This window comes from Pseudopodoces humilis, chromosome 9, assembly GCF_049639895.1.
Source record: "Pseudopodoces humilis isolate 2021_Gansu_Grassland_sample_001 chromosome 9, ASM4963989v1, whole genome shotgun sequence".
NCBI lineage: Eukaryota > Metazoa > Chordata > Aves > Passeriformes > Paridae > Pseudopodoces > Pseudopodoces humilis.
The window spans coordinates 20,366,091-20,424,658 of NC_142208.1; the positions used below are offsets into that span (position 1 = coordinate 20,366,091).

Consider the following 58,568-nt stretch of genomic DNA (forward strand, 5'->3'; position numbering starts at 1 on the left):
GGCCCTTTCCCTCTGCAGTGGGAGAACAAAACCAACACAACATCTTTATCTAAGAACTGACTGTAGTTTTAAATATAATTTTCATAGCAACAGAGAAATACACATTTTAGTGTATTTTAGTGTATTTTCTGAGCATTTCACTGCTCAGAAGTGAAAGGATTTTCCCTACCTTGAACATGGTGACATTCACATTTTAAGTTCAAAATTATCAATTTTCTAAGACAATAATCCAAATACTATACAGCTGACTTCCTTTTTGACACCATTCACTTGTAGGCATCTGTAAGTTTCCACTGTTCCTGCCCTTGTGATTTAGGCAGAGTCATTAAAACTGGAGGGCCTAATTCCCAGCCTCAATATAACACATCAGTAAGAAGTAATAAGCTCCTTCATGAAGCAGTATAGCTCCCTGGCTAAATAAATGGCACACAGTACTCATTAAACAAAGGCACATGTGGCCTTTTTTCCCAACGTTTTTTTTTAAGAAGCAAATGGATGAATATATAAGAGAAAAAGACAAGGATGAAAAAAACAGGTTTGGGAACTCAAGAGAACAGTTAACATCACAGAAACTGAGATGTTTGCTTCTAGACATGGAAAGGGGGACCTGAGAAAGTCACTAGAGAATTTCTTGGAGCAAGTAATGGCTGAAAAGATCTTGGAACTGCAAATAGTCTCCTGCTGTCAAATTTTCTCTTCACTCAGGGAAATGAAGGCTATATATTTATTGTAAATAAAGACTGGATCAAAGATACCCAATTCCATTAACAATTTCTTGAACAGAACAATTGGAAATAATGACTTTTTAGATAACTGCTCAGGTCACAAATAGTAATAATGCTCTACTCTGTTTCTGACACCCCTGCTTCCCCCTCAGGGAGGCAGTTATCCCTTCATATGCACATTATATATATATATACACATATATATTAAGATCTCTCTCAAGAGCTATATATAGCTTCTATTCACAGCCGAGCACCACAACCACTTATTCATTCTTTTCATGCTTTACCTGCTGTTTTCAAGGCTGCCCTGATGCTAAAAATAGCTTCGCATATTACAGGAGGGTTGCTATAGATTCAGAATGGGTGATGTTCCAAAGACAGCTAAATCCCTCCTTGCCAAGGATCCGTGTGGATGCATGTGATGGGCATATGTGACCAGGGCTGTGATTCTCTTTCGTAGAGACTCTTAGGCTCCAGGGGTGGGGTATTTGTGTTGTTCTTAAAGCTGCAATGAACTGCAAATCAATACAAATCATGGATGTCATCATAAGTTTAAGGCTTTTTTTTTTTTCATACTGTAGTTTTAGATCACAATACAACAGTACCTTCATATATTACTGAAGCTAATATTCACACATTAGCTTCTTTTTAACTGGGAGAACAATTTAGTATTCTGTTCTATGGGCAAATTTTTCTGTGGGTATTGATGTCTTCAAGTAAAAAAAATACCAAAATGTTCCACTAGTCTTCTTACTTTTTCTAGTTCTTAACATTTGTGACTGGATTAGGACCATATCCAAGATAAGTGAGGTAGTCAAAATAGTATTTTCCTTTTGTTAACAGACTCATATTATAGAAACCTGCCAAATACCGACTCTGATAAGGCTGAGGTTCAATTAAAAGTTGTACAGGGAAAGAGTGACATGGATTTACTAAACCAAGATTGATAAAAAATATTAAAACAGATCCTAATATAAATTTAAATAACACAATCCATCTTTTATGAGCAGTATATTTAAGGCCAGTGTAATGCAAACTTGAGAGAATATTTTATGAAATGCTAAAGGAAATGTTTTTTCACTCAAATCTCACTTCACATCCTGACCTTTATCTTCCATGTGGTTATGTTTTGATTCCATTCAAGAAAGGCAGTCATCTAGATATATGACTGTTAACATTTTGACTTACCACTTGCAAATTCAATGTGGTTTCAGCAAGTAGCAGGATCTCCCCCAGGGTACAAGCTGCAATATTTCTTTATACTTGTAGATAACTTTCCTTGGTGTTTTTTTGAGTCTGCCATTTTTACTTCTAGAGCTGTGGGTATTACACAGCTCAGTGTTGCTGGCTATAAATATCATAACCTGATATTTGTAACTAAGTTAGACTAATGGTTGCCATTTAGGATAGTTATCTTTCCCATTCCACTTAGGTGGCATGGAATGAATAGTGTCCTGGCAATACTTTCAATAGAAAGGTTGATAGTATTTCAGTACTTCATGTCTTAATGATATTGGTGATTAAATAACATAAAATTGTATTTAATTTGATATATAATCCCTATTATTTCCAAACCCTGGTGACCAGTAGTATACTTTAACTAATAAAAGGTCAGTTCTAGCAGAATGGCTCATGGTATTATTAATTAAATGAGATCTCACAGCAGTAGTCTATAAGCATGTTCATTAAAATTTGTGAAATAGGATTTTTCCACTGATTCATCCTACTTCAGTGCTCAAAACAGCTCTTTAAAATCCCTGTATCCTTCAGTTTTCACTGAAGGATCAGTTATTGATCACCTCAACCTGGATACTAACAGCCTCTACATGCAGCTACTGTACTACTTTACTATGTAATCCCACTGAAGCAGTAAGATAAAGTGAGAGTCAATTCTGTCATCATTACTTTATATTATGCTCTTATACCTTAGTTTTTTTAAATCTGACTGTGAGATTCTAAACTGACTGCAGCACTGTATATTGCCAATAATCTCTGATTTATTTTCATTGCTTAAGGACAACCAGTGGAAAAAACTGTGATGAACTCATCTTACCAGCTCCACAGTACCGTTTTCACGACTGGCCTTCTGGATTCCTGCATTAAGAGCTCAACTTCTAAGTTAAGATGAAACACATCTCTAAAAACCAGGTGTTTTCTGGAACATGTTAGCATGAATGAGACCATACATCTCTATTAACATTACACCTTAGATTCAAGACTTTGAAGCACCCTTTTTTCCAGGTTACATAGAATGCTGGGTACACAAATAGTGCTTAACTGCTTGCGTAATTCAGATGACAGGGAATTGTCTGTCACCTTTTCATACAGAAGACTTCAGATTCCAAACATTCCCTGTCAATGATTTGTACCTTTTCTCAATTCTCATGAGTGAATATTATGAATATATACACATGATAGACATTATGCACAAAAATGCACGTCAGGAAAAGAGGGAATGTATATCTTTTCCACTATGGTTTAAAAATTCAATCAACTGTCACATTGCTCATGTATTCTTTTTTTCCCCTTCCAAAAAATCCAGCGGGAAACTATGTAATTTAAAGAAAATAAGTACACTGCTTGTCAGTTGTTTTATTTATTTCCACATTACTCGTTTTTCCTTCTCTTGCTTATTATTTTCTATTCTTTTTTCATCTTTTATAATACCTCTGATATCAAACTGGAAAAACAAATTTGCCTCTCTCTTGTATTTATGTAATTGGATGCCATCAGTCACTTTCCACCAAAGCAGATCTAGCCATAAAAGTAAGATTAGGCATTCTTTGCTCTCTTAGGAAATAGTTCATACTTCAGGGAATTTAAGCATAATGAACTTCTAAAATCTCCTCAAATGAAAACTGGAACATGGTGGAGGAGTTAAGTTTCCATATTCCACTTACTTAAATGCAGGTTGACAAAACTAAGAAGTAGTATTTTGTACATATTGGTAATTACTTTTAAATTAAATTCCTGATAGGCTGAAGTCACTACTCAAGTTTATGCATGCCTACATGCATGTGTAATCTTGCAGTGAGCTTTGTTCTGAGCAGAGTTGCCAGACTAAGCTCTGGACCCCAAAATCACCTTCCACAAAACAAATGTGGAACTAGCAGTGACAATTAAAGGACACTAGACAGGAGTCTACATAATATATCTCTAGTGGATTTATTTAGTAAAATTCTGTACATTTTCCAAAAAAAGCCCAAACTTTAGAGATCATACAGGGAGTTGATGCTAAGAATTATTTTTTTTTATCAAAGTCTGATTTATTATCTCCATAACTGAATCAGATAGTCTTTACAGGATCATACTGCTTTTATTTACACTATACATCTCAACAAGGACTTGCAGAAAACTTTATTTTAATGAAGTTTTTTGAAGTACACAGAAGTTTTTGGATCAAGGCTGGTGCTTTGAGAGTTCCCTTAATTACAACAACATGAATGAATGAAGCAATCTGGTTTTCAAGATATTATTATAAGATTCTTACATAACTCTGTAGTCATAGGCAAGAAAACTAAAATAGATGTTAGGAATTAAAACAGTTATAGTCCTTCTATAGTGTATCTGTGATTCTTTAGCATGTTAAGAGTGGAAGTAATGGTACGATCAAATAAAACGTGGAGCAGGATTTCAACAACTTCAGTCCATGATAATCAAGACAAAGGCTGCTCTTCTGTCAAATAAAAAAATCTTGTGCATTGTGTATGAAGTTGAGAGGCCTTATATGCATCATAGGAGGTGGAGCTAAAGGAATAAATCAGGTTATTTAGGCTGTATTTTCTAACACTGTGACCTAAACTGGGATTCTGTTTACCAAATTGATCAGCTGAGAAAAAGGGTGCAATTTCCACATCTTTGACTTCTTGGGAGATTTTCAGATCGACAGGAAGTTTCATCTTTATTTTTAATAAGAGCCTTTGATATTTGTTTTTATCCTAAGGTGGAACAAATTTAATCTGAATTCAAGGCATGCATTGTTGTCTTCAGCTTTCCATGACTGTTTATTAAACCGATTTCCAAACTTTGGTCTCAAAATAAATGCTCTGTACACAGACAATAGAACCAGCACCTTCAGTGCACTTGGCAATAAGTCATTGTGGAGACTGGCAGTGATTGGTTCACACAAAAGGTAGAGGAGCCAGGAATAACAAAGGTCCATGGGTCAAATTCTACCTCACATGTCCTTCTAAAATGTCATGATCTGTCAGATCTGCCTTTAGATATACTCATTTTCAAAATAACTGTTTTCCAAATTACCTATCATATTGGAAGTCTTTGTGTTCTAGAAATTCTGTCTCCATACAATATATCTGAGACTGCTATCCAATGGTGTTAAACAGGAATAATAAAGAGGAAAATGTCCACAGATAACTGGAATTTAGGAAATTCAATACTTTTATAATAGGATTAAATATTATATTATTAGCTCTATTTTGTCTTATTAACAAGTGAAATGCAATAAAATGATTGTGGCTACTTATACAAAGGCTGGGATTTTAGAACAAGGAAGGAAACTGATGATCAGTCAGACGCTATTTTTTCAAAGGCACTTTTCTAACAATGATTATGCACTGAAATGGTAATTGCAACTTCAAAATATAAAAAAAAATGCATAGCTGCTCTTGAAATAATGGATGCAGCATGGGCTTGTCTATGATTATTTTTTGTCACTGACTCTATACTAGAAATATCTTTAAATACAGAAGAACTTTTCTTGAGGAAATTATCAGCCAAACAAATAAAACTGCATTTGCCTTTTAGCACAGCAACATTGACATCTAGTGGCTAGTTAAGATTAATATTTAATATTCCCTGTATGACAAAAAAATGTGGAACACACCATTTATTGAATTTGACAAAGCATATATGCTCTGCCTGCTGTCTCCACATAGCCTCTAGATGATTACAGAATATCATTAGTCTTTGATGACTAGTTTGGAGCGACCAGTACCTGTGATGGGAACTGGTGAACGTGAGCCAATGCCCCTCATGTACAGCCCCACTGGTTTTCCCTGACTGTCAGGAAGTCTTAAGCTTGGTAATCAGCTGCTTGATTGTAGTGTATACCTTCCTCAGGGCTTGTTGGGAGGCACAGTGCATCCCTGAAATTGTACATGAGTAGAGCTAAATGAAAAAGAGCTACAGTTACTGAATGTGATGTTACTGGCATTTGTGAACGTCCATTTTTAGCTTTAATTGCTTTTCTACAAATTACTAGGGGGCTTCAAATAGGAGGAAATAAAAATCAGAACATGACAGATGCCAAAGTACTGTTTGTACAATGAAGACACAAAAATAAATGATTTGGCAACTTACTTCATAGACATGTAGAAGATAGGAAGGTGCCAATATCAAATAGCATTGGAAAGTAATTTCTTCATTTGTCAACAAAAGAACTGACTTAATGGAGAAAGAGGAAAGATTAAACAGGAAAAATCTGTTTTACTAGCATTCTTGATCATTCCACATTACTGTCTCATAATCAAACTCAAATGTAGTCTCCAGCAGTAGCTCACAATAGATGTAGTTGTCAGCAACCGCCCTGCCCTTGCTCTCCATACCAGTGGTAGCTGCCTCTTTGGCCTGCAGGCAAAGCCTTCCGATTTGCTTCATTAAAAATTGGAACAATTTTTTAATTGGCTAACCAAACTAATTTTGATTCAACAGATCAGATGCTGTTGAGTTTAAACAATTTTACCAGAAGATCTTAGGAAGCAATCATCTTCTGCAGGAAGGCTGATTCCTGGCTAAATACTGTTAAGGAGTAAACACCTACACTTTATGTTTCTTAAAAATACATAGAGAAACCTGAGTCTGAAAAAGAGCAATCAAATATAATAGTTCTCCAATATGTAACCTATATAGAAAGTTGAAGTACTTTTTCAGGCTGCAAAAAGGGAAAACTGAGGGAATATATGTCTTCCAGTATTTAAAGACATTATTCATATGATCATCACTTCTTGCTTTCTGTACAAGCTAGTGCAGGGCATTAAGAAATTAACTCAAGCAGCAAGAAGATTTTTCTTAGATAGTAGGAAAAACCCGTTTATACCTAAGAAGTTAATAGATATTAAGCTGTGAAATCTCCTACACTAGAACGTTTTACAAGCAGCTCAATAAGTATGGCAGGTATAGACGTTGAATTCTGCATCTCTGATGTATGTACCATGTCTGACTTAAGCTTTTTTGGATACACCAGGTCTCATGTTTTAGCCCATTCTAGATTTAGTGCAGAACTAAAGTTAAAGCTCCAGGGATGTTTTCTCCTTTGTGGACCACGAAGTTCAGTGCTACTGTAATTTAAGACTATTGTTTCACATGACTGCTGGCCTGATCTAAAGGAGAGCTGCTGCTGAAAAGGGCAGCCCCTTTCAGCACTTTCACTTCCGGCCCCTTTCACTTCCCACTTCCCGCCTGTCCCATCCCTCTATCCCTAACATTTTTTTGCCACACCAAGGTTACTCATCCAGACACCACATCAGGACAGTCACAGAAGCTAGGGTGGAAGAAAATTAACTTCTGCAGTTCAGCAGGAATGGTCAGATGAGCACTAGGGCTAGTTCAAGAAGAATGTTCTCTTCAGTGGCAGCTTGATTTACTTGTAAAGATTGGCATAGATTGACTTGTGAAGGAAAGCTGTGCTCCTAAGGTTCGGCTGTACAGTCATTGAAATTGAATTTAAAATATAGCACCTCCTCGTCTTTTCTTTTTCCCGTACCTTCCAGTCCTGTGGGACTCATATGAGAAAAGTACCTTTTTAGTGTCAAAATACTGTTGCTAGAATTAAAATATGGAGATACTCCCACTGGAGCAAAGTATAATGCATATACCAAGGGCATGTTCAGTTTCACCTTCCAGTTTATTTAGGAGGCCATTTCTGAACCCATACTCCAGCTGTAGCTTACTGTAGCCCACATATAAAATGCAGTCAGATGATGTTCTAAAGCAACACAGTTAGACATCAGAAAAGCATAGCATAGCAAGAGGAAATTATCTAGCTGCTATTCTCAGAAAAGCTGTTTAGAACATAACTTCAGCATCTATAGCAGCTGTTATAGTCGGACTCACTGCAGAATTTTCCTGTCCTAGAAACTGTATTTTTTTCTATATGCAGGCTTTTGTGGCCACAACACCATGCCAAGAGATTCAAGAATTGTAAATATTTCCTCTACCTTTCCCACTCTTCTTCAAAGTGCATAATCAATGATATGTTGGCCCAGTTTCCAGAATCATGTCAGGATTCATTCACACTAAAGCAGTCTGTCATTTCCATAAGACAGGAACAACAAAAAGATGCCTGCTATTACAGCTTTGAGGGTATACATTATTTATTTTGATATATTTAAATTATTAATTAGGATAATTCCATTTTTGCAACAGAGTCTCTGTCCTTTAGAGGAAACGGGCTGCATTCAGTCGGACTTCAGGAGAATACTGCATGCACTGAAATATGCACAGTGCCACTCAGTTCCTTTCCATGGGACACTTTAGCATCATCTTTGCATCCCTTCACAACAATAATGACAAAACAAGTAACATAAACACTAGGTCAGGAGAAAAATAATAGATCTGAAAACAGAGATTTAGTAGCCAAGGTAAGGAGATACAGTGCCAACTATGATCTGTGATTGCCTTACTGCAGAAAAGCAACTATCTATAACTTGTATTTTACAACTAGCATATTACAAGGGCAGCAGTAGTATTTAAATTTTTAATATTTCCCTGTATTAAGTGTATCTGTGGTTTAACTATCCAGGAATCAATAACACAACTGGAAACTCTAACACAGTCCAGAAGAAAATACCTGTGATGGATTACAGCATTTCAGACCTCAGCAGTTCAGGTTGTGTTTGATGGGAAACTATCAATTCATTGACAGCTAGTTGCTGTATCTTCGACTTAATGCCGAAGATTGGTACTTCCCAGCTACTTTATCAGCAAATATTTTTGGCTTATAAAGCTTCTTTTTTATGATGCAACCCACAGACTCCCAAACTCTTATCGCCCAGGTGCCGTCGGTCCTCACAGGGGAACTGAGTCATATACTGCCTTTCGTTCTTCTAACTGCGAGATGCGACCGAAGAGAAGAGAAGCCGCTGGCACAGGCAGCAATCAGTGTCACAGATCGCCGTGCCGCGGCCGCGATCTCGATCTGTGCCGCGCCGGGAGCAGCGCGCACCTCCCGGGCACGCCTGGCAGCTGCTGCCCACCGCAGAGCGCCTCCGGGGCCTCCCTCCCTGAGGGGTCCCCTCCTCCGCGAGAGGTCCCCTCCCGAATAACGACCCCCGCCTCCCCGATCCATCCCGAGGGACCATTTCCGCGGAGCCCCGATTCCCGCAGCGGGGTCTAAACCGTGCCCCCACAACAGGGACTGCGCTGCCCGAAAGCGCCAGGGATGGTGCGGGGGCGACCCGGGCCGGGGAGAGGGGCGCACTCGGGCCTTTCTGAGCCCCTGCGGTAGAGTCCTACCTTCCCAGAGGCGGAGACCGCGGCAGCCGGGGCCGCTGACCGGGTTCCCGGGCAGGGAGACTCCCCTCGCCCCTAAACATGATGAGCGGCTTTCCCCTCCCCTCCCCTCCCGTGCCGTGCCGGCTCGCCCTCCCCCGCGCCCCGCTGGCCCGCGCCGCCCGCCCGCGGCGGAGGGAGGGAGGGACGGAGGGAGGAAGGGAGCTCTCGGTGCGGCCCTGCTCCGCCTCTGCCCCGCTTTCCGGGAGCGGCCCGCACAGCAGTGCCGGGGCCGGGCGGCGGAGGCGGCCCTCGCCGCGCCGCGGCCATGGAGCCCGACCAGCTGCGCCTTTCCGCGGCCGTGAGTGGGGCCGGGAGGGAGGGAGGGATGGAGGGGGCCCGGCAGAGGCGGGCGGGGACAGGCCCGGCGGAGGCCGCGGCCTCCATGACGGCGGGGCCGGGGCGGGCGGTGGGGCCCGGCCGTGCCCATGCGGGGAAGGGCCGAGCCGTCCTCCCCTGGGCGGCGGGCGAGCAGCCGGGGTCCGTCGTGCCCGTGCCCCACTCCGGCGGCGGAAGAAGGGTCAGGCGGGCCGGGACGGCGCTGGGCCACCTGCGGGAAAGCAAGCGAGAAAAAACCGCTTCGGAAGCTGCGTCCGACCCACACGGGCCGGTGTTCAGTTTCTCCGTGGAGCTCCACAAAGCTGTGATCCTCGATGTCGTGGTCTTCTGTTACCTACCTTTTACTCCTACTTTTTCTTTCATAGCTATAATAAAGGGGCAGTATCTTGCGAGTGCCTTTTCTCTTTGTTAGGGCCGTTCACTGTATAGTATATGCAGGCACTCCTTGTAATAGGTTTTACAAGGGAGAATATGTTTGAAGCTTACTTATCCTCAGTTTTTTTCCCCAAGTGGGGTGGCAAAGCTTCATAGACCACATCAAGGCGGGAAGAGCACATTGCAGTGAAGCATCCTGACCTTCCACACAGCATCCTTTATCCATCAAGGATGGCTCCTCAAGTCCTCTTACAGATCCTGTGCTTCATTCAGACCCTCCCCAAACAGTTTATACTAAAAGCACTCGGAGCTGTTCTGGGCCACATCTGGGCTGTGAGCCGACACGGCCACAGACTTGCGTGCTGGGCAGATAGAGGGAAGGATGGGAGCCAGGCTTATGAGAGCAGTGGCAAGACTGGGCCCGAGGTCAGGAGCCACCAGTTGGGAATATTTTATAGGATTGTTTTGTCTATTTTTCTTCTTTTTGACTGTTTCGTGTTCAGCCACGTGTTGTGGTCAGGAGTCAACACAAACTGCGATGTGCACATTTCACCAATGTCTGTTTACCCCATTGGACAGGCTTAAAGGAGGTGCCTTCTCTGGATGCAAATACCTGCTGTAAATGCAGTGCTGGGCAGTTTGTAGTGTCCTATATTGACATCAAGAGTTAGTATCTCGGTCTGACATCTGTTGTGTACAACGTTCATGCATTTACTGTGTTTTGTGTGGGTTGTCAGAGCCAAGTGTTTAGTGGACTCTGTTCTGTCTCCAGTTGTTTCATTATTAAATAATCCAAGATGTTTGGATTACTTAAATGTGAGCTAAATGTACCCCGAAGCATATTTGTGCTTGTTTTAATTTTGTGGTTCGGTTTGTTTTGTTGTTTGGGAATAAAAAACTCAAAGTTGGTGCAACAGCAAAATACACAGAACAATTTAAGTTACATAGTTTTCAGGTTTGTGTTTTGATAAAACACTTGGTTTTTGTATTAATAATTTACTAGAGGCATTCTGAGTCTGACAAATTCCATCAAAGCAAAGTTTATATTTAAGGGTTTATTAAATCGTGAAAGTAGTTATTTTAAATTTTGTTGATGATTTTGCATGTCCATGTCAATATCTGCTAGGCTTGGCACAAAACTTTGGTATCTGCTCCTCTATGTCTACAATTAAATATTAAGTATATATATATATATATATATATTTTTTTTTTTTTTGTGCAGAAAGGGAGAAATCTGTTATGAAACTTTACAGTATTAAGTAGGTGTCTGTTTACATCATCCTTCCAAAATGGCAAGATTCATTTATGGATGAGATTCCTTGATGGAGTTCATGAAATGAACTAAGTATATTTTACGAATTGTCAGGTCATCTTGGAATCATCCTAAGGTGTCAGGCTAGAAATCATCCAGTCTCAGTCTCTATGAGTGTGGTCCAGCACTGCTGGAGCTGCTGCTGTCAAAGCCAGCACCAGTGCAGTACCTGTCTGTCCTGCTGTTGCCTTCAACAGAGGAGTGATGCAGAAGTGTCAGAACATCAGTCATGGGTTGTGTTCTTTTTCACTCTGAATTTATCTGTGAGGTACTGTAGTGATTCAGAGGAATGTCTGAGGCTGAGAAGAGCTTTCCTGTTGGAAGAACAGCCTAGTCCTTAGCCATACCTGTCCTTATATTCCCAGTCAGCTTTACAAAAGGCAGTCATCAGCTTCTGAGAGCCCTACAGTATGACTCTGCTGGAGCAGCTTTTCTTGCGTCTTTTTTTTCTTTTATTTGAGTCATTCCTGGAATCACTTGAGAGCTGAATAGTGGGGATGTCTAATTCTTTCCTGGGGTACCTCATCCAAGGTCAACTGCTTTGTGAAAATATCCTTTCATTTGAGCTTTCCTTTTCTGCACTGTTTCAGTACTTCATCTGTCTAGGACTTTCATGCTCATGGTGTTGGCTGAGACTTCCCTTTTGAGTATGAAGGAAGCTCTCGATGTTCATTTGGGAAGCATTACTAATGCCACTTAAAACCTTCCCAGATTAGCATGATTTTTTTTTAATTTTGAGGCCAAGGATAAATATATTTGCTGCATACTCATATGTCTTAGTTTAGGGCAAATTAGGAAGGAAAACTCCAAATGGGGATTTCCCTAGGGAAATGCCCCTCTCCACTAACTGGTCCGGGAAAAGAAAAAATTCCTTAGAGAGAAGTGGAAAAAGCTGTTTATTTAACAGAAATTGAGTAATATTAAATAATAAAACCTCTTGCTGTTCAATGGGATGGCAAATCTAGGAGGAAAAAAAGTCCTTTTCATGTGGTGTAGCTCGGCTCGCTCAGGTTCTTATCAGTCCCTCCGTCGCTGGAAAATGCCGAGGCCCAGGCCCCGGTGGGCCACAGGCGTGAGCTCCCGGGGTTTGGCTGGGTGTTCAGTCCAGAGCAGGCTTGCACAGATCCAAGAAAATTGGGAAAAAAACAAACAAAGGTCCAGGGAACTCCTCTGCCTCAGCTAGCTAGAACTAACTAAAAGCCAGAGAGAAGCTCTATCCCGCTGTCTGTCCGTGCTGCAGACACCACAGTCCAGGAGCGGGATGTGTGGGAGTGATGTTTTTCCTTAACACAAACTGTGCGCTTCTTCTTCCCCCTCTCTTGCTCTCAAAGCCAGTCTTAAAGGTGCAGAACTTAATATATAACATAAACCAGACGATTGGGGATACCAGTATCATAAAGTCACCTCAGGACATAATAGTGTGTTCAGACTTTTCTAAAGACCGTATAAGCTTCATTAACAAAACTAGTGACAGGCTGGCTACTAGAACCACCTAGCTATGGGACTACATTGTTGCCACTTTTTTGCCAGTGCAGGAGGATGGTTTACAGCAGACATCTGCTGCACTTGTTTATTTGGTTTATTTATATTCTTTGTTTGTTTGGGGGGGGCTGGTTTTTTTTTATTATTATTATTTGTTTCTGGTTTGTTTGGTAATGGACAATTTTTATGTCTTGTGGGAAAGAGAAAATAGTTCAGAAAAAGCTCTGATTTGCTTTTGTTGAAATAAATATGTGTAGGAGAATTACGTGTTCTTCAGAAGCATCCAGAAGAGTGGGAGGAACATTACAGTATTTGTTTATTACTATTATAAATAATAACAATAATAATAGTACAGGATTTTAAAAAATCTTAAAAAGAATCCTTCACTGTTAGTTTGAGAAGATAGTGTTTTACATATTGTCCACAATACTAACCAGTTGTTGGTGTCAGTAGAGGATACAGCTGACTCTTCAGCATGACATTTCTGCGAGGCATTTGCATCAAGTGAAGGCACCTCATCAAAATCATCCTGAGGAGTTGTGTCTTTTTTCATATTTTGTTTTTCTCAGCTTTTTGGCTGAGAAGGAATATAACTGTAGGTAATATAAGAATTAGCTGAATCAAACACACTTGTTTTCTAACCCATTGTCTTTTCTTATCCACAGTCTCACCAGGATACTTTGATAGTGTGTGTGGAACCTTTCCATATGCAGCTGTATTAATAACCATCCCTCTTACTTTTACCTCAGTTGTGTAAAACCTTGTTTGGAGTCGGGGCTGGTTTATGTGGTGGCCAGCTCTGGCTTTTCTCTCCCTGTGTTGTCACTTCAGCTGGCTCCTGTAGGTTGTGGGCGCTCAGGGAGGGCTAAGGAAACTTACGTGGGTTAAAATAATATTTTTTTGCATAGGTTCCTTTGTAACTTGGGTGAGTTGTTTAATCTGGCTCATGTGTACTTTCACAATTGTAAATGAGCACCTGGAAGGAAGGTACCAGAGTAGGAGTGAGGGAGAGGAGATGGGATCTACTTAAGCCATCGCATCTCCTGAAGGAATTGAGCATAGAGCTGTGCCTTGAAAAATGAAGGCAACAGATCTGGGCATCAGTCAGTGCTTGGTCATTTGAAAGGATTACAGTATGGATATTTTGGTTTTCTTATATGCATTAATTTGACATTGTAGTCCCGAAGTGTGTGAAAAAGAAGATTTCATTTTAATTATTGTTTCAATCAGATTTCCAGCTACTGGTGTAAGATCTGATGATCTAAAAGGCTGCATCACAGCCCAAGAAACTTTTATTCCCATTATCCTTCATTTATAATGTGGGCATATCACTTGCTGTCCTACAGCCCCCTGAAAGACTAGCTCCTGGGGAAGACATTCACCTTTGTCTTACATAAATAATGTTGTTTAGAAAATAAACACCCAAGGTATTTATCATACTTTCAGTTTGCTGCATCTGTGTGAGGGTTAAATATGAAGACATATGCATATAAATTATTTATAAAGTAATCTATTTTACAACGTGATTTTTCTTTGTCCTGTATTATCTGAAATATACTCTGCATTGTCTGTGGAATTTTATTTGGCTTAGACATGTGAGAATTTGCACTAGTTCATTTGCTCTCTTTCTGTCTTTTATTTATGCATGATGGACAGTACTGATTTGTAATTATGCCATATCCATATTACATTAGCAGATATATTGACTGGTCTATTATTTTCAGGCACGTGGCCATGGAGGCTATGATTCTGATTTTAGTGATGAGGAGAGTGGAGAGACGTCTCTGCAAAAGACTAAAAGGTAATGTCGTTCAGAATTAACACTTTGCATGATGTATTTTGTACAAATGGCCTCTTAGTGTGCATAGAAGATGAAACTGTTGCATGTAAGGTCTGGTGTTGAAATGGTTTTTGAAAAAATCAATCTCTTTGATTTCTGCATCTCCTCATCTCAAGCTTGCCAAAGCTTGTCATCTCCTAGGGGCAGCTGATTAAGATCTGTTCTGCCATCTCCATCTGGTGTATATTTGCCCCTCAATGCTTGGAGCAGAGGGTTTTGTTTTTCCAAGCATTAGTATCCACTGCTGGGTTTTGGCAGCGCTGTTCACACCACTGTGATCCATCAGGACAAATGGAACTGCCAGAAGAGCAAGGCAAAAAAGGCCAAGTGGTAGCAGGCTTTGTAGATATAAAACACATAGAGATGTAAAGTGAAGAACTTATTTATTATTAATTTGTGAAGAGACCTGGGAATTGGTAAATTGTGTTGTGATCAATCCTTGAAATGTACCTGTTTGAGGTGACCTTGGCCAATACTTTCAGTGGTTTGCACAGTTAGTGACCTGGAATTTTGTAGTCTGATCTGACTATATTGTAAAGATTTTTATTTATTTATGTATTTATTTTGCTTTTGTACTGTAGTTCCTTGACACTTTCTGCACCATACTGAACATTTGGCCTACATTTTGTATTTACTTTTCTTACTTTTTCCTGTCTCTCCCCTGCTCTTTTATTGGACTTTATTTAAAAAGACTTTCTGGAAACTTTCCTAGGACTCTTGCATATTTTTCCTTTATAGAAGAATTGAAAGAATGGATTTTGTAGTGTCTGATTGCATTCTGGGAAAAAAAAAGTCATGTTTTAATCTGTGGAATAATAGCATGCATTGTGCCATTTAATTTATTTTATAAATATAGTTGTTCTCCATTAAAATACTGACTGGTTTTGTTCAGTTTTCATTTTCTTTAGATGCCATTGCACATTCTACCATTCCACTTTCTAGGTGGAATATTAACTAACCATCAGGAACCTTTCAAAAATGCCACCATTATCCTTGTCCTGGCACACCACTGCTGATTCCCAGTAGGGCTCTTATATGGGTTCCTTTTCTTGCTCTATCATGGTATTTATTTTCACTTTAAGGCAAATAGTAGTCTTAAATTTTCTCCAAATTGCTGTTTTACAGATCCTTCTTATGGAATTTTGTGATTCTTACAGATCCTTTTGAGTAAATGATACCTTAAGTTTCTAGAGTCCTGTATTCCATAGCTAGAAACAAATTCCCTGGCTTGTCTTTCTGATTTCTGATTTCTGATTTCCATGCTTTCTGCCCACTGATAATTATGGGAAAAAATCTTTTCTTCACCTCAGTTCATGAATGAAATTAACTGAATATACCTTTTACTAGCTAAAATGTATATCTTTAACTTTTTATTACTTTGTTGAACTCTAAAAGTAATTTTAGCTGCCTACTGACAAGTGCTGTTCAATACATGGTAACTGACTTTTAAATTTGTGATTCTGGTGGCTGCACTACAAGAGGCAGAGCTGTTTAATGAGGTGTTGAGACATTGGCCTGAAAGGGTGGAATAGGGTTACTGCCAGTCACTCTCTTTCAGTGAGTGCCCTGTCCTTTTTGTTCCTACTTTGCTGTGTAGCTGAGATTTGTAAAGGACTTTAAATGTCAGAGTGAAACTGAAGAATCTTCCAGGTTTTATCATTGTTCTATAGTGATAATATTAATAATAACAAATATTACAAATTGGTGTTTTAAGCAATTGCCTTTAAATTCCAGCTGGAAGCAAATGCTCTTCTGATTTTGTTCTGGAGATTAGGCAAAGTCTGATCTGATGTTAGTTCTGAAGTTTCATTCTATTCTTGTAGAAAAGAGCAATATAACAGTTTTCATTACTCGAGCTAGTGCAAGGTTTAGCATATGAAAATTTTATTCCTTATGAAAAGTTTTTGACTAACTTTTCTTCCTTTTTCTCACCTTTAGAACACAGGAAGAAGCCCTTCTGATAAAGCCATTCCAAAAAGCAAAACAAGGCAGTGTGGTTCACAGACAATTTGCAGCTGAAGAATGTGATAGGTATGTGTTATATATGGCTTTTTTGAGACATTTTACTCTTAATGGAAAGATAGTTTTCACTGGAATGTGTTTATTATTAACAGGGAAGAAGCAAGAAAAAGAAGATTTCACTTGATATCAATGGATGCTGTATCCTTCTGTTTAATTTTTCAGGTTTGAAGATGGGGCACAGGTTATCCATTATGGTAAAATACTGGGATTTCTCAGTTACCACATTAGGTGACAGGGCAGCACCAGATACTGAGTCATTCTTCATAGGAGCTTCTTTTTGCTATTGAGATAAAACTTAATTGAAAATCTTTTTTAAGAAGCCATATATAAAGTTTTTATTTGTGAAGACACTTACTTCCTGAATAAGTAATTACATATTTTGTTCAAATTATGGTACAAAATGTGTTTCAAATTATGTTTCTGTTTTGGCCTTACACTGAGGCCAAAGTGTTCTGAGAACCATTACATGTTTTTCCATGATTTTCATTTCCAAACTAAAGCATACAACTTTTGTTTGTATGTTTGTGGTAAAAATGTAGCAAATTATTCCATTTTAGTAGCCAGACTGTTTTTACAATAGAAAAGTACAAACCTGTTTTAAACAAAAACTGCAGTACAAAGAAGCTGTTGTCTAAATCACAGCTGAAAAAATGAATCAAGTTTCTGTGTATATGTGTACAGAGTATCTTTGATAAAGGAAGACAGTTTTATAAATGGTGAATGAGGTTTTAAAGATGAAATTGCCTTGAATTCCTGTATTTGGAAATTATCTTCTATGAGAGGTTATTAAGTAAAACTTCCTAATTAATTCCATCCTACTTTTTTTTGGAAATTACTGAACTGTTTGTGCGAAGAAAAGTCTTTGTCTTAAATATATAAAAATATTTTGGTTGGGTTTTTTGTTTTTTGTTTTCAACGGTGGTAAAAGGAAATAAATTCTGAAACAATCCTTAATTGCTTTATTCAGTATGAAAGACATAAAAAGTTTGTGCATGACTACATTTTATACTATGGTGGCAAAATAGAGGATTTCCGAAGATCTGGGTGAGAACCTTTAGCAACCTTTCCCCTCCTGATCTCAAAGCTCCTGTGTTACGTAAAGCTGTTAAATATATATTATAGCTTTGGGGCCAGAAATGGCTGGAGCTGTGTATCAAATTACTAATTATTTTGGTCATAAATGGTAAATACAGTAATTGTAAATATCCAAACACACAACTGCCTTGTCTCATTTTGTTTTCATATTTTTAGATAAGAGCTGAATTATTCTTCTTTTATTATGTAAAAAGAAGGATGACAGGTGATCATTAATGGAGGGTACATTGAGAAATATGTCAGTATCTTCAAAATAACAGTCTGAAATACTTCTGAATGTGCAGAATTGCTATCCATTGTCCAGAATAATAACTTCTGTAGAGCTACATAACTGCCTTTTAACATCACTGTCTCCAATAAAGAGTATAAAAAGTGTTTTCAGACAGGATCAAGTCATCCACAATTTCAGTGGCTGTTTTCCACCGTGAGTTTTTTTATTTGGGAACAGGTACACCAGGGAATTAATTTTTGATGGTTTTATTTCATAGAAATGTACTCCTTTATGCTGTGAGGTAGACACCAGAACTGTAAAATATTGATGCTTACCAAATTATTATTTGATGGATTTTCATTTTAATGTTACCTTGTACTAAAAATAGGTGTGTCCTTTTATAGAGCAAATGACAAGACGGATCTTGATGTTATTAGAGAAAACCATAGGTTCCTGTGGAATGAAGAAGATGAAGCAGACATGAATTGGTACCTGAAACTATTATAGGATATATTGTTTTTAGATGACTTGTACTAAATTTGTGGTTTCCGTTACTAATTAAGAATTACTGTGCATACTTGGTGATCATTCTTTAAAGATGATTCGAAAATGAAAGACGCTTAGGAGGTCTTTCATATTGTAATATTGCTCAAATGCCTATATGAATTCATGACAGAAAGAACTAATAAATAATAGTGATTCTCTGAGATCCAAATGACTGTTCAAAAACTCTGAAGAAAGCAGAGTTTGAAAAACATACAGTTTAGTATGTACAGTGGATTTATTTTATATTTATTTTTCCAGTTTTATGGAAATTACTCCTTAGTTTAATAACTAATCTGTTGCATTTCTAAGTCTACAACTTGTGTCCTTTCGATGAAACAACATGTTGTCTTGCTAATGTCATTATAATGTAAAGTGAATTATGTTGTCTTCTATATTTCATAAAAAATAATACTTTTTGTTATAGGGAGAAGAGGCTTGCAAAGAAGTATTATGACAAATTGTTCAAAGAATACTGTATAGCAGATCTCAGCAGATACAAAGAGAATAAGGTATCCTTCCTTAGTGTAAATCATCTTGGGTTTTGAAGTATAGTCTTTTCAAAAATGGCCTTATGTTTGTGGATATGTTGTAAAACCAGAACGTTAGTACCCCGTCCATAGAACGGGAGTTGTGAGACTTTATCAAGTTACTTAATAAGCAGCAGTTTGAATCCAAGCATTGTCACTGCCTCAAAAATGTGCTTCTGTGGGAATAGGAACATTTCTGTCAGATGATGTTTTATGAAGAGGTACATTGTGTGTGAAAGGCAGAAACTGCAAAGGGGTTAAAGAAAGAAGGCTGAAGAGGTTGCTTGGAGAGGAGCAGTAGATGAAGCCTAAAAACCAATGGAATGTTACTGTTAAAAAAAAGTCTAAAAAGAGTTTTGTACTTGAATGCTGACGGAAACAATTTTGGAAAAGTCTATTCTAAAGCAGCATCTTTTGCTGGTTGTTCTTTTCTGTTTGTGGAAACAGGATTTGTATGTGCCTTGTAAATAAATAGAATTTCTTAAGAGAAATGGCCCAATTCCAGCACCAGGTTTTCTTCTTAACTGGAACAGTCTTTCTTTTTTCCAAGTTTTTGGCTGACTGATTTCTTAGTTAAAGAGTATACGTGAATTTTCTATTGTGATTTTCCAGAGACCGGTGCTGAACTTAGATGTGTCGCGGTGTTTCTAGCACAAAGTAACCCAGCCTATATACTTCTTTTTGACTATTTATAGTATTGAAAATTACATTCACTGGTAAATATTTGTAAGGACTGGGCTTAGCTCTATTGGGAAGATAGCAGTCATCTAAAGACAATTGCAACAGCAAAATGCAAAAATTTAATTAAAATCAACAAAAACTAAAATGCTGAAGATGCCTTCCCTCCTTTTTGAGTAAATTTAATTTTATTTTCCTGTACCTATTTCATATCCCTCAATGTCTGCTCCATTCCCCCATCCCCCCAGCTGATTTCACTTGAGCATGCTTATAGATTTTGTTTCTCTTGCTAATGTGCCAAGTTTCCATATGTTTGCTGTCTTTTGTGGGAAACTGTTTTGCCCCAGATTTTTTGTGTGTGTGTGTGTGTGTTTTGTTGTGTTGTGTGAACAGTATTTCCCTGTCAGACTTAAAGTGTGTCTATCCTAACTTTGAGGTCACTGTCTGTTCCCATTTATGCTCCTAAGTCATTACCCATATTTTTGGAATTTCCATGTCAGCATAACTGCTGTGTCATGCAGTTTGTGAAATATATATGCTTTCTTTTCTCAAACATCATAGGATGTTCTGGTCGTATGAAAGTCCTTTCTCAGAAATTCTTAGAAAAATAGAAAAAAATATGAGATTTTTCTCAGTGATTGAATTACCCATGCCTATGTTTGGTACAGAAGGATTTCAAAGCACTTTTTTTCTTGGAAGTCTTAAATAAGCTGCTCATCCCATTTCCCACCAATGGAATACAGTCTGTGCTTTCAGATTTTTTCTGCTTTAATTTTTTTTCTGCATTTCCAGAAACTGGAAGCTGGATATCTTTAGCCCCCTGTGCCTTCTGTTTTGCAGTGCTGGTGCTATGAAAGGTACAGGGTAGATAACAGCTTCTCAGCTAGTCAGCCTTTTGCATGCTAACTGTCAATGCATGTTGATGCTTCATCTTGATATAAGAAAGAAATTCTTTTCTAGTGAGAACATTCAGGTGCTGGAACAGCTTCCCCAGTAGCACAGTGGAATCCCCATCGCTGGAGGTTTTTCACATGCAATTGCCCAGGGGGATAGATAATCTCATCTGGGCTCCCTTCCCCATGGAAGGTTGAACCTGGTGGTCTGTTGAGGTGCCTTCCAACCTGAGCTGTTCTTTGATTTTGTGATTCTATATCGTGCTACTTGGTGTCAAAGCAGAAGTTGGAGGTCAGTTTTCTGTGATGTTTTAAATACATATATTTAATATGTATTTAATATTGAGTCACAGATTGAGACTTGAACATACATGCTCATCTGTCTTTTAATTATTCTGCTCCTGGCCAAAATGTTCTAGTCCAATAATGTTTCTGAAGATCTCTGCATAGAGATTGTAGCTCAGATCTCTTTAGGAACTTTTCTTTTGAAGTAAACCACTGTTTTACAAAGGACTGGAAAATGGTAAGCACCAGTTTCATGGGAGCATCTCCTTTAAGAATTTGAAAAATAAGCAGAACCACCTTCTGACCAAAGCTCAGAAGAAAACAGTAGGAAGCCCCAAGACATACAAGCCTGTGAGGCCACAGGCACATTCCATCTACTGGTCCAGACTGTTTTCCTCACACTCACATGCACACACATGGCTGGGACTCCCCTGTTCTCACTCCTAGAGATTCACAGGTGCTCTCACAGCCAGAGATGGAGACCACTCACCCTTCTTGCTCCCAGGCCACTTCACCTGCTGATGACGAGTCTGGCTTGGTCTTCACTGGTGTTTCCTTTTAATCAGAAATGCCAATGCGAACCTCTGGGGCGTGAGGCTACACAGAGAGAGTGGAAGAGTGTTCTTGACAGCTCTTGCTTGTGCTGGGTCTGTTATTCCTGACATTTTCCCTAGATAAGAGTTTTTTAGGTCAAGGTTGTCTTTGAACCTTCAGTGCATCTTGTCTGCAAACTTTGAGGCTGATAAATGACCGTCTGTATTGTCAGATAGTTCAGTTCTATTGTCAGCTTTGCAGTGCAGCACAGGAGGGTGTTCTGCATTTAAGTTTTACTTTGATATGCACTGGACTGGAAATGTTCCCTTTGTTGTCTTATTTTCCTAGAGAATTTCTTATTTGCTGTCTCTGTACTTTGTTTTGTAGCTTAACAGATTGGAAGTGTCTCCTATTTGCTAAGAAATGAAATCTGTTTGACACCTGGTTATTAAATAAAATACATTTTATTATTTTGTTTTTATTTCCAGATTTCTAGGCCAACTTGTCTTCTACTTGGAAATGTTAATATGTTTGTTTCATAATTGTTTTTCATCATGGAGGACTTCCTGTAAAAATAAAAATATTTAAAGTATTTCTATTATAAAAAATACCATTCTGGCAAGCAGAAGTAGAGAGATATTTTTAATTAAAAGAGAAAAAATTAAATTTTACTGACCAGAATTAAATGGATAAGCCACATGCAGGATGTCAATCAACTGAAATCAGTCCTTTCAATGTTTAATGTTTACTATTCACAACTCAGTTTTGGTTCTTTTCTTAACAGTTTGGATTTAGATGGCGACATGAGAAGGAAGTAATTTCAGGAAAAGGTAGAGTTGTCTTTCATTTTATGTTACATTTCTTCTTGATGCTGCTCTTGCTGCTTTTTGACATGATTTTGTTAGAAAATACTTGATGGTACTGGTAAGTATATCAGATAATAATGAACAATAAATTGACTTGTCCTCCAGCTTTGCTGTTTTATGCCACATAGATTTAGACTGCACACTGATCTGCACATATTACAATTAAAAGAACCTTTAGTTTATTTTCACAAGGTCAATTTTGTAATGAACACCACCATAACATGTTTGATAATGTAGAATTTCATGGGTTGGCTTTTTAGCTGCTTTTCTCCAGTAGTTCTTCTACCTCTTTAATTAGCATTTGATAACTGTAATTGAAGTCTCAGTGATTTTCCTCAGGAATTTCTTGAGTAACAGTTTCTCCACTGCTTTCTGCAAAATGTAAATTTTTTTGTTAAAGTTTCTTGTGTGATACTTATTTTAGGCTAAATTGGTTTTGAAAGCTTCAGTGGCAATGATTATCAGGTTTCCGAATGCTGTCTCTAAATCAGTGCCTTAATTCTGGGTATGAAGTCTTACCAGTGTGTTACTGGAACTTTGCACAGTGGTCCTTGTTCCATGGCTGAGGTGCTTGGGCTTTTTCAACTTGCTGAACAAGCAAGAAAATGAGGTGAATGAGGTATTGGTGTTCCTGGGGTAGATTCTCATACACGTGTGGTTTTCAGAAGTCATGGATGCACGTGCCAGAAAATTATATGGAGTTGTACTGCTGATCAGTTTCACTCAGTTACAGTTCTTTAAACAGATGTATTCTGTAAACACCTGAATTGCAATGTATTTCAAAAAGTTAGAAATGCATTTATGATTAAAAAAAATAAATTCAGAGTAGAAAGCGAGAACAGTATTGATGGGGATTTTTAAGTTGAAAATATTAAAGCCTGTAAAGGTAGTTGTGGTCATATGTTGCATTCAGCACTACATGTTATAATGTTATAAAATTACGTGCTTTATTGAATACTTTAACAGGATAATTAAAATTAAATTAGAAGTAAATTATTTTTATATCTTTGTGGGAGAAAAATTATAGATTTTTACATTTAATATGTGGTACTCCATATTTTAAAATGTGGGATAAAGTGCAGAATTACATATTTCAAGCTTTTTTAATGGAATGCTAATGAAAAGCAAGCAATTGGAATGTAAGGGTGGATAAATCCTCTCTTTCACCACGGGGGGGCGCGAGAACCCAACCCTCTCGCAGGTGTCAGATGCTCTCTCCAAGTGCGGTTCCAAACCTTTAAAAAAAGCCGTGGGTCTTTTAAGCTATTTTAAAATATAAATCAACCATATAAATTGCTTTAATTAAATATAATAACACATCGATACCTACCTGTCTGGTAATTAGCATTAGCATTGTATGTACTTAGTGTATGTAGTGATGTAGCTGTGTCAGTTCAGTGGTGATGAGAACCACTCGGTGCGTTGTTACTAAGGTTTGGGGGTGGGAACAAGGGAAGGCAGGAACGCAGTATTCACACTTGGTTGCTTTGCATTTGATGGCTGTCTTTGCATGATCACAAAGAAGAAGGGCTAGGGGAAGTCAAAGAAGAGGTGGCATTTGTTTTACTAACTGTAAATGCCAAATTATTTCTTTGGCTTCTTTTCTTTCTAATCTTTGCCATAAGTGTTTTGAAAGGAGGTCATATTGGAGATTGCTATGACACAGGGTACTGGTGGCCATACCTTACATTGGGTCAAACATACTTAATGTATATTGAAACTTGTTTTTTTAATGAGAGTTCTGGGGTTTTTTTTACTTCAAATGTTTGCATTGAAAGTGGTATTTCATTACAGAACTGAGGTATCTGGGGACACTGCCAATCCATTAGTTAGCTGCTTAAGCAGAATTTTCTGAGGTTAATCATTCACCAACAGTCCTGCATGTGAGCCTATTAATACACATCCTTTCTGCTGCTCTGCATACAAATCAGTCTTCTGCAAAAGGAATGCTTGTATCTTTATTACTGCAATATTGGGACTTCAGTGGTGAAAACAAAATTGATTATGTGCAGATCTGTTTTAAAATCAGTGTTGCTTTCACATAAAGATCCAAAGGAAGCTTTTAAAGCTGATGTAGCATTTCTCACAAAGTTGGATTTCCTTTTCTTGAAAGAAAAGTGTTTATGGATAGTCACTAGAATACAAATTGCATGTCCAGTATATCAGATACAGTAGTTATGTAAAAAGCATATGGGCATCTTCATATTGTACAAATGTGATACTTGAAATAGTTTGTGTCATTAAAGATACATGTCTCAATCACAACTTCTGATCCATCATCCTCTGCTAAGTAAGTAATCATTTAGGGTATAGGATCTATCCTAGTGACATTAATTTTGCAGCGTTCATATTAGGCTTATTATTTCATAATGTACACTTTCATCTACATATTTCAAAACACAGTTATGATTTTTCCTCTGCAAATAGGCAATATTGGACAAGTATGATTGATTGTGTTGTTGTTCCCTGTTATTAATTCCTTAATCTGGATGTTATTTTTAGATTTGTGTTTTTTTTTTTTTTATTTGAAGGAAATGGAAAACAAAAAGCAAAAACTGAGCAGAACCGGAAATAACAGCCCCATATCTATTCATGGTAATCATTGAACCATGGTTTCCTGGTTTTGACTCTTTTCAGGTCAGTTTTCCTGTGGAAATAAACACTGTGATGAGAATGAAGGCCTGAAGAGCTGGGAGGTGAATTTTGGTTACGTTGAACATGGCGAAAAGAGGAATGCACTTGTGAAATTGAGTAAGTCAACCCTTCTAGGATATTTACACTTAAAAGAAGACAAGTGTCTTGTACTTTGAATGGTATTGAGTGAGATCCAATGTAATGAGTTCATGACAAATGCAGAATAGGAGATAATTTTGTTGAATTAATCACAGGTGGTAGCATGGTGCTCTTGATTTAGAGAATAGCTGTTATCATTATATATGACAAAGTTGTTACAGATTAAGAACTTTATTCTGTATAATTAGCACATCATAAAATCAGAATAATTTGCTATAAACTGTTTTGTATAGAAGCATTTCTAGTTTTAATGGACAGTACTGCATTGCAAGGAGAATTTCAGCATTGTCATTGCTCATTCAGTTACCTGGCTTAGAAGTCTTTAGGGCTTTGGACCAGACAACTTCTTGCACATATTCAGCTTTACTGATTTTATTTCAAATATTTGTGTTTTCTTAGAAAACGTCTATCTTTAAACAGTTTTCCATTCTTACATCTCAACTGTGGTTTTCTAATTCAGTATTGTCTACATGATAATATATTTATCAGATAATTACATTTAGTACAGTTTATATTGTTTGTTACTGTTAGTTACTTCATGTAAAATGAGTGAGTAGTGGGATTTTTTTCCTTTTGTGCACAAGACACTCCATGTGGAAGCATTTGGTCTCTTGACAAAGCTTTAAGAGACTTACATGTCTTCAGTATAATTGCAGAAGAATTTATCTGTCCATAAGGATCCATAAATGGGATGTCTGTACATAAGAAGCACTGATACTTCTTTAATGAAGAACTAGTTTAGCCCGTGCTAAATCTGTGATTGTCCTTTACATTTAGAAAAATCTGGGTTTGTACTGGAGACTTTCATAATGTATTTTTTTCAATCCTGACTGCAATTACATTGTAACTAGTGTTTTGAAGAAAAAGCTAATGATATTGAAAGATCCAGCTCTAACTAGTTTTGTAGTTTTGTTAATTATGCTTATCAAATTCTTGGCTGCAATGTTCTCATTTTCTCTTTTTCAGGACTATGTCCAGAATGTTCCCACAAACTAAACTTCCATCACCGGTAATGAAATATTTTGAAAATAATGGGGACTGGATTACTGATAAGTTACAATTATGATGAACAGCACACAGGGACAAAACTTCAGTTAGATGATTAGGAACTTCATTTATCCTGAAACAGCATAAATATTCTGGAGCTTTTATAAAGGCACTGACTTGTCACTGTTGAGGGTTGGGATGCTGTGCTAATGACAGCACAGAACCCCTCAGACTGGAAGAATTCCATCCCTACCACCACAGAAATTTCATTTGCTCAATTTCAGCTCAGTGATTATTTTTCTTCTGCTTCTAATAGCATTTTTCTTTTCAACTGAATATGTTTTTTTCAGTTTAACTACTGATAGATGTCTGAAAAAATGACACATTTGGCTGAATTAAATACTTCAGATTTACTGTTGCATAAGAAGTACATATAATAGAGGAGCTGTACATTCATTTTTTTTAAAGGAGGAAAGAAGTCAAAATATGCAAGAAAAAAGGCACAGCTGCACAGAACTCTAAAGAGCCAAAAAATAAGAAGAGAAAATTACCTCGTTCAGCAAAAAAGAAGTCCAAAAAAAAGACCCATAAAGGTAAATTTAAACTTTAAAACTTCAGTTGTTAAAGTACTCAGATTAGTTGAACATTAGTTTTGCTACAGCTACGTAGATAGAGACATATAATTATGTATAAATACATTTAGTTATATGGACAGATATGTAACTTTCTTGACTGCAACACAGGTAGTCAAAAAGGTAAATTTCTTAGGTAAAATTTCCTAGATGCAGAAAAAAGATAAGTTTCTTATATTTAACAGAGGGACAACCTTTTGAAAAGTATGCACCGCAAGGGAAGTTTGTGCAATCATTGGATGTTGCATACTAGAAAGGGTTGTGAAGTATTTCATTCCATGAGGCTTTGGGGTTGAAAGCCTTTTGAAAATGTTAGATAACCTTTTTACACCAGAGATCTTGGGTTGACATAACTGGGCTCAAACTGATGACCTTTGCACTCATGCAAAAAAAAATCCTTTTATTATAGTGTTGACTTGCTTTCTTTGAATGTGGTGTGTGCATGCATGTGCACATGTTTAGTGTAATAAATTGTGATAGAAATATCTTTATAAACAATTTAAGATAACAGATAAAACCAAGAGAAGCTCACCAATTTTTTTCTATTTTGGTGTTTCTTTACAGATCACGTATCTTTAGATGATTCAGATAGTTCTGATAAAGGTAAAGGTATTTTAATATCCTTTATATTTTTGTAATAAGTTGTATAATATCATAGACAGTTGTCATTGATCTTAGTTTTATTAGGTGTTTTAATATTTTATATGATAAGAATGCTGTCTGAAACAAAGAGAAATACAAAGATTCGAATGAATGACTTACATGTCTTGAAGAAAAAATGTAGGGAATTTTAAGGAGGAAATTGTTTAATCAAAAAATAGAAGTGTGGCCAGATTACATAAGGGAAATAACCAGAAAAATGAGAGGTCAGGCTGTTCCAAAAAAGAGTAGAGGGTGCAAAAATAGGTACGTTGTTAATAATTTCATGCTGTGTAGTCTGTACTGTGTAAAGATAGTACTTTCTGATACAATAACCGCTACATTTTCCTTCAGGGAGTTATACTGTTACTCTGCTAAAAAAAAAAAAAAAGATTTTAAATAAATCCTAGACTTTAATTAATGTCTTTTCCAACTACTTGTTGCAGGTAGATGCATTCAGTGACACTTTAGTCACTACTTGTATCTCAGTGATTCCAGTCTCCACTTTATTTTTTTTGTGAAACAGGCCCCATCTCCTGTTCATGCCAATTCTTGTTGCAGACTGTCTAGAAATGATTGACTGTTTTCATGATTTCTCTGCTCTGCTATACGTTTTTAGGAATTTCATCACCCCCTGGGCTTTCCCAGTTAGATACAAAAAGACCTGAAGTAGTTTTCTTATGATTTGGACCATGCCCAAAGTACTTGTTTTGTCAGAAAAGTTATTGGAAGATTCAGGAGAAGGGGGGAGCTTCTGAGATGAGATTCCTGTGTACTAATATGAAATAGTTATACAATAATTCATGTTTTCTTACAATTTTACTGATAAGTCACAATTTATAAGAACTATCATTTAAGTAAGGTAATTGATTAATATCATAAATTGAAACTGTATTGTAATTCTGGGTTTGTAATTATTTAGTTTTAGAAAAAAAATGGTATGTTGCTGTTGTGTCAAGATCGTTGTTTCAACATGATTGTTGCTATATTTGAACAAAACATTGGTTTGTGTTACCTAAGAAACTTTCTGATGTTATTCTAATTAATATTGCAAAACATATTCATTTTCACTTTATGCAAAGCAAAGTGTTTTGTTTATTCTCATGGTTGCAATTAAACATTGCTTCTACCAATATATCATCTAATTAAAAAAAAAGGTAAATTATTTTAAAATTTTCATGTTTTTTTAAATTTTCATTTAATGAAAACATTTTCAATTTTTTAACAGACTCAGATAATAGCAGTGCAGAAGATGGTCCTTCAAAAGCTGACACTTGGAAAGGTCCTCTACGAGAAGCAGATAAAAAATCACGGTTAGTTTGATGTAATGAGCTTGCAGCTACTGATATGTATGGGGTCCATTCAGAATTGCAAAAGCAGAGTTGTCCTGAATATTTCAATGAGTATTTATACATAAAAGGTTATGTCAAATCTCTTTCCATGCAGTGAACCTAAAAATGTGCTTTCAAAGAGGAGACGTAGACAGCTCTTGAGGAAAACCTTTGCTAAGCCACTACCATACCACTGCTGCCTTACCCCCTACTATACCATTAATTACCTTAGTGGTGGGTCCTTAGAGTCAGCTCACACAAGGAAATATGAAGGGTATTAGAATGTAGTAAGTCAAAATTATCTATTCCTTCTGCAGGTTTAATGAGAAGTTTGCTAAAACTTTTTCACACAAAGATTATCTCCTGGGTACAAATCCAAAGCAGAACTTTCTGACTTTTATTTTTCGTCATTTTTACAGGGAAGAGGAATTTGATGAGTATTTTCAAGACTTATTTCTCTAAAACTTGCGATTGGTGTAGGCTGATTTTCTTCATGAGTTGTCAAGATGGAAGTCTGTAAATCCAGTCATAATTTTCCAGAGACCTCGATCTGCCAGCATACATTTTCTACAGTCACTCATATGGACCATTTGGGTGGATTGTCATTGTAGAAGGTTTCAAATCTAAAAACTTTCAATTTCTTGTAGTATACTCTGCATACTCTTGAAACAAGAGAAATTATTTTTTCAGTTCAGGGTAGAATATGTATGGCACTCAAACTTAAAAAACCAAGAATATAGTTTATTGATATTACAACAAGGAATTTCACTGCTTTTATTTTATCCCAAACTTCAGTTATTCCCAGATTTTTGTAAAGGAGCATTTTGTAAGACTCTGTGAGTAGCTTAAAGCCATGTACTTTAATATATTTATATTTTTACTTTATTAAACAAGAATTAATAGCTTTAAATTTATTGGTTACTTAGACTTCAATATTTGGGTATTAGTCTCTGTAAATATTTTCAAATGCTATTGGAGAAGTTCAAATTTTGTCAAATATGTTCTACTTGAATTAAGTAAACTGTATCTGAAATCTTTCCTACTCCTTCAAAAAGTTCAGTTTATTGCGACTTTTTTCTAAATTTTAGTTGTAAAATGATATGTCTTACAATTCCACCTATAAAAATTTGGTTGGTTGGTGAAATTTTTGGTGTAAAAAATAACGTGTGGCTTTCTACTGGAGATGTACGTGACTTTTATGTTATCTGTGCCTTCTGATCTCCTTTCCATTGACTGAACATTAATCCTTCTTTCACGTGTAATCCTAAATATACAAATAAAGCATGTGTATTGCTTGAGAAACTTACTGGATTCATCTTCTTTGAGTTGCAACACATCTTTAAATATTCATTCGGTCATGTTTCCAAAGAAACAGTCTGCACATGAATAGGTACCATGCCTATATTTTTTTCTGTTTGGTGAAAATTACTTTGGACACAAAGGTCAGACTTTTTAAAATTAAGTTTTCATGTTAATCTGAGGAAGTTAATGTTTATAAAATATACTTTTTGATGAGTACTTCTCACTGTAGATATAGAAAGTGTTTATTTCTAGTAAGTACTTGATGTGGACAATATAACAGCAGAGATGGTTGTAGTGTATTTATGAACATTTCACATGCATTCATATGAATAAGTTGAGAACTCTATTTACAAGTATTACTTAACATAATTACATTTTAAACATTTTGTACTTACATAATAGATGACAGTACAAGGACATATTTAGGGCGTCCTTGAGTAAGAAATAAACGTATCCTTGCATGAAGGCTTCTTTAGGTAAGAAGGTGGATTTAAAGGTTAATTCTCTGTCATCTTGCGTCTTGCGAGCTTGGCTGAGAGTCAAATCCAATCTGCAGCAATCTGCTTAAACGTGTGCAACTTGCCCAAAGGGGCTTTTGTCGACTGCGTTGCTATATTTGTTGCTTCAAGTATTGCATATTAAGTATGTGTTCTGAATAACTAGCTTCTCTTTGGGTCTTTAAAATACAGTTGTAAAAGCTACACTATACATATTAAGTACATCATTTAATACAGTTTGAATAAAATTACATTATCAAACAATCTTGAAATGGTTTTCTTTAGTAGCGGCATTTAGTACAGAAAATAACATGATACCTGGCTTTATGTAATAACTTTGCATAAAATATTTGGCCCATTTATAAGTCAGAATGTTGTAAGTGTTTGGAGATTTTTGCGGATTCCTTTGAGTGATAAATGTACACAGTATCTCTGTTCATAGAGCATTCTTAGAAATATTTATATGAGCAAATTGCTCATTCTCCCTTCCATGTGGATGTGGAAGGTCCTTCAGAGGAAAAAAAAGGTGCGGGTCTGCTTTATTTAAAGGAGCAGGAAAAGTGGCAGGATTGAGTCTGAATGTTGAATGTCTCTATTGCAGGAGTTGCATTTGATATCCATCTCCTTAGATTTGAAACTGGTTCCAGTGAATACTCAGGTCTGTGCCTAACATAGTAGCCATTTGCCTTCCTCCATCCACAGGAGGAGCTAGTTTCCAGAGTGGAAGGTGTGGAGTGGACTTGTTCCAAAGGTGTGGGAAGGAAGATCAGTGTTCACAAAGAGCTAATTTGTGTGCAGTATGTCTACTTGGTTGTAGAAAGACAGGTAATGGGAATATGGTGTGTGTTACTTCTGCTTTGCTCTCCCTCAGAAGATTAAATTGGTGCCAATTAATTTGCTTTCAAATACTTTAATTTATTGCATTTTGAAAGAGATGCACTGGGAGTACATGAGCCTTTTAAAATGCCCTTGAATGCAAATCCTGCTTGTAGATATGCTGGTGTATCTTAGTAAGCCTTTACTTGTGTATAAAGTATGATGTTTGTAGTGTGCTATTTTAGATTCTTACAATAAAAGCTGGTCAGTTTAGGAACTGTGGGAGAGCCATTTGCATATGATCAAAAGGCTACAATGGCTATAATTTACAGATTTATCATTGGTAATTATGCAAAAAATACAATGTACCATGGGCCTGTTTTTTATAGATAAGAGCTAGGGAATTGTGTTGTGCATTCCTAAAGTGAAAGAAATGTTTTACTCTGGGACTTTATATAGTATTGAGAATGAAGGAAAATTACAGAATTACAGATGAAGGAAATACACATAATATAAAAAAATCTAAATATCCAAGTTACCAATATTGCAATTCTTGGTTTGAAGTTTACATCTTAGATTTCATTCAGTAATTTAATATAACATTTGTCAAAATTATTTATATTTTTTTATGGACAGTGTATTTAGAAGTTACATATTTTAATAAAAGTACTGTAAATTGAGTGATATGAAAAAATACCTAGAGCACACAGTTAACTCATTTTGCACCATTATTTTTTCCAGTTTTTAATAGTAACCATTTTTTTTTAATCCATTAAAAATTATTTCCAACAAATGGCAAGTGTTTAAGAGGATTAAGAAATTGATCTATGCTATTCTATGCAAAGCAGGAATCCACAGGGGCTCATTGAAGTTCTTTCTAGATGCCTTTTCTTGTAGCAGGAACAGTGTCTGAGACAAAGAATTACAAAACTACACATGTTTTGGATTTTCCTTCTTCACCACCTCCACCACCTGCAGCAGCACTTTCTGTTAAAAAACAAGGAAGGAAAGTAAAATGAGCATTTTCTGTTAATTTTAGCTGCTCTAATTCCTTATTAAGGAGTGCTGCTTTTATTTTATGCATATTATGTATGTTTGGCTGTCTGAAATTTCACTGCTTGTCTGGGATATTGGAATAAGAAACAATGACATGTTATATATACATATGTGTATATAGTGTAGGAGTTGATAACATCATTTCTCAAGGGACCAAACACACTGAACCACTCTTACTGGAAAGTTTCAGTATTTAAATATATGACTGTCCCACACATACAAAACTGAGGTATGCAAGCCATGCAAAAGAAAGAAACTCTCGAATCAATATAATCTGTGAATCTATTTTTGAAGAAAATGATACAAAAACTTTAATTTGACCTAATTACATAAACCTTTTTCCAACCCTGCATGAATCCCTTTGGAATTACTAATTAAGAGAGAGAGATAGCTACTGATTCTGTTACTCTCTCTCAAATGATGCCACAGATGTTCATTGGTCATAGTTAAGATTCTTTCAATGTAATAAATTGCATTTCCAGATTCACTTAAGGTAAGATACCAATATTAGAATTAAAACTTACATTTGAAAGCTGTGGATCACCATGTTACTAGGTCATTTTCGACCCTTTCCACCTGCATTGAAACATGTCACATAATCAGTGTCCTACCCTCTGTAATTTGTGGATATATTCAACACTATTTTACTAACTATGTATTTGATTTTCTCCGTTTAATACTGTATTTTGCTTTACTTCAGTTCTGAACTTTCCACTGTAGTGGTTCAGCAAACATGTTTATTTTGTGTCTTCTGAATGGCTAAGAATAGCCAGGTCAGTGTGTTCTACAGAAACCACCATGGTTCAGCATGTATCAAATTTTTGTTTGTATGAACTGACTTAACAAACCCATATATTTACATGGCCCTGATTTGACAGTGTCAGATCTGTTCTTCACAAATGTCCATGGCCTCATTCCAGTGTGTGTTTTTGAAGGATGCAGAATTATTCCCTTTTGTTTTGCATTGCAAATTATGATATGCAAAGGCCAGATCCTTAGCTTCTGCAAATCAGTCTGTCCATGCTTGCCTGTGTAAGTATGTGTAAGGTTTCCTATTTTCCTATAAGGAAAATACTTATTAATTCAATAACTTAAGTGATTCCAAAATACCAATTATGTAGGATGGTCCTAACTTCCAAATGAGTGTAGAAATACCTGACTCTTCCTAAATTGATTATTTAATTTCTATTTAAGAAGCTTAGGAGCATTGGATCTGACTTTGGTAACATTTTTTGGTAATATTCTTTGCTGAGAAAGCAAATGTATAAGGAGGTTTGATGTGTAAGGAGGTCCCAGGTTTTGTTTTGTTTTGCTGGTATTTCTGTAAAGTTCAGATGTTTATGTTCCAGTGTAAGGAAAAAGTACTTTTTTTCATACTGACAACCAGCTAGTTCTCAGCAATAAATTAATCTTAAATAAAATTATATGATTTCAAAAAAATGGAAGTGTCATTGAAAATAAATTTGGGAGCAAGTAGGAGGTTGGAATTTCTGTGAAAATATGTGTAATTAGTATCACATTGTGAGCAGGCCAAAATACTTGACTCATTCTATTAAACTCTTTAAAAAATCTGCTTTGATTAAATCATGTAACTTACAGTACTTCTTAACTTTGCAACAACTTTTTGGTTTCTTTTACATTTACTTTTATTGTAACCTAGTATCAGTTTTGTAGGAGCCAATAACTGATGGTAACTTGATGCAGTTGCCTTGGACAGCTTCTTACATGTGAAATGTGAAGAATACTCACCTATTTCCCACAGATACTGATTAACAAACAAATTATTCAATACTGTTTTACATGTGAAAAAGTAAACTAACTTTTCTTCTTCAAACTAGCTGACCATTTATCACTGTTTTAATCACTCATGGTTTTTTTTAACCTCAGTCATCTCAATCGATTGGCAGAGCTGTTAGACCTGCTGCTCCACATGCAATACAAAGAATAGAAGAAACTGACTCATTTCACACTTAAACTTGAGTGACAGGTTTCAAGTTTCTATAAAATCCAATTCTCTTCTGGGTTATGCTATGCAGAACCATGCTTCCAGTTTTAGGAATTGGTCTGTCTTTGGAAGACTAATGTTGAATTTGTTATATGAGAGAGTGTATTTCAGCCAAGAAGCTGGTGCTAGGAAACTAGAGCCAAAAGCTTTATCTTAAACTTGGCGAGAAGTGGGAATTTGTGCTGGTTTTTTTTATGTTCCAAATGCATACTCTCTGTTCCCTTATGTTTTTCATTTTCAGCTGAAAACAAAGCACCTGAATACATTTGGGGCTGATGGCACAGAATTTTGATGCCTCTTGTATTTCTGATAAGCAAGTATTTAATTAGATTCAGTTTTAAGTCTTTAGATAGAAGAAATGTTACGTTCTCTTACTTTTGTGGTGGTCATGTAATTCTGCAGTTCAGAAATGAGGTCAATGTACTGGATTTTTGTAACCTTTAAAGTTTACTTCTCTTTCAAGTAAAGATAAAGCTAATTTGGCTAATTCAGAACTTGCATACCATTAGTATAAAGTTTAATATTGCACAACTGCACTGCGTGTGTGAATTTGAGAGAGAGAGAGAGAATATGTTGACTGCCATAAAAATATATGTAAATGAAAACTTAAGAAGTTACTTAACCTTTTTGGGCAGCTGCTTCTTCTTCCTTTTTCTTTTGTTCCTCAATAGCTTTCATCTTCTCTTCATATTCATCAGCTCGTGTTTTCCATTCAACTCTGTTGTTTTGAAGACCATCAAACATAGGTGTAATTTCCTTGTGAAACCTCGAGAATTCCTGTACAAGCAATGGAAATTGGTAAATTAGAAATTTTTAAGCACTGATGAATTGTTAAGTCTGAAATTGTAGAAATACTGCTGAGAAAACATTTCGTTTTTCTATTGCATCTAATTCCAAGGAATATTGTTGGAAATACTGTGTTGGGATAACAATGCCCTATTGTGCACATAGTCTGTTAGGAAAATATTGGAATTATATGCTGCAGATTTTAATATCCTTCCTCATCCCACATATGAGAGACTGGCTCATATAATACAACTATGATACGGGATATTTTATCATATGATTATCAGTATCAGGATACAATTAAAAAGTCTGTTATCCTGTAATATGTTCCAATAAAAAGACAATATTTCGGAAGCTGTTAAAAATCACATCACACTGTTGCCTTACATTTTTGGGTAATATTAAAAACTAGACAGAGATTAGGAATGTGGATATTTCAGTGCCTTACAGAAGAGACAGCATATCTACATGCCCCAAATATTGCATATTCCTATTCCCTTTGCTGTGCTATTTACTGCTTTCTGTGACCATCCACATTGCTTGCTTATATTAAATGGGTCTGGGAAGAATCAAGCTGGACTTTGTAACTTTCTCAAGGCAGTAACAAAACCTCAGCACCCTGAAGTTTTATGGGGATCTTGCTTTTTCATGAATTTGCTTCACATCTGTTGAATTTACTCTATGGGAACAATTTTTTGATGTAACAAAATACTGAAAAATTATGTTGGTTGTGGTAGTTGTTCACCCTGAGACCAAGAATACTGCTGCTGTCTAGAAGTTTTTACTGCAACATCTTGTCACTAATTGTGCCATCAGAAGTGCTAGAACAGGAAAACAAAACCAATTATTCTTACCTTGTACACGAAGGTACACACGAAGTCTATGAAACCAACTTGGAGCTTAGGTAGTTCATCTCCTTTGTTTCTGTCCATCATAGGCTAGAACAGAAGAGCAGTAATTTAGAATACGTAGATATCATGCTTTTTGGTATAGTCATAAGTATCATGGTTCATTATTTATTCAGTGTTTTAGTAACAGTTAATATTGCTTAACACAGTTAAATTATTTAGTACTTACAATAGGTTGTTGCTGTAGCACAGTTCTTTCCAGGTCACCTTGCTCCCAGAATTCATTTGCAACCATGAGGGCAACCTGAATAGGTACAATTCAGTGGAATTGTCAGCAGAAAGTAGTACATTTAAATAAATAATACAAGGCTTTCCAGAAAAGTGAAAAAACCTACAGACGTTGTCTGCTGTACTTTAGGCTTTTCCCAGCATATTCTCAGTAGCAATATTTTGATGCATGTTGAGTAAATAACACATTATTGCCAACAAAAACAAGGCAATATTAGCAACATAGGATTCTTGTAATACCTGTAATGTGTATAACTTAGAAGAACAAGTATTTGCAGTTGTGTTTTGATTATGCTTTGTTAAAATATATTCCTGTAAGTCTAAGTGATGAGCTTCATCAGGATGGTCAATAAATACTGGAGCACTTGAAGTACTTATGTACCACTCTGTATTACAGAATTTTAGTGTGTTTAAGCTGCTTTGTAATGGCACCAAGATCTACAGAATAAATACAATTCAAACCATACTGTTAAATCTTAAAAATAGCTGGAAAGTAGTAGAAGTTGTCCAGCAGAGAAATAATTGAGTGATATTTAAGGGTAGCTATAACAGCTGCCAGAATTAGTGGTGCCAGTTTTAGTCAAGGACAAGTAGAGAAAGGCTGGCAACTGTAGAGATATCACTGACCTCCTACACTCACAGTGACAAAAAGGTAGAGGTTCTTTCCTGGAAGCAACAGGTACTTAAATAGGTATCAAGTAATAAAAGGTTAATTTTTTTAATTGATCATGCACCAAATGGGCAATAAAACAGAGAGTAAATGCGGTATTGTCTACTTCAAGTGCCTACCTTACTCTGCACTTCCCAGGGCTTGGTTATTGCAGACAGATCACATCCAGTCATCATCATAGCCCTTTGAAAACAAAAACCAAAACATGAGTATAGTTTTGGGTGTCAGGAGAATGGTACCAGACTCTTTCCAGTGCTGCTCAGCAACAGGGGGAGGAGAAATGACAGTAAACTAAAGCACAAGAGGTTCCACCTCCACATGAGGAAGAACAATTATCCATTAAGGGTAGAAGAGCACTGGAACAGGCTGCCCAGGGATATTGTGGAGTTTTTCTGGAGACATTCAAAACCTGCCTGGACCAGTTCCTGTGTAACCTGCTCTAGGTCACCCTGCCTTGGCAGAGGGGTTGGACAGGATGATCTTCAGAGGTCCCTAACTATCCAATGCTAGAATGATTATAAAAAAATAAAAGGTCTAGATATAAGGAATTTAAGATACCAAATGAATTAATATTTTGGACATTTTAAGAAGATTACAGACATCAGTTTCTAAATTTAAATCATGGTTATGCTCATCATTGGACAATAACACTAAGTCCAAATTTGCATGTCCAGGTGCCCAAATTATTTTAAAATCTAGTCCTAGATAATTGATTGAATAAGGAGTAAAATATTAACCACCTACATGATGACTTCTTTTTTCGTTGGGTCAATAGATATATACTTAATTGCCTGCTCTTCTGTTTCCATTTTTTCAATTGCATCCACAATCTTTTGAAACATAGTTCTTTTCCTGTTAAAACAAACCAATAAAGCATATATTACAGAATGTGAGTTCCTGCATTAAAAATGAAATATAAAATCATATTTATGATATTTGTTCTTTTTCCAAGTACCATCCTAGTCATAATATTATCAAGGTAATACTTTCCTGCTGTTGAATGCAAACATTATAGGTAATCTAGACACTTCAATTTTGCTACATAGCACTGACATGTGAAGTAATATGTCAGAGTTCCTGACAAAGAAACAAGTAACCAATTTCCTGCCTCTTCAGACTAAACTCTTTGGGGTGACATTCTCAATTTTTAGCATTACATGTTTGTTACTTCCTGTAACATACCAAATTGGGAAAAGTGAAGCAGATATTAATAGATGCTCTGCTACTCCCTCCCATCAAAAATTCTAAGAATTACTAAGACTTGACTGAAAAGAACTTTGAAAATCATAAGCCTGTCTTGCTATTGCTTCATTCATCTTCTAGATTGTGCTTAGAATGAATGAAATAATGGAATTACTGTTCTCTAAATCTTAATAACTGCTATTAAACAATTTCCTGAATTTTTACCTGTCTTCTGACTTTAAATATCCCACTCATAAAACAAAAGTCTCCACCTATCTTTAAGGAAGATAACCCTTATTAAAGCATGTTAATTCACTAACTTGCGAACAGAATTGATAGTTTGATATTTGGAGTCTTTGGCATATTTAGCACTGGGATCAGTGGATGTCTGCTGGTTTTTTCTAATCTTCAGCATGCTCCTGTTAACTCTGAGTATCTGTTGTATGGTATGTTAAATATCACACATGCACACAACCTTATGATTTGGCTACTGAATACACACTTCTGGAATATAGTGCTTGCTGTAACTAAAAGTATATTGGAATTACCTACTCAATGTATTACCTACTAAGTGTTATATACATTCATGCATTCTAATTTGAAAGCTTATAATCAAACTAAGAATGTCTTGTTTTTTGCAAGAATTAGACTCAATGCCAATATTAAATAGAGCCCTGTTCTCTGCATATAAACATCTTTTATGCTGCATATAAAAAACAACTACAGAACTACTATTATACATTCAATATAATCAATTTTTTTCAGTAGGAAGTTATACAGAATTTAGTACTTACTTGAAATACAAAGCCAAGTCAGTTGCTATTATTGCAACTTCAAATAAGTGTAGAACGGTTTCATACTGGCGCTTATTTAGGTTCTGGAAGATGTTTAAACTCTGCAAGGTGGAAAGTTTAGGATTTCAATTCCTTTTATAACACTGTCTTTGGTTTGTACTATACAGATTGTCTCACAGAATAGGGTAACAACTGGATTGGCCAACTACAATTCTTAAATTAAAATAATTATAAAAATTAAAAATTTACATTCCATTACCCTAATTTTCCTGACTTTTTAGTTACCTAGTTCCCCTTTCTTCCTGTTAAACTGGGTCGGCAGTGCCTGCAGCAGTGTATGGGTCCTACCATGGTACGTGCAATGTCCTTTTCTTCAGGCAGAGGGAATGAGACCATCATACAGCATTTTTCTAAGTGTCTCGGTTTTATTTCCTTCTTTAACAGAGGTACAAGGCCTGCGTGAGCCAGGGCACAGCGGTGCTGCTGGTGAGAGCCTCCAGAGGTCCTGCCAGCTTCTCTGCCCGAGAGCAGGAGTCAGTCCCTGACATCTCCCATTTGAAAAGGTACATTGCCATCAATAAAGGGAAAAGTCTTTGTTTGTTTTTATACCATAAACCTATTAGGATTTTTATTAAGACAGTGCTGCTGCTTAGCGCAAGGACTTATTTCGTGGCCTCGTGACGTCAGCCAGCAGCACCACCACCACAGAGACTGGAAGTGGAAAACGAGGGTGAAGTGGGTGCCTGTCCTGCTACAAACAAGGAGTGCATGTGTGCATGCCCTGCTGTGAAATCACCCTGCAAAATACATGGTAGAGTGTCGCCTTCAATATCAATAGAGAGCGTAAGTAGTGGCCTTTGCTGTAGCCGGGCCAGAGTCTGAAGCCGCTGAGGGCAGGGTGGCCGGGGCCCAGTGGAGGAGCAGGACCCTGAGGGGCAGCTGAGCCTGAGGATGCGGTGGGAGCGTCACCCCCGCTGCTTGGGAAGGGCAGCTCGGAAACGGCAGCTGGGACAGGGTAGCTGGGACATGGCAGCTGGGACAGGGTAGCTGGGACACGGCAGCTGGGGCGGCTGCCCAGAGCAGGAACATCGGCGGTGGATCTGCCACACTCCGGCCCTGTACCCAGGGAGGGTGCGCGGCGGGCCTGGCCTGAGGGCAAGGGGGCCCTCCTTGAACATGTCCTTTTGTTCATCGGCTGTCAGAGCCTGCAGCTGAATTCAGAACTCGTAAACCAGGCACAGCCGTTTAATGATAAGATTTTGTATATATATTGTATTTTTTGCTTTGATTGCAACATCAGCTGTTTTGTGCAAACAGAAAAAACCTGAATGTGAGGCCCAGAAAAGAAGCTTTTCTATCTGATGTTAATCTGTTCCAGACAGAATCACTAATGTTTCTCTAAAAGTGGAAAATGCATTAGAATTTGGCTTAAACTTCTGAATTTTAGCATTTCTGATGTGGACCTAGAGAAATGCATGAGACCCAGTGAAATTTGGAACACTGAACTTGATTGGATCTAATTAATCAGTGTTGATTGGCGTGAGCAGAAGGTCCATGACATACCTCATCTTGCAGCAGGGTTTTACTGTACTCTAGGTGATGCCTTTCTAAAATGGAAGAACCATGAAGTTTTGCCAGGGGAGCAGCTGACCTGTGGAAAAATAAGCAATTCCTTAGAGTATAACATATATATACAATTTGAAGGCAATAGTTTTTAATCAGGTTTCATATTATTGGTTTGATAGTGTAATCTGTATACATTAGCTATTGGTATGATGTAGAGAAAAAAAACCAACTTGCTTCCCTTCATTTTTGTGACTGTGTAATGATGGAACTTGGAAGGCACTGGGTGTTCAGTGCCCACAAAAATCAAAGTCATTGTTGCATACCTCAAAACTCAAAAACTTTGGTATTTAAAATATGCCTTTATTTTATCCTACGTGTTCAGTTTTGCTGTCCTTTTACGCACCTTAAAAGTAGCCTTTTTCCATCTTTTAGTGTTTATTTTGTGGTAAGGCTTTTGAACTCTTGTATGTCTGTAATGACTGGGCCGTGAGCCCTGGGATTCTAGTTAACTGCAACTTAAATCTAAAGTAACAGTATAATGGAGTTTAGTTCCTCTAATGCCCTTAGGCTACTTCAGTCCAAAATTGCCATTTTATGAACAGCAAAACCCTGATAGCTCAGGTTTGCTCAGTTTTACCACAGGTCTTAAAATGTTCCTGACATTGGACTAAGCTTCAGGAAGAGAAAATTCTGCATCGGAGTATGGTTGTGAGATGAAGGGAGAAGCATCCTACCTACATGGGCTCCAAGTAATTCTACATGTTTGGAAGTGCATTTTCCTCCTTTTTGCCTTGGTTTATAGCTCTGTTTCCCAGATAACCCAAGGTGGATTACTACATGGCGCTTGTATATTCTGATGTGATTAGGACTGTCATGGTAAATCCTGATGAGTTCTATAAATAGGTTTACTGCGTATGACCGCATGTAGAGGGTTTTCATCTAGGGAAGACCACAGTGGAAAGATTTAAACCCAACCCACGACACACCCCCCTAAACTTGTTTGGATGACAGGCAGTCCACTGAATAAGAATCAGCATCTGTCATTCTCTTTCCTACGTCACCTGGAGAATCCCTGGGAATAATCAGAAAATCCCTTTGCGTCACTGCTCTAGCACAGTCTGAAAAGGCTGAAATGTGAGGAGTGGATTCAGGGTCAGGGGGGAAGGATCAATCACTCTGGAGATACAGCTGGTGTAAACTAGCCAGAAAATTATAATCTTCTGGTATACATGACATTCTGAGAAGCATGTGTTCTCTGGCTAGCACATGGAAACAAGCCCTACAGATCACATAAAAGACTAAATGATAGGATGTTCACTTCTCAGGAGGATGGGTCTCACCATGATATGTAATGTTTTAATACAAAGGAAAATATAAATGGATTAATATTGCTTCATAACAAACAAGGTAAAAATCACAAAGAAATCCTTTAGCGTATTTTCTCAGAACATATTACAGCATGAATTGCAAAGCTTTAACCTCATGAGGTATAACTTCTGAGCCTGTGGACCCAGCAGTAGAACTCAAGCTTGTTGACTCAGACTTTTGTATAATGTGAAGAGATTACGCCTCAGGAGAGGACCTATATCAGGAAACTGAGTGTGGGGAAGAACAACTGAACTAGTCAAATTAGACAGTGGGAAACAGAAAAAATTCTGTCTCCCTCTAAACTGGCCATTGTCTATGTCACATCTTGAATCCCTCTCCAGAAAAGTGCTTATGCCCTGTCTTGAAAAAGTAATCCATTTATGGATTTTAATTTACTTTACTAATTTCTTGGTGTCACGCCCATGAGGCTCTGTCTGCTACAATCCAAGCATTGCTAGAGTTCTAAAAATCTACAGTCTTAAAAATGGATTGCAGCTTTGGGTGATACTTCTAAGATTCTGTCTTGGCATTTTGTCTTTGTGTTTCAACTGCCTGAAGTGCTCTAGGGAAGAAATCTTCTGTAGCATAATTATTCATGCCAGATGAGTATGGAATATAAACCTTATTTTTTTGGAAGTTTTGACATTTTTTGTTTGTTTGCCACTAAAAGTAGTACATTTCCATATATTTGATCACTTATACTTACTTCATTTGATACAAGTTATTGGTCCCTCTGTGATCAATGTCATGGCAGAAAGCAGCAGCAACCATGGCAAAGGCTTCTAAATCTGTATAGTATTTCTTTATTTTGCCTGTCTGTAAGAGAAAACAGGTAACTCTGAGCATGTGTCTTCCTGAATTTTCCATCTGGAGTTGCACAAATACTAATTAATGAATTTGGGGTTAATATTAGCAACACTACCATCAGCAGAGTAAACATTGTTTGTCCCACATTGAATCCATGTCTCCAGTTATGGTAAGTGATATCCCGATAACCCTTCCTGACTGTGTACATCCATCTTGTAAGGACCTATTGGTAACAAAAGGGAGTCAGATAGCTGTTAATTGAAACAGAACAAAGAATTCACATTATATAACTAGAATATACTATTAAATTACTTAACTGCACAAGTTAATTGAAAACAAATGTTTTCCATTGAATTAAACATGGAAACAGCTATTTTTTCTTTAATAGATGCATATGGATTTAATTCCTTACCTAGCTTACACAATTCAGGATTAATTTTATGTTTTTATGACAAATATGTAAATGTTTCATTGAGAGTGGAAAATTGTTAACCATACCATTAATATTTTAGTATTGCCTACTTTGAGATTAAAGTATGTAAACCAGCTATTTTTCTTCTACTTAGAAATAAATATAAACAAGAAAAATAAACCAGACCTCAGCTGGGACTTTGAATTTTTCAACAACATTTATCTCAAAGAACAGTCGTATTCCACAAGTTATCAGGCCATGCTCTGTAACAGGGAAGTCACTGAAGCGGAATTCATACAGTTCCAAATCTTTTGGATCGGGTAATTCTTCTTTCTGTTAGGAAATATCAAAAACAAGAGGTTTTCTGTCAGGAACAAAGTTGGAAAAGCTTTTTTAATTTTCTTCAGTAAAAATAATGCTCAAGGACAGTATGCTTACTATGTCTTCAAAGTCCTCAGGTGTCAGTCTGAACTAATGTGTATTAAATTATGAAGTACAGTCAGAATACTGCTAGCTTTCTTCTGAAAATTAATAAATAAAAGCCCTGGGAAATTCCTACCCTGAATTCCAACACAATGGGTTGTGACCATCTCAACATTTCCTTAGCTTAGAAATCTTGGTCCTTGGAAATTCTCTTCCCTAATATAAAATCCCACGATTCTCCCACTTTCAGCATAATCTCAAGGTTAAAACATTCATCCTTTTCTCAAGAAAATTAATTTTCCTATTTTGTATATAAGATATAGATTCACATTGAATAGCCTAACTGGTAATAGTGCGATTAGTGAACTCTTCACTAACACTCTTGATCTCTCCCAAAGCCTAGGGAGAGCAGCATCATATTTTAAAGAATGTGCTCCAACCCAAACAAGAATTCTTCAGGTCTGATGCAACACAAAAAATAGCTTATATTATCACAATGACTCTCTTCCTCCTCAGTAGTCTATAAATGATCTTCACTTTATGGAGAAAGAAAAAAGATGACTGAATGTATGCATATATTTCAACAAATAAGGCTGATCATCCCTTTCCTTCTCCCTGGGTTTTTCCTTTATATCTACCCAGATCTGAGACCAAGGACAAAGAAACCTAGACCAGTGTTGTTTTAAGACCCATTACTTGGTGATTCATCAGATCTACAAACACCTGTTTTATCCTATTAGTTATCTGGGATTCCAGGTCTTATAATAGGATAAAGCACTTGCATGTGGCCTTGGCATAGCAGAAGATATTAGACCTTCGACTTTGTGACTCCACAATGTTGAAAGAACAAATTGCTTTTTGTAGATTTAAAAATTCATACCAGTGTTAAGTTTTTTAATTTGGAGCCTGTATCAGAATAGTCAGATTTTGCTCTACCCATAGAGAAATTTTATAATGCCTATTATTTTTTGAAGATTTTCATGCTGCTAAATTAAATTTCCTTTAAAAGGCATGTGAAGCTACACCACTGTCTGTTGATGTTTTTTTTATTTCACCACTTGCAAGCTGTGTGAGCATTTGTTGTGTGGAAGCCAGTAAAACATTCACACCAATGAGTTCCAGCATGCACATATACATAACTAAAAAGAGTTTCATGAGATCTTTTCCCTATGGCTATGTGTACATTAGCCAATGTGGTGTAATAGTAGGAAATACATGAAGTGGTTGGTACTGGAAGTCAACAGATTTGTGTATTTTGATTTGTGTATTTGTATTATATTTGTGTGTTGTTTTGTGTCTATTGACCTTTTTTCTTCAACCTAGCTCTGTTTTGATCCATTAACAGTGGAAGTTCATTCAATGTTTTCATTCAGAGCACAGCTTTTCTCTGAATTTGAGGTTTTCTCAAATAAAGTAGGCCAATTCATATGCTTCAGGACTGCTGAAGTGCACTAAATGGGCAAAAATAGGAGCTTTCTTCCAAAGACACTGCTTTTCTAGGTTGAAATACTAAGGCAGCCAGAGGACTGCACTACAAACTTATTTTTGTTTTAGTAGTAGCAGAGTAGTAGAGCAGAGAACACATTAGGTCAAATCTGGTTTGTCACTGTGGAGTCATGGGTCACTGTCTTTAAACTTGTCTGCTTACAGAAATGCAGGAAAAATAATCTGAAGGTTTGTTCCACTGGACACTCCTACCTACATTCTCTTACTGAGAATAAAAGTGGCCTCACCACAGTATTCCTTCTTTAATTTCAGAGTTAAATAAGTTAAATTCAGTTATAGATACAGCATTTTCCCTATGAATATATTAAGAAATTTAACACTTTAAATGTTAATTAACATAAAAATGTCTGTGTAACTCTGACTGTCCATGTGTCTTGATGTACATTTGGGACAGAATGCTTCCCTGTAGGTAGCAGTGAGGTCTGTAGCATAGCAGGAGAGCAGATGTTGAGGATGTGTTACTAAATCAACTCCATCTAGTCTGTGGAACTGATTGCTAACATTGATTGTATTAATCAGGATTTCACCATATACAGCCTTTTCTATATGAGGATACATTACTGTCTGATATAAATACACCACCAGAATTTTCAGTTTGATGACTTACCAAAATCCTGATGAGATCCTTTTGATCACATTCATCTAAACTTTTTGCATTTAATTTCTCCTTGTATTTCTAAAAACAAAAAAGAATAAGAAAACTCAGGTTTTGTGTTGTAAGTTACCCATTTTAATTTTGTGGCTGTGGACAGAAACTTACCAGGATAGATTCAACTTCAGCAGGGGTGGCCTTTGTCTGATACATAAGCATTTCCTGAGCAATGTCTTTCCTGTTTTCAAGTTTGTTCATTTTGTCGTAAGTGTCAGTATTTAAAACAGACCAACCCAGGAACTGTGTGAGAGTCTGCAACAAAGTCAAGTAAAGCAGAGATTATGCCATGACAACAGAACCTGACAATTTGAACTTAGTTTTCTTAAAGTCCCATTTCTGGTAGTACCGTTTGAAAAGCAAGGTGCTACTCTACTTGTTGGAGGCCTTTATCTTCCTTCAGCCAGTTCTGTTAGCACTCACAGCTTCTAATGATGTTTGCCTCAGCCTAGTAATAAAGTAATTAATATTCCCATTTTATATACAGGACTTTGAGGCTTATGAAGCTTAAGTCAGGTGGGTGGACTTGGGTACACTGTGCAGCATCTTATCTTGTCTGAGTGTATGTGATTACGAGTACTCTGTGAACTCCTGTGATCACAGACTTGGCATCCATTGGCAAGCAGCACACCACACCTGCTACTTAGGAGATTCTGACCATCATTAGAAAGTCAAAGTATTAAAAGTAAAATTATAAGCAACTTTTGTTCATCACTGGAATGTAAATGATCACTCAAAAATTTTCAGTTTTATAAAGGGAAATAAGATCTCAGATTCTTAAGAAACTGCATTGTAAAGACTTGGTTAGATGTTAATATGGCCTATTTGAAAAATTTTTGACATATAAAAATTACTTTTTACTGCAGTATTTTATTTTAACATTACATAGCTCCTCAAACCCTCTAATCCTATTAAGCTTACTTCAGTGATCTGTTCATCATACTCATCAAAAGGTTTTCCATCTTTCCTGTTGTAAAATGTTGCAACTCCCACAATTTCTTCTTTTTTGTTGACAATAGGCAATGACAAGACATTTTTGATAACCCATCCAGAGTCATCCACTGGTCCTTTCTGTAGGAAAACCAAAATATAGGAAATGTGTATTTCTTTGAAAGTAATAATACAGCTATGAACATAAGCAATGTAGCAAAAATATTTTGTTTGTGCATCACAATCAAATGAGAAATTATTTATACAATCTACTGTATAACCAATTATTGGCGAGCACTAGAACATTTTTGTACAATATTTCTAATTATTAACATTACTGAATTTACCTGAAATGTGAAGTATTCATCTGCTGGTGCATTCATCATATTACAAATCTGCAGCATAAGGAAAATTACACATTGTTTAAATGGAATATAATGTGCATCAAAATTTGGTCTAATATTTTTTAAAGGAATATTTATTTTCTAAGCTAACAATAGTAAGCATCCTAGCTAAGTACAGAAACTAAAACCATTACACTTAAATTAGATGTGGTTATTCTAGCAGACATAATTTTGGAATGTTTGTAGCAATGTCTCACAGTGCAAAGGCATAATGGTTAAGAAAATCATTTCCAGTTCAAAATGGCATGGGGGTTTCTAGAAAGAAATAATTAAGTCCTAAGGGCTCTATTAAAAATGCCACATGGTTACTCATAGCTGTCATACATCCTGACTTTGAATTATGTATGTCTATGCAAGAGGATATAGGAAATTAAGAAAAATTTAAAACCTTTCATGTGATGATTTTCTTACTTTGACATTTTTAGCACACCTAGAAAGTGACATCAGACACACACATTATTCCTCTGATATCACCACAATCTGAGGGAAATTATCCTGCTGTTTTCACCATTTGTGTTGTGGCCTTGTCTCCATCCAAAATACTGACTCAAATTATTTCACTGGGAACCAAAGGCACTGGAAGAAGTATCATGGTATTTTTGTAGAGGATTTTGGTCATGGGAGGTTTTTGGGATTTTTTGTTCAATCAGAACAACTACATGATTTAAAATGCTAGTTTTTAGTTTTGCTATGAACTTACAAGACCATTTTCAGCAACATATGTTGGCAATCCACTGACAAGACACCAGTGGTCAGCTGGAGGTGACCTTTTGAGAGACAATGAAATTAATTTATTTCTACAATGTAGACATGGTATTCTATCCCAGCAATATTTAATTACCACAGATTCACAAGCTGCTAATGAATACTCACGGAATGACTTTGATTTCTTCTTGTCCATGTAACAGATAGTCAATAATCTTATAAAAGTTGACTTCCTAAATAAAAATATAAAAACATCTAGGTGACTTGTACAACTTCAATCTCAAACTTAAGATTCATAGAAAGAAAAATTAATATACTCACTCGTCCATCAGGTGTCTTGGGGCCTTTGTAAGGCTCTGCCTCCCCCAGCCGGATTGGCCACTCGTCATAAAACTCCTGAGAAAATATACAGGGAAAAAGGAAAAAAACAAATCAGTTCTGTATTCATAGATAACATCACATTGTATATTCAATTTGATTTTTATTTCTACATAGTTTACTATCGTCATATTTCAGATAATTTTAAGAAAACATTGGTGATTATATTCCAGACAAGAGATGTTTGCTAGCAAATTGCAGGCTAATCTTATCCCTAAATATTTGCACAGCTTAGTTGTTTTAGCAGGTAGATAGTTCTAAAGCAATAATCAGACCTGCACCTCTACCCTTTCTCACATGGAATTATGCATATGAAAAAGTTTTTCAGAATTGCCTTTATTTTTATTTTGGTTGTATCCTTTGCCATACTTATATTTTGCATGTAATCTTTGTAACATTCTTAGATTTTATATAAATTATCAAAAATAATTAGAAAGCGTGGTAACTTTGTGTCTTGGAGACTTCATGTTAGGAGTTTCTAGCTAGTAGGAGAAATAGTTGTTACCTTCTCTTTAGTCATGTCCAGCAGACCAATAGAGTATCTTTCACAATTCAAATACATTCGAATAGTATACAGTGCTTTATGAAACTGTCGTTCTATATCTGTTAGTTCTTCAAATACTTTGTTGGCAGACCACAAAAGCATCTATTTACAATAAAAGAGAAAGAGGATAGTGTTCAGAACAGTAAGAAAACATAAAAATATGAATCCTAGGCATTCCAGAGTGAAATTATAAGGTGCATCACTGTTTACAAATTAAAAAAGAAAAAATAGATTGTATTCTTGCATCAATAAAATTGCAAGAATATAAAATAGTGGGAATGATAATTGTTTCAGAGAAAAATGAAATGTTTTTATTAAAAAATGCTGCTATACCTGGCTTTTTCGTGATTCAATATTGTAGAGATACGACGTGTGATTATTTCTTACCATCAAAGATACAAAGTTGAGGTATTTTTTAAATACCTAAAAATGACAAAGATCAAAAATAAGACAAAAGTATTAAATTAAGATATAGAGTCACTCAAACTACTTGTTGAACTAAAAGCTGTATTACTGTGTGACATTTTACCTCTTCATCCTCTTTTGAGAATTCAGGGGCATTTAATTTGTTGAGTGCCATCACAACAGCAAGCACCTCTTTACCCTGTGTAATTGGAGTTGCCAACATATTGACTGTTTTATAACCAGTTTTTTTGTCCATAAAGTCAGAAAAATGGTTGTTCTGAAAGAAAAGGGAAAAAATCACAAGTTAATTGCACAACAATTACCATGCCAACAGCAAATTATCATTTCATTTGATAACTGATGTTTGCAATTCTGTGAGCACCATTTCACAGTTTTGAAAAAACCCCACTATCCTTACTTAACTCAGTCTTGCAGAGTTATATGTACAAGCCTAACTGAGGCATTGGTTATGAAGATAGCTTCTGAAACCAAGTTCTGTGCAGGTTGTTATTATAATGCTGAGGGAATTAAAAATATGGGAAATACAGAATAAATGAAATATAATAATATGACCTTGCGACTACCTATTAATCTAATATATATGACTTGCATTTTAGAGAATTACTTCATAGCTATGTTAATATTTATTATTATTTGATTATTTTGGTAAATAAAATTCGTTATGTGTTTCCCTCATACAGTATTTAGAAATACCTCCTGTCCTGTATACAAATACTTATGGCAGAGAAGCATCCCCAGCAAGTATTCATCTGGCTGACCTGTTTCTTATTCCTTCCTGTCTGACACACTTCCATCACTGTTGCTCCCAGCTCTACAAGCCCTTTTGGTTAAAGGAAAGGATATAAGTATAGGTTATAGGATATAGGATGTAGGATATAGGACATAGGACATAGAATCAGAGCTGCTTTTGTTGAGTGTGTGATCCTGTGGGAATAAAGCCATGTGACTAATGAATAAGCCACAACTCACTCCTCCATATTTACATTTTCATCCTTAAAACAAAATGCTGAGGGGGTAGCAAAAGCTATTCTTTTAATTTTTTAATGTAAAAATATTGAGAACCTAGTTCATGCTTCATGGAGAACATATCCAAATTCTTGGTGTTTTCTTCAAAGGCTTTAGTATTCTTTTTAATTTAATAAAAAGGGTTTAAACATCTTCAGAGAAACCTGTTTGTCAAGATGGTTATATTCTGTTATGTTATTAAGAAAATGCATCTGAGTGAGGTAAGTTATAAGTTGGAGGTTTGGAATGTTGGTATGTGTATATTGAGAAATGCCGTTCTACTAAGCAGCTAAAAGAGCCAGACTCTGTCTTCATGGAGCCTTTTCCATCCCCTCACATTTCACTGCTAACCTGCCAGTACTCAAACTTCTTCAGAGGTGAGCACTCAACCCACTTACACTGCATGTCTATTCCCAGAGCTGGCAAATATTGCTACTATTCATTACTACATTAGCTTAGGCAGCTGAGATCTGTGTGGTGCATCCAAAGGTGTCTTCCTTGTTGATAGGCTGGAGAATGTTGCAGGATGCCACAAAATGGAACTTCAGCTTTCATAGATTATACATAAAGCTACTTGAACAAAACCCCAAACAAATAATCTTTTTCTAGGTTGTAAAATCAAGCATGACAATGCTTGGAAATGCCAGAACTAAAATTGTTTGTTTCTAAAGTTTAGATTTTTCCTCTTAATTTCCTTTTGCCCCTCTTTGTTGTATTGCAACACCTCTTCTGTCTAGCAATTGTTTCTAGTATATGTTGAATTTATAGCATATACAACTCTAAATAAAGAAAGTATTTTATTATGTCATCAAAATATTAGAATTTGGGCTTTTTCCTTGTTTTTCATAGTCTTTAGGCAGTCCATCTTTTATGTTTGCATTTTGTGTTTCCTTCTAGGGCTGCATTTCAGTGAAACAAATTAAATGTCTGGAAGTAACTCTTAAATATTGTGTTTATGCCCTGGGCTCTCTTTACAGAGAATTGATTCCCTTAAGGACAGCCTGTGTCATCCCTACAAATGTCATTCGATGTAGCAGGCTCTATTTAGATCTCTGGAAAGTGTAGCCACTTTTGAATATATTTTCCAAGTGAAAAGAGGGTGCTTTGTCTGTTTCCAACAAACTCCCTGAGTTGTTATTTTTTGGTTTTCTCAGACAAAGGTATAGGAGCATATAATTTAACAGACATCCAGAGAAAATGCCAGGTAATCTGTCTCTACTGTGTAAGAATCAAATACTGTCCCGCAGCCTGCTAAACAATTATGTTATTACATGGAAATATTCATTTTTCTGTAGGATGTATTATCTACTGACACAACCATTCTGGACTTGGGTGTGGTTTTGAGCTTCAGGTTTTGTGTTTCTGACTGTTTTAGCCATTGAAAACCCAGTAAATTAGACTGGTAACTTGACCCTGTCTTGTAGTCCCTCTGTGTCACTAAGAGCACCTAGCGTTCCTGGCAAGGCCCAGATTCCTGGGTTTAGGGTACTGTACTCTGCCCTGAAGGAATAAATAAACATTTCAGATGCTCCTGGATTTCTGAACACTTAAAAGGGATCTGTAGACACCAAATGAGCTGAATCAGCAGGATTCAGCTGCTATGTCTTACTTTGTTTAATAACTCCAGAATAAAGGTACAAGCAGTGGTGATCAGAAGTGTTCAGAAGAAGCATTTTTGTCGTGCATTTTTTGCAAAGGATAGAAATATTTTAATACAAGTCTCTGTTAATAAACAGAAAGTTCAGTAACCACAAGCCATCCTGTGCCTAGGTAGTGTGAAGCAGAAAGATAAAAATACCTTCTAATGCATTGGCAGCATTCCCACAACACATACAAACACTCCTGTCTCACAGTTTGCATATATAAGCAAAACATTGTGCTTAGATTTAGCCTTTTCATTATTAAATATTTTATACATAATTTCTAGGTGTTTTGAAGCCTTTATTTCCAACAGAGTTTTAAAAATATTTTCTCTTGGGAACATAAGCTCTTTCTTTTTTCTGAAGAAAATCACTTTTAACAATATCTAAGAAATCATATTCATAGACAAATAAGCAAGAAACATGGTCTGCAGTACCAGAGCCAGAAGAACATCTTGTTGCCTCCATGACTACATCAATGTGGACTTAGTCTACTTGAGCCTGATCTTATAAATCAAACTATCTTTTAGAGCAATGTTTTGAACTTTCAGCTCTCAGTTAAATCACAAAATAGGCTTTGAAAGAGAAATTATGGAAAGGAAATCTGCTGCTAACTCCTTAACTGTAGTATATTTGCAGCCATTTCCTACTAGCTCCACTTAATGCTGAGATACTGAGCCATTTACTATACAATGATCAGTTCTTTAAACAGATCCTGAGATATGTAACATATCCTGGATTTGCAGGAAGCCAGCTCCAGCACCAAGCTAGCATGACCAGCTAGCACAACCCTTTTGATGGAGGAATATTTCCTAATATCCAATCTGAGCCTCTCCTGGCACAACTTGAAGCCACTTCCTGTTATCCTATTATTTGTTAGCTGGGAGAAGAGGCTGACTCCCACCTTTCAGGGATTTGTAGACACTCTGAGCCTGCTTTTCTCCAGGCTCAACACGCCCAGCTACTCTAGCAATTCCTCACAGGACTTGTGTTCCAGATCCTACTTCAGCTTTGTCACCCTGCTCTGGAATGCTCCAGCACCTCAGTATGTTTCTTGTAGTGAGGGGCCTACAACTGGACACAGGATTCGACGTGTAGCCTCACCAGTGCTTGGTATAGGGCAGCAGTCTCTGCCCTGGTCCTGCTGGCCACACTGTTTCTGATCCAAGCCAGGATGCCCTTGGCCTTCTTGCCCATCTGGGCACTGCTGGCTCATGTTCAGCTACTGTTGATCAGCACCCTCAGGTCTTTTTCTGCCAGGCAGCTTTCCAGCCACTCCTCCCTGCAATGCTGCCTGTGGCTGGAGTGACCCAACACAACAAGGGATAAGACTTAATCCTGCAGGTGAGGTGACAGGGCCAAGACAGCAGATGCCTGTTTTTGTCCACCTCTTTGCCCTTGTAAAGCACACAGGAAGAAGGGTTGCTGTGACCCCTTGCAGTTGTGACTATTTTGCTCCTATTGGGTGGAAGGTTCTGTCTTGGATAGATGAGCTCAGACTGCACATATTTCTTTGCATTATCTCCACATTTCTTTCTGGTTGCACTACAGTATTTTCTTCTCTTCCTGATATTTTGTTCTTCCACTGATTGTCTTCCATTGTCTCAGAAATTTTAACCACTTGATAGATGGTATTAATGTGCTATGATGCTTCATCACTTCTACTTAGCCGAATTTCAAGTCACAAATGTTTTTGTTTCACAGTGATGTAATTGAGTATGAATAGAAAATAAAAAGCACATACTACCATCTATCTGGCCCTTTCTTAGCCCACACTCCTAAAATTACATATTGTCAGGGTTCTGAATTTCAAGATGTAGCTTACTAGCATTGCAGAACAAATTGACTTTTTTATTAACTAGAGTTCTGAAACTGAATCAAGGAGAAATTAATATATATTTAACAGCACTTGGGGGTTGAACTTTTCAATTATGTCACTGATATGCCTGCTTGTTATTTGCCATAGTAGTGACTATTTTGCAACTTTTAGAAACTGGAACTGTGTTATATTGGTTTTTTACATGAAACAAGAAAATTAGATAAAAGGGAGCTTTTAATTTTAATTTTTAATATATGTTTTTTCTTCAGTTTTGGAAACTTTCCTCTTAGAATAGTAACTAAAGGAAATAATTGGTTGAGGTTTTCTTCTGGAAGGCACAATTAATAGAAATTTGTTCCTGCGCTAAAATATTTTCTAGTAAATCAACTAAATCTTTGCCATTATAGAAGATTGGAACATTTCCATTTTTCCAGTAAATATTTGTTGAGTATGAGTTTCTGATAATCTGGTGTTTATTATCAAGATGAGATATAATGGAGGAGCAGACATTAACAGTTGCAGTGCATATTCTTGCATGCAAAAAGCTACCTCAGACAGCCTGGAGTCTGGGGACAAGAACATCCACATTAATCTGAAACTGCTGTCAGTTTAGACAGGCCTGGAATTAAAGTCTCTCCCACTCTTGGGTTAAAGTGTAGAGCTGCTGTTCTGAAGCTGGATCAGCTTACAAATGGATGATACCAATGCTTGCAACTTGAAGATGTGTTTCATAGGTTTCCAGTGGTTAAATTAGGTGCCACAACAATCACTCTTACGGCTGCTTAATCTGAGTTGGACTCTCCGATGGTCTCTTGATTCTTCACTTCACTGGGGGTTGTGAGTTCCATTGCAAGACCTCTAGAAATGAGGACTGATAATTCAGCATCCAAATATTTCAGCACCTCTATAGATCTAAGCCAAAAGCCTTCACTTCTTTTGAAGCATTTTTTCAACATTTTTATAATTTTATACTCAACTAAAACGAAGAATATTATTTCTTGAGTTTCCAGTCCTTAATTAAATCCTTGTCTTCAAATGCCTCTGAATTGAAAGGAACAGTGCAATAATTTAAATAGGTTGTGGATTAAAGCAAATTTAAAAAGTCTTTATTATTGGTTCTGACAAGCTGAGAATGGGAGATTTTGATTCTCCAAAAAAGACATACTCCTTGTAGAACTATTTTTAGTTCTTAGCTTTTTTTGGAAATCATGCCTTGGAGAAAAATGTAAGGTAATTGTGTTCTCCTTTATAATGTTGTCTGTGTTATCAGTTACTGTTAAAAGCTTATTAATGGACATAGCAAATTTTTTGCAGCCTATTATTTTACTTTGTAATATTTGACGCACATACTCGGCTAGACCCTGTGAATAATGTGAGACAAATTATTAGGCTAATGGTCCTGCCTGGCCTTCTGTTTCTCACAACTATTAAATCCTGGATTAAATACTATTAGCTTTCACAGTCAACAGTTCCATAATCTTGTGGGGAGGAGACTGCCTACTAAGTTAATTATCAAAGGTCTGTATCTTTTCCTCCCCTTTTATTTTCTGGAGCATTAGTCAGGATGAGGAGCTTCCTCACGTTTATTGGTACCTTTCCAGTTAGAAGAGGGAGATAATCCCTAAAGAACTGTTACCAGGAACTAAAAGTAGAGTCAAATTTTTTTTCAATGATTTATTGCTGTTGTGATCTTTTATTGCATTTACTTTTGTTATAAAGCGGTAATGATTGAAGCATGAAAATGTCACACCATGCTTTTGTCAATGTTGTCATGTACTTTAGAGTTAAAAAACACTATGCTATTTGGATATGGCCTGTGTCAACAGTAAAAAGTGGCTAGATGTACTTTAAGTACTGTAGCCAATGAGAAATAATCATTGTGCACTTTTTATTCTGACAAGGCACTAGGGGAAAAATTCTTCTCTGGCTTAGCTCTTCCTGTTATTTTTTGTTCAGAATTTGGGTAGCAGACAATCTTGTTTGACTGAAGTGTGTATATAGTGTAAATGTAGTGTGTATGTAGTAAAATAATTATCCTTTCTGAAATGTGATAAAGACTTCAGTGGCTGTGTTTTTCTGCTGCCAGGAACTAATTATACACATTAAACATTACTGACTCAAACTACAGTTCTGGATTTGCTATGGAGATAAAGATTTTGGTGACATAATTGGGAGCTCTGCTTGTGTGAGAACTTGAACACTGACTTTTTGTACACAAAGAATGACAGTGCTGACATTTTGAGATCTTTAGGGTTGTTTTTAAATATCAGACTTTGGTCCCAGAGAAGTCTCTGGGAGTTTTGTAATGATCTAATAAACTGTCAATATTCTGATGATATTTAGTTACCAGACTTAGATTAATGGGACCATAGTTGAATTGCATTTTTAAATGTGTGCCTAATGGCATAAACCTCAGTAATCCTAAGAGAGTAAATGGGTGCCTAAGTAAAGATTACCTTAGAATGATTTAATAATAACAGATACTCAGCTGACATTATTTTATGAGTGCAAAACACCTAGCAGGATCAGATGGACAGAAAAGTTCTCTTAAGCATACATAAATAACATTTGTCACAAAATTTTAACAAATCCTGTTGCAAACACAGAAATATTTGGTTAGCTCTGCTCTGGGCGCCTCTCACTTAATGATATTAAGAAGCAGTGCAGTGTCTGATAGGAGGCACATCTTTCTTGATCCTCCTGATCTTTTCGCATGTAATCAGTCTTATGAACTTGGATTATCCTCCAATCTCCCCACGTGGTGGTAAGAGGCAGTAAATCAGACACTTCTTGTCAGAACAGCAGCCATTGAAGAAAGGCTATTAGTGGGCAGCTGAAAATGAACTGATTGTTTTCTCAAATCAGTCAGTCTTCTGTTTGCCCCTGCGATTTCTACTTACATCTGAGGCAGTTTACTGTATATTGGAATGTTATTTTCATATATATAAATATTCATTTGATTCTGAGCTTTAAAAGTAGTCCTTTATAACTTTTAGCATGATAAAATATATTATTTACAGTTTACCTCTTGCAAAACATAGTTAATTGCCCTATATAAATACTTCGATTATTCGCATGGAGCTCAGGACTAGTGGTTTCTATCTCTAAAATATTCCAGAATTTTAAATTGACTGTATAGGAAATACTGAGAATCCAGACTGTCATCTTCATAATTGTCTTAGAACCACTTGATTATGTTCAGATTTTTGGCATAGGACTAAAAAAAAATAGAGATGGCAGCATTTGATGATGCAAGGTTAGTTATTTTTAAAGAAATCTTAAAATTCAAAGCATGTTTATGTTTCCTCATGTATTTCAGAACAGTTTCTAAAGCAAACCTCATACATGCATGTTTCACTTTTGTTAGGTCACTCATCATTTTAATTAACATTTGGAATAAATAATAATAATAAAGATTTAAATAAAATTAATAAATAATAAATAAACTCTTATCAACACCTTAAAGAATAAAGGTGATTCAGTGCAGATTCAACAGGAACTTCAAAAATGTCAGAATAGCTCTGATTCAATAATTTTCTTCTATAGACCGTTTTGAACAAAAGCCCTGGATACAGACATACTCAAAATCAAACCCATTTTCAATCAAACACTCACATGAAGCTGAATATGTATGTTGACATCCTCTTTCCTCATTCACTTACTAATAAGGATACGTCTTCATTACAAAAGCTGCAAATTAAATGACTCAGAGATGCATGCATGGCAGCATGGAATGATAACAGAGAACACTTGCAAACCCATACTGGAAGGCAGAATACAAGCCTGCCTTGTTCAGCAGAAACTCAAGTATTTAATGGTCTCTATTAATCTCATATTCTCCTCCATTATTATAGTCATTGACATTAAAATTACTACAAGGACACTGAAAACACCTAACTAGGCTATATGATGTGGTTCTGTTGAATTTTAAGCCATCTCTGCTGATGTATTTCTCATGTTACTGGTCTCTGAGATTTTTCTGAAGAACAACTTTTTACCTCAAGCCCTGGGCAGGAGGCTGAGTAAGCAAATTAACAGAACCCCACACCCAAAGAGAAGTCACTTACCTTTGTCACATCAGGTATATTAAAAAACTTCTTGGTATGAGCAACCCATCCCACTATCCCAATGTCCAGAGGAAAAACAGTCTCATTTTCTGGTTTCACCAAATTCTGCTCATAGTTGGAAGTTGGAGTGATATCAAGAATCCTGGAGGCTACCTCTGGAATACCATTTCGGGAACGACAAACGAACATACTACACCGATCCGCTGCCAGCAGCTGTGCCAGCCTCTGTAGGGCCTTGTGCACCATCTTTTCCATAACACATGCCTCATCCTGAATTTCTGTTACCAACTCAAAAATTATGTTACTCTCCTCCAGACGGGACATGTCTTTGAAGCTGACTCCTTCCTTCACATCTCCAGGGTTCACGTTAAAGATACTTCCCACCACTTCTGGTCTCATTTTTCGGTCGAAATACTCCTTGGCAAACTGGGGGTTGTTCTCCAAGTATTTTTCAACGGCATCTTTATTTACCTCACCCATTTTTGCTGGATTTTTCTTAGGATTTCTTTTAGAACTGCATCACCATCAAAGCAGGAATGGTAGCAAGAAGTCCTAACCTGTTACTAGTAAGAAAAATGTACTTTGTACATATTGTATAGCTCACAGACATAATAGATTCATCTTCCTCTGTGGCTTCCAAGCCTTCTGATGCTCTTGAGATATGACAGAAGGCACTGGCTTAGCATCTTCTTAGTGTGAGATCTTGGAGACCGCTAATTAAAGAGATGTCAGGACACTAAACCCCTGAGCATTCTTAGCTCCTAAATCCTCAGGGAATCATTTTAGCATTTTAAACTAATCAATTAATTCTTATAAAATTGTCTGATATGTAGATATGTATACCTGTATATTTTCTCCTTCATTCACAGTGTATATACTGTACTGTACACACAGAAGTTCCTATTAAAACTTCATATGAGAAATTCCACCCAGATACTTACCCCACATTATACACGTGCACAGATGTACACACGTGTATTTGTGAGAGGCACTTAAGGGCAGGAAAACAGAATGTTACAGCGAAATCTTTTAAATGGTAGAACTTAGATTTCCTT

At 36.6% G+C, this 58,568-nt stretch overlaps 2 protein-coding genes across 3 annotated transcripts; one reads left to right on the forward strand and one right to left on the reverse strand.

The window, feature by feature from the left end:
• Nucleotides 1–9,395: 9,395 nt before the first annotated feature.
• LOC102105237 (protein FRA10AC1 homolog) lies at nt 9,396–29,926 on the forward strand. The gene is made up of 14 exons (XM_005520618.3): nt 9,396–9,534; nt 14,466–14,542; nt 16,520–16,612; nt 16,696–16,741; nt 17,571–17,647; nt 18,314–18,397; nt 18,880–18,964; nt 22,157–22,202; nt 24,876–24,989; nt 25,998–26,040; nt 26,487–26,611; nt 27,215–27,253; nt 28,518–28,602; nt 29,040–29,926. The coding sequence occupies exons 1-14, from the start codon at nt 9,502–9,504 to the stop codon at nt 29,080–29,082; spliced, it is 990 nt and encodes a 329-aa protein (XP_005520675.2). The 5' UTR covers nt 9,396–9,501; the 3' UTR covers nt 29,083–29,926.
• Nucleotides 29,927–30,049: 123 nt separating this feature from the next.
• Nucleotides 30,050–58,153, reverse strand: PDE6C (phosphodiesterase 6C). 2 transcript variants are annotated; one of them, XM_088059962.1, is made up of 23 exons: nt 57,514–58,153; nt 49,086–49,238; nt 48,890–48,979; nt 48,518–48,658; nt 47,956–48,030; nt 47,803–47,867; nt 47,630–47,696; nt 46,873–46,920; nt 46,517–46,666; nt 45,707–45,850; nt 45,554–45,622; nt 43,204–43,350; nt 42,721–42,828; nt 42,505–42,614; nt 40,428–40,515; nt 38,865–38,965; nt 37,633–37,740; nt 37,008–37,071; nt 36,160–36,234; nt 35,937–36,020; nt 34,920–35,073; nt 32,816–32,867; nt 30,050–32,222 (listed from the first exon to the last, which is right to left on the reverse strand). In XM_088059962.1, exons 1-22 carry the CDS (start codon nt 57,991–57,993, stop codon nt 32,848–32,850), a joined length of 2,541 nt encoding a protein of 846 aa, XP_087916088.1. In that variant the 5' UTR covers nt 57,994–58,153; the 3' UTR covers nt 30,050–32,222; nt 32,816–32,847. The 2 variants fall into 2 exon arrangements, with proteins under 2 accessions (XP_087916088.1, XP_087916087.1); XM_088059961.1 differs by lacking the exon at nt 32,816–32,867.
• Nucleotides 58,154–58,568: the final 415 nt, after the last annotated feature.

Excerpts from the sequence above, each read along its gene's own strand:
- PDE6C (XM_088059961.1), bottom strand. The coding sequence starts at position 57,993 with ATGGGTGAGGTAAATAAAGATGCCGTTGAAAAATACTTGGAGAACAAC. Across the intron at positions 43,351-45,553 it reads AGGATCTCATCAGGATTTTG|AAAGAAGAATTACCCGATCC; the intron begins GTAAGTCATCAA and ends ATTTCCTAACAG. Across the intron at positions 40,516-42,504 it reads AATAACTTGTATCAAATGAA|GTCAGCTGCTCCCCTGGCAA; the intron begins GTAAGTATAAGT and ends ATTTTTCCACAG.
- LOC102105237 (XM_005520618.3), top strand. The coding sequence starts at position 9,502 with ATGGAGCCCGACCAGCTGCGCCTTTCCGCGGCC. Across the intron at positions 18,965-22,156 it reads GCAGATACAAAGAGAATAAG|TTTGGATTTAGATGGCGACA; the intron begins GTATCCTTCCTT and ends TTTTCTTAACAG. Across the intron at positions 28,603-29,039 it reads GAAGCAGATAAAAAATCACG|GGAAGAGGAATTTGATGAGT; the intron begins GTTAGTTTGATG and ends TCATTTTTACAG.